General features: G+C 45.4%; 2 protein-coding genes across 5 annotated transcripts in view; one reads left to right on the top strand and one right to left on the bottom strand.

The window, feature by feature from the left end:
- The window catches only part of ABTB1 (ankyrin repeat and BTB domain containing 1), a 13,491-nt gene extending 4,562 nt beyond the window's left edge, over window positions 1-8,929 (top strand). Inside the window, exons 5-12 of one of the 2 annotated variants that reach the window (XM_077276575.1) lie at window positions 844-1,003; window positions 1,295-1,340; window positions 1,579-1,695; window positions 1,883-1,998; window positions 3,494-3,592; window positions 4,152-4,319; window positions 7,516-7,716; window positions 8,596-8,929. In XM_077276575.1, the coding sequence (XP_077132690.1) occupies window positions 844-1,003; window positions 1,295-1,340; window positions 1,579-1,695; window positions 1,883-1,998; window positions 3,494-3,592; window positions 4,152-4,319; window positions 7,516-7,716; window positions 8,596-8,802 (1,114 nt within the window). In that variant the 3' untranslated portion in view covers window positions 8,803-8,929. Of the gene's footprint in view, window positions 1-843; window positions 1,004-1,294; window positions 1,341-1,578; window positions 1,696-1,882; window positions 1,999-3,493; window positions 3,593-4,151; window positions 4,320-6,841; window positions 7,467-7,515; window positions 7,717-8,595 lie in introns of those variants that run through there. The other variant, XM_077276576.1, reaches the window with a different exon arrangement.
- Window positions 8,930-24,369: 15,440 nt separating this feature from the next.
- MGLL (monoglyceride lipase) lies at window positions 24,370-57,375 on the bottom strand. Of its 3 annotated transcripts, XR_013218421.1 has the most exons (9): window positions 57,251-57,326; window positions 54,355-54,489; window positions 45,272-45,378; window positions 33,296-33,432; window positions 32,437-32,547; window positions 32,022-32,111; window positions 29,654-29,869; window positions 26,960-27,551; window positions 24,370-26,895 (listed from the first exon to the last, which is right to left on the bottom strand). XR_013218421.1 is itself a non-coding variant. In XM_077276573.1 (8 exons), the coding sequence occupies exons 2-8, from the start codon at window positions 54,480-54,482 to the stop codon at window positions 27,405-27,407; spliced, it is 936 nt and encodes a 311-aa protein (XP_077132688.1). In that variant the 5' UTR covers window positions 54,483-54,489; window positions 57,251-57,375; the 3' UTR covers window positions 24,370-27,404. The 3 variants fall into 3 exon arrangements, 2 of the variants coding, with proteins under 2 accessions (XP_077132688.1, XP_077132689.1); XM_077276573.1 differs by having other exon boundaries at window positions 24,370-27,551; window positions 57,251-57,375; XM_077276574.1 differs by lacking the exon at window positions 57,251-57,326 and adding an exon at window positions 56,912-57,041 and having other exon boundaries at window positions 24,370-27,551.
- Window positions 57,376-72,089: the final 14,714 nt, after the last annotated feature.

The following is a 72,089-nucleotide window of genomic DNA, read 5'->3' as shown; positions in this document are numbered from 1 at the left end:
TTGGCCAAGAAGTGCGAGCGGCTCCCTGGTCACTTCTCTTAACCCCTTCCTACCACAACCATTTTGTGCTTTTTTTTTTTTTTTTCAACTTCTCTTGAGAGCCATGACTTCTTTATTTTGCCCCAGCACAGCTGTATGGGGACTTGTTTTGTGACATTTTCTGAGGGTTTATTTTTACAGCGTTCATTTTCCAGGGTGAACGACCCGGTAACACAATTCTGCAGGTCAGTACGATTGTGGCGATACCCAACTTATAAGGATTTAAAAAAATATATATTTTAGTGGTTAAAAGTAATTTAGAACTTTTTGTATTTGGGTTTTTGTGACTCCATCTTCTGAGATTTATCCCTTTTTTTATGGAGGCACATAGGGGCTATTTTTTGTTTGTTTATTTTTTCACTGCCAGTTCAGGTACATACTTTTGTGATTGCCTTATAGTGCATTTTTTGGGGGTATATGTGGTGACTAATGGCCATTATTTACAACTCCTGATAACTGGATTTTCTTTCTGATACATTGTTCCATTGTTGATAAAACTTTAAATTGTTTTAATAAGGATAGAAAAACCTGTCTGCTTTCCTCAAAAAACAGCGCCACCCATGACTCCAGGCAGGTAGTGGTATTGCATCTCAGGCTCCTTTCTCTCCATTAGAGCTGAGCTGTAATACCAGATACAACGTATATCAGAGGTGGCGCTATTTCTCAATGAAAGCAGTCAGGTTTTTCTAATCCTGGACAATACCTTTAAATTTATGAAAAACGGAATTGTTCTTCACGTGATGCCATAGATTTGCGAAGTCCTACTCTGCTGTTTCCCTAATTTTTTATTTTGTGTATCGCCAGACTCCTGGAGCAAGGCTTCTATAGTGACACCATGTTTCTTGTCCATGGGGAGTCGTTTTGTGCCCACCGTTGCATACTCAGCGCTCGCAGCCCCTACTTTGCTGAAATGTTTGAGACCAAGTGGAAGGGGAAAAAAATGATTGCTCTGAAGCATCCGCTGGTAAGATGTTATAATGGGGGATAAGTAAAAAAAAAAAAAAAAAAAAGGGTGATAACAGTGGCTCAAAAAAAAAATAAAAAGATTTGGAGAATGCATCGGTGTAGTACCACCTTAGAGCCACTAGATGTCACCTGAGACATATGTTATGCTGAAGCCTTTGCAAAGCAGGTTCAGTCCATAGGGGGCGCAGCATTAGGGGTCTTGGTGATTGAGGGGACCCCAGCACTATAGGGGGGATCTGTGACAGATTTTTTTGCCCTGTTTATTATAATGTCAGTTCTGTGTCCGCAGATCAATCCAGCTGCCTTTGGCTCCATTCTACAGTACCTGTATAAAGGTGAGTGAGTCAGTGTGCAGCGTAAGATGTGATTCTGTGCCATAAATGTGCAAGCTACCTCACAGCTGAGGGTTTGCTACAATTGCATCTACACTTGAAAATAGCTAAAAAAATTAATGTTTGGTCTTCCACATTCTGGCCACTGAGGTTTGTTGGATCAGTGGGGTGTGAATACTTTCCCGCAGCTTCTATTCACTGACTGCTGCGCGGCCTGTGCCATCCGTTTTCTTCCCTCCAGGTCGGATGGACATCGATGTGGAACATGTGGAGGATTGTAAGAGACTGGCCAAGCAATGTCGCCTGCAGGATCTCATCGAAGAGCTGGAGGAGAAGTGCAAGAAAGTTTACGAGTTTGGTAAGTGGAGACCTTGCTGATGTGTAGGGAGTCGGGGGTCTCTTAAAGGGATGGTCCCACCTGATATGCATTGCCTGGGTATGACTTTATGGTGGGGGTCCGATCTGGTCACTGTTGCATTGTGGGTAGGCATTGAGTGATCCAGGTAGAATATATCTGTAATGTTACATCTCCTTCCACCCATCAGTTTCTTCCAAGCCTGGAACGTGTGTGAAGGTCCTGACCATCGAGCCCTCTGGCAATGAACGGCTGCAGGAGGATCTGGCCATGCTCGCTGACTGCGCCCTGCCGCCCGAGCTCCGGGTGAGGGTCCCGTCCAGTATTGTGACTTGTGGCGCACACAAACTCTTTCTGAGCAACTTTGTGTTTCAATTCGTTATTGCTTTCAAGATCTCCGCTTGCTGTCTGTGACTTGGGATCCCATGCTGCTTTATGATGGAGGGTTGGGGCGATCCGTCCGGATACAGGCTTGTGCTGCACCTGAGATTCTTCCATGGGATTTCTGCACTTATCCATTGTAACCGGAGTTGTCGGTGAGCAGCAATGTTTCTATATGCTGAAAGCAAGCGGAGGTGCTGAAGGCGGCGGGGAACATTTGAACACAAAGTTTTATTACAAAGTTGCAGAACTTTTTGCCCAGCGTTTTCTGGAACTTTTCCCTCCGCCGGGTCCACGGAAACTATTTCTGGATCCTCTGGACCCGGACGGCTTCTAAATATAAAACTGGCCGGCGATTCGGGAACAGAATGTCTTTATCCTCTGGGCCGCGTGTTACCCGGGCGCAGGATCCAGACGTCTTTGTTAATAGCAGTCTACCTGCCAGTATTCCAGTATGGCCGCCGTTGTCTGTCGCCCTCCTTTGTAATGTGGGTCTATACGTTGCTTGTCTTTGTTCCCATTCACTGACAGCAATAAGAGATTTTTAACAATTGAAACCAACATGTTATTTACAAATAACCGCACTTCCCGTTTGAAGACAGGATGAAATGACAACTCGTGTTAAATTTTTTTCCCCTAAAAAACAAACAAACAGCGCCCCCTCTTTCCTCAGGCTGTGTCTGGTATTGCAGTTTAGTCCCATGTACTTAATATACGGATGAGCTGCAGTACCGTAGACGAGGGGCACGGACTGTGTTGTACTGTTTCTCATCCCTTTGCTGGTTGACTGCCAAACTGCAATACCCGACACAGCCTGTGGTCAGTAGTGGCACTGTTTCTGGATTTATGACCTTGCCCCCTCTTTAGTATGACATATCAACTTGTTGATGCAATTACGTCTTATTTCTACTGGCCTACTAACGATTACTGATCTAGTCCAGACATTAGTTCCGCCCCCTGGCCAGAGTGGAGCGCAAAGTGCGTCTGTGACCGGTGCTGTGTAAGTGCGTCTGTGACCGGGGCTGTGTAAGTGCGTCTGTGACTGGTGCTGTGTAAGTGCGTCTGTGACTGGTGCTGTGTAAGTGCGTCTGTGACCGGTGCTGTGTAAGTGCGTCTGTGACTGGTGCTGTGTAAGTGCGTCTGTGACTGGTGCTGTGTAAGTGCGTCTGTGACTGGTGCTGTGTAAGTGCGTCTGTGACTGGTGCTGTGTAAGTGCGTCTGTGACTGGTGCTGTGTAAGTGCGTCTGTGACTGGTGCTGTGTAAGTGCGTCTGTGACTGGTGCTGTGTAAGTGCGTCTGTGACCGCTGCTGTGTACATGATTGATGGAAAGGGGTGCTGTGTAATGCCGACTCTCTCCTCTTGGAGGCGCTGTGGAGGAAGGACTTGTCTGATGCCGCTCATCGGGCTGTTTTCTTGCAGGTCGGATTCGGGCAGCTGCCATTCAATAGCACCGATAATTTCTCCAGCTACCCCGACGTCTGCTTCCAGATAATAGGCTACAATTTCCTGTGTCACAAGGTAACAACCTGCCGTAAAGGGGAAAAATTAGTGTAAGTCAGCGACAAGGGTCATCCATCACTTGGCCAAAGTAGAGCTCCCACAGGGATCATCGGACTTGCGCCCTTAAAAGGAGTGTTCTTAGGACTTGGATCTATGGGGGTCCGACACCGGGCGCCCCCACAATCAGTTGTTTGCTGCTCTGGTGCCGGCCACATGTGAACGGAGCAGAAACAACGCAGCGCCATGCGGTGGTCATTCTCTAGTACTGCATCTCAGATCACATTTACATCACATCAATAGCGGCGGAGCTGCAGTACCCAGAACGGCTACGGCACAGTGTATGGTGCTGCTGATTCCACTCCGGTCACTGCTTATATCCGGCCTCTTGTTTACAGCCCGATATCTGACCCCCGCCAATCTGATGTAGGTCATCAATATCTAGATCCCAGACAACCCCTTTAATTTAGTTTTCTAGTGTTGTTCCCTTTTATTAAAGGTGCAGGAATCCACTCTGTTATGTACAGTATGCACCCGCCATATTGCCCAGAAGTTAACCCTTTCCCCTCTCCCATTCCAGTCTTTTTTCTGTGGTCGGAGCGACTATTTTAAGGCTCTGCTGCAGGATCACTTCTGCGAGAGCCATGAGCTGCAGACACAGCCGAGCATCCCGGTCATCACCCTGCACAACATCAGCGAGGAGACGTTCACCCGGCTCCTGTACTACATATACAGCGACGACACCGAGGTGAGACCCCGCGCTGGGGACCGGTGTGTGGGGAGGACTAGCGAAACGGCCTTCATACCAGCCAATCAGAGCTCAGCGTTCATTTTTTCAGACTTGTATAAGAAATGAAAACTGCTATCTCATTGGTCACTATGGGTTGTTTTTTTATTATACCACTATGGCCTCATTTATCAAAACTTTTACTTTCTTGTCCTGTGCAACCAATTGCAGCTCAGCTTTAATTTCTTCAACAGTGCTGGTAAATGAAAGCTGCGCCTTAATAGGTTGCTATACGGTACCATACTGCTGATTTTGCAGTTTTCCCATCTACAAAGAATGGAGAGGTCTGTAATTATTATCGTAGGTGCACTTCACCTGTAAGAGACGGAATCTAAGAATAAAAAAACAGAAAATCGCATTGTAGGATTGTTACATAATTAATTTGCATGAAATAAGTATTTGATACAATAGACAAACAGAACTTAATATTTGGTGCAGAAACCTTTGTTTGCAGTTACAGATGTCAGACGTTTCCTGTGGTTCTTGACCAGGTTTGCACACACTGCAGCAGGGATATTGGCCCCCTCCTCCATACAGATCTTCTCCAGATCTTTCAGGTTTCGGGGCTGTCGCTGGGCAACATTGAGTTTCAGTTCTCTCCAAAGATTTCCTATTGGGTTCAGTTCCCCTGCCTGTGTGTTTCCGGGCATTGTCAAGATGGAAGACCCAGCCACGACCCATCTTCAATGCTCTTAATGAGGGAAGGAGGCAATACATGACCCCATCCATCCTCCCTTCAATACGGTGCAGTTGTCCTGTCCCCTTTACAGAAAGCATCCCCAAAAGTATGATGTTTCCCCCACCATGCTTCATGGTTGGGATGGTGTTCTTGGGGTTGTACTCATCCTTCTTCTTCCTCCAAACACGGCGACTGGAGTTGATACCAAAAAGTTCTATTTTGGCCTCATCTGACCACATGACCTTCTCCCGTGCCTCCTGTGGGTCATCCAGATGGTCATTGGTGAACTTCAGACTGCCTGGACATGTGCTGGGTGAGCAGGAGGACCTTGTGTGTCCTGCAGGAATTTAATCCATGATGGTGTAGTGTTACTAGCGGTAATGTTTGAGACTGTGGTCTCAGCTCTCTTCAGGTCATTGACCAGGTCTTCCCATATAGTTCTGGGCTGATTCCTGACGTTCCTCAGAATCAGCCCACGAGGCGAGAACCTGCATGGAGCCCCAGACCAAGGAAGATTGACAGTCATCTTGTTGTCTTCTTACCAAGCTGCTTGACTATTGTCCTGTAGCCCATCCCAGCCTTGTGCAGGTCTACAGTTTTATCCCTGGTGTCCTTAGACAGCTCTTTGGTCTTGGCCATGGTGGAGAGGTTGGAGTGTGAGTGAGAGTGTGGACAGGTGTCTTTTATACAGGTAACGAGGTCAAACAGGTGCAATTATTACAGGTAATGAGCGCAGAGCAGGAGGCTTCTTACAGAAAAACTAACAGGTCTGTGAGAGCAGAATCCTTGCTGGTTGGTCGGTGATCAAATAATTAATTCATGCAATAAAATGCAAATTAGTTATGTAAAAATCCTGCAATGTGATTTTCTGTTTTTTTATTTTTAGATTCTGCCGGTCAGAGATGAAGTGTACCAAAATCGGCAGCGTATCAAATACTTATTTTTCTCACTGTAGGTGACACAACACCGGCCTTACAACTGAAACCTCTCTAGCAGTAAATCCTTCCCTAGCAACCAATCACAGCGCAGTTTTCATTTTTCCAAGAGCCGAATTGAAATGAAAGCTGCGCTGTGATTGGTTGGTAGGGTCAACAAGGCCAGTTTAACTGTAATAGTGAATTAATCCAGCTCCTTAATATTATTTACTCTGGTTCCCGGGCTGAACCTGAGGTGTTCTCACATTTGTTCAGTACTTTACAGCTTCGCATTGTCTTGTATCTTTTACTTAATTTTAAAACATTTTTATTTATTTAAACCATATAGTAAATGGTGAAATGAAAGGAAGGGGGGGGGGGGGGACTTCTGCACTATCCCCCCCAAAAAATGCTGAAAAAAACCCAATAATAATACATTTTATATTATACATTTTTACCACAATTTGGAATTTTACATTTTTTTTTTTCGTTTTTCATTATGGTGCATTCAAAACTGCAAACATTAAGCCCTTGTACAGGTATGGTGATGGGGGGGGGGTATTTCTCCTTCTGTTTATCCAAAATATATCATTTTGACTTAAAAAAATAAATAAGTAAATACAAAAATATATAAATAAATCTATATTTCTATTACATATGTTGAAAGGGAACCCAAGGGTCATTTATTATTAAGAAATGTGCTGATAATGCACATCCTATTTATGTAAATAATATAAATAATTACATGTTTGCCCACCTTACATCCTGTTTATACATGGGCTCGCATTGTACGGCTCTTACATTGTTGTTTTCAGCATTTTTGGCTATTATGAGCATTCACTTGGGTCCCTGAAAACATCAATATGATGTCACATCCCATTTTCTACCAGCAGGTGGCAGCAGAACACTATGGACAATCCGGGTTGGAGTTTGAAAGTGGAATTAAAGGGTTACTCGCCCCCCCCCCCCCCCCTCCAAAAATAAAAAAAGAACAAAAAAACCATGTTATTGCTGGGTGTCTGAAGGCTATCATGAGAACTCTGCAGCCCCATCCGGAGTGGAGCAGAGGTGCAGATCGGCCTCCGCTGTGTTCGTTCTCTATAGGACTGCCGACTACAGCGCTTTGTTATATCCAGCAATGAAGGGAGTGGATCCCGAGCATGTGCACCTATGTCCCACTCAGGATGGGGGCGCACAACCAAGTTCTTAAAGTTCCGAGCCCAAATTATTGGGAGAGTCTCAGCTGGGGGACCAACCGCTATCAGCAAGTTATCCCCTATCCTATGGATAGAGAAGATGTAAAGTCGCCGCAGACTGATAAATGGAATAAAAAGATGCAAATATTAAATCCTATTTTAAGAATTCCTAAACTTTTTTTGGTGGGGGTTAAACTTTTTTGGGAATCTCCCCTCCCCAGATGGTTGGTCCAGCGTGAGAAATCCCCTTTAAGGGAGGGTCTGGCCACTTCCCGCAGACCAATTCCCAAGCCTTCTCCTGAGAATGACCTATTGTTTGTCGCGGTGACCGTCCGTTCTGACCCCCGTGTGTTCTGGGGTCTCCGCAGCTGTCCCCCGAGAACGCTCACGAGGTGCTCTGTGTCGCCGACATGTATCTGCTCCCGGGGCTGAAGCGACTTTGCGGCAAGATCTTGGCGCAGATTCTGGACGAGGACAACGTGATGGTGATTTGGAAGACGGCGAAGCTTTTCCAGCTGACGCGGCTGGAGGATCAGTGCACGGAGTACATGGCCAGAATTATCGAGAAGGTACAGAGCCTGCCCGACACATTGGAGCGAACTGTCACCACCGCAGACGAGACCCCGGAAGCTTATCAAACCTTGGGGTTCTTCAAGTTCTGCCCAGGCTGATACACTGTGCCAAACCTTCAGCTCAGCAGGCAGCACACGGGATGAGAGTTTCACCTCTAAATGCAAACTTGTAGAACGTAGTTATACACGGATACATTGTATCAATGTGCCTTCTGATTGTCAACATCTCTGCTCCATGTCTTTGAATGGAAACATTCATGTTTGGATATAGAGGTAAAAAAAACTGTTCTTCTCTCAGCTGAAGATTTGTTGCAATTGTATCTGGTCTAGAAAATCCTCTCTGAGCGAAATGCCTCAGCAGCGCAAATCTGATTGTTCTGAAAGTTTGCTACAATGTATCAGTGCAGGGAAATGCCTGTCTAATTGTAGCAAACCCTCAGCTCTGCGTCTTGTCTGTCTGGGTGGGTTTGAAATCCCAGGAAGAGTCGAGTTTTACAGAATCTTCTGCAGCTTTCGAATCTCTGCCGTTTTTTCGAGTTCTCCCCGTTGTTAGGATTTCTCCTTTCTGACAGTAAATTGAAATATTTTTGGCTCCTTGCAATTTAACGACAGAAAGGTGAAATCCTAAAAACGCCAAGAACTCGGAAAACGGCAGATATTTGACAGTCGTAAAACGACTTTATTTGGCGATTCTGCTGCGTTCCCGTAGGACTGGGTTTTGCCATCGTTGAATTGAAATATATATATTTTTTGGCTACAGAAATTCTATGAGCGGCGAGGATTCAGCGCATTTCATGAAGTTGTTAAACTTTTTCAGAACTTTTCTTCTCGGCTGCGTTTCCCGTAACGTGTCCTCTCCCCATTTTGCTCCCCCAGTTGGTGGATTCGGAGGAGTTTGCCTCTGCAGTACGAGAAGACGCGGCGGCGGTAGAGGAGCGGCAGGAGACGGACTCCATCCCGCTGATTGATGATATACGCTTCCACATCACTAGCAACGTGCAGACCTACAGCGCCATCGCGGAGGCCAACCAGCGGCTGGAGGCCTTGGAGCGGCTGCTGGGCTGTCTGGGGCTGGAGTGCTGAGCGCGGGGAGGATTGCGGTGTGCTGTGCCGCGCTGTGTGCTGTGCCGCGCTGCTGTGTGCCGTGCTGCTGTGTGCTGCGCTGCTGTGTGCTGCGCTGCTCTGTGCTGTGCCGTGCTGCTGTGTGCCGCGCTGTGTGCTGTGCCGCGCTGCTGTGTGCCGCGCTGTGTGCTGTGCCGCGCTGCTGTGTGCCGCGCTGCTCTGTGCTGTGCTGCGCTGCTGTGCGCCGCGCTGTAGTTGTCCTGCCTTCTTGCCGTTCCCATGTATTCATTCTGGTAGACGGTACAATTCCTCCTATTCACATACTGCCTGCACCTACATGTCATGTATCCTGGGAGATCTGATACCTGGCAAGAAATGCATTAATGAACAAACCCTTTAAATGTTTAAAGGGGTACTCCAGTTCTGCAAATAAAGTTGTTGTTTTTGTTTCCCTCTTTAGAATGAAAAGATCTACCGTTTTCTGTGTAAGTTTCTCACTGGTTCAATATCTCTGCTTGCTGTCATTCAGTAGATACTTTCGCAGACGACATTTTGACCTTGTAGGCGCACGGCTCGTTCCAAGGCTCCACCCTGATAACGGTACTGCAACCGTGACAAATCCTGCATCTATCCGAAGACTGAATTCAGCTCGCAGGAAGGGAAAATCCAAAGGTTTCTGTGCAGTGACAGCAAGCAGAGATCTTGAAGAATTGATAAAATGAAAAGTTCTAGTTTCCCAGTTTATCTTTTATTAATTTTGCTAAGAGTGAAATACCCCTTTAAGAGGCTCCCATACCTCTTATTCAGACTCCGCTGGGTCGGCAGAAGCACTAACCGCTTTTGGGGATCTATTTATTGCATTTACCAATGGCCGTCACTGTGTGAACTGCGTCTTCTTTTGTATCTTTATTTTGTTGATTACATTGCATGTGATACGATTCGGTGGAGGCGACTGTGAAGCAGAGTATTTAGCCGTAGACCTCCGAATAAAGTATCTTGTGTTCCCACCAATAATAACGATGAAGAGTCTTCAATAATAATCACTGGCACGGCTATATATATAATGCAGCACTCCAGAGCTGAACTCACGATTCTGCTGGTGCAGTCACTGTGTACATACATTATATTTCAGAGCTGCACTTACAGGATATAACTTGGGATCAGTAATGTAATGTATGTACACAGTGACTGCACCAGCAGAATAGTGACTGCAGCTCTGGGGTATAATACAGGATGTAACTCAGGATCAGTAATGTAATGTACACAGTGACTGCACCAGCAGAATAGTGAGTGCAGCTCTGGAGTATAATACAGGATGTAACTCAGGATCAGTAATGTAATGTATGCACACAGTGACTGCACCAGCAGAATAGTGACTGCAGCTCTGTTGTATAATACAGGATGTAACTCAGGATCAGTAATGTAATGTATGTACACAGTGACTGCACCAGCAGAATAGTGAGTGCAGCTCTGGAGTATAATACAGGATGTAACTCAGGATCAGTAATGTAATGTATGTACACAGTGACTGCACCAGCAGAATAGTGAGTGCAGCTCTGGAGTATAATACAGGATGTAACTCAGGATCAGTAATGTAATGTATGTACACAGTGACTGCACCAGCAGAATAGTGAGTGCAGCTCTGGAGTATAATACAGGATGTAACTCAGGATCAGTAATGTAATGTATGTACACAGTGACTGCACCAGCAGAATAGTGACTGCAGCTCTGGGGTATAATACAGGATGTAACTCAGGATCAGTAATGTAATGTATGTACACAGTGATTGCACCAGCAGAATAGTGAGTGCAGCTCTGGGGTATAATACAGGATGTAACTCAGGATCAGTAATGTATGTACACAGTGACTGCACCAGCAGAATAGTGAGTGCAGCTCTGGGGTATAATACAGGATGTAACTCAGGATCAGTAATGTAATGTATGTACACAGTGATTGCACCAGCAGAATAGTGAGTGCAGCCCTGGGGTATAATACAGGATGTAACTCAGGATCAGTAATGTATGTACACAGTGACTGCACCAGCAGAATAGTGAGTGCAGCCCTGGGGTATAATACAGGATGTAACTCAGGATCAGTAATGTAATGTATGTACACAGTGACTGCACCAGCAGAATAGTGAGTGCAGCTCTGGGGTATAATACAGGATGTTACTCAGGATCAGTAATGTAATGTATGTACACAGTGACTACACCAGCAGAATAGTGAGCGCAGCTCTGTAGTATAATACAGGATGTAACTCAGGATCAGTAATGTAATGTATGTACACAGTGACTGCACCAGCAGAATAGTGAGTGCAGCTCTGGGGTATAATACAGGATGTAACTCAGGATCAGTAATGTAATGTATGTACACAGTGACTGCACCAGCAGAATAGTGAGTGCAGCTCTGGAGTATAATACAGGATGTAACTCAGGATCAGTAATGTAATGTGTGTACACAGTGACTGCACCAGCAGAATAGTGAGTGCAGCTCTGGAGTATAATACAGGATGTAACTCAGGATCAGTAATGTAATGTGTGTACACAGTGACTGCACCAGCAGAATAGTGAGTGCAGCTCTGGAGTATAATACAGGATGTAACTCAGGATCAGTAATGTAATGTGTGTACACAGTGACTGCACCAGCAGAATAGTGAGTGCAGCTCTGGAGTATAATACAGGATGTAACTCAGCATTAGTATTGGCTATGTGCCCACATTGCAGAATTTTCTGCATCAAAACTGGACTCCCTTGGCAGGAAATCAGCTTGCGTTATTTTAGCGGATTTCATGCGTTTTTTTTTCTTTTTGTCCAAATACAATTCTATAGCGGCAAAATCGCTGATTTTCCGCAAAATTAATGAACATGCTGCATTTTTTTCCACAATGCTTTTCCACTGTGGAAAAAAAATGCAGCATGGGCACAACAATTGTGGAATGCCATTAAAAATAATGGGATGCTTTATGTAAGCATTTCCGCAGCGGAAAACCGCTGCAAAAACGCTTAAAAGCGCAACGTGGGCACATAGCCTAAAACCTAAAAATGATCAACGTAAATCACAACTAATATCCCACGGAGGTCTGGATCTGGAATGATGCTCAAAATCAAAGTGGAAAATGAAGTTACAGGCTGATCCAACTTCAGTGGAAATGCCTCAAGACAAGGAAATGATGCTCAGTAGTGTGTGTGTCCTCCACGTGCCTGTATGACCTCCCTACAACGCCTGGGCATGCTCCTGATGAGGCGGCGGATGGTCTCCTGAGGGATCTCCTCCCAGACCTGGACTAAAGCATCCTCCAACCCCTGGACAGTCTGTGGTACAATGTGACGTTGGTGGATGGAGCGAGACATGATGTCCCAGATGTGCTCAATCGGATTCAGGTCTGGGGAACGGGCGGGCCAGTCCATAGCTTCAATGCCTTCATCTTGCAGGAACTGCTGACACACTCCAGTCACATGAGGTCTGGCATTATCCTGCATTAGGAGGAACCCAGGGCCAACCGCACCAGCATATGGTCTCACAAGGGGACTGAGGATCTCATCTCGGTACCTAATGGCAGTCAGGCTACCTCTGGCGAGCATATGGAGGGCTGTGCGGCCCTCCAAAGAAATGCCACCCCACACCATTACTGACCCACTGCCAAACCAGTCATGCTGAAGGATGTTACAGGCAGCAGATCGCTCTCCACGGCGTCTCCAGACTCTGTCACGTCTGTCACATGTGCTCAGTGTGAACCTGCTTTCATCTGTGAAGAGCACAGGGCGCCAGTGGTGAATTTGCCAATCCTTGTGTTCTGTGGCAAATGCCAAGCGTCCTGCACGGTGTTGGGCTGTGAGCACAACCCCCATCTGTGGATGTCGGGTCCTCAGACCATCCTCAATGGAGGCGGGTTCTCACCGTTTGTGCAGACACATGCACATTTGTTGCCTGCTGGAGGTCATTTTGCAGGGCCTCGGCAGTGCTCCTGTTCCTCCTTGCACAAATGCTGAGGTAGCGGTCCTGCTGCTGGGTTGTTGCTCTCCTACAGCCCCCTCCACGTCTCCTGGTGTACTGGCCTGTCTCCTGGTAGCGCCTCTGGACGCTATACTGATAGATAAAGCAAACCATTTTGCCACAGCTCACATTGATGTGCCATCCTGGATGAGCTGCACTCCCTGAGCCACTTGTGTGGGTTGTAGAGTCCGTCTCATGCTACCACGAGTGTGAAAGCACAACCAACATTCAAAAGTGACCAAAACATCAGCCAGAAAGCTTTGGTACTGAGATGTGGTCTGTGATCCCTACCTGTAGAACCACTCCTTTATTGAGGGTGTCTTGATAATTGCCAATAATTTCCATCTGTTGTCTATTCCATTTGCACAACAGCATGTGAGACTGGTTGTCAATCAGTGTTGGTTCCTAAGTGGACAGTTTGATTTCACAGAAGTTTGATTTAGTTGGAGTTAGATTCTGTTGTTTAAGTGTTCCCTTTATTTTTTGAGCAGTGTATGTACCCAGTGACAGCACCAGCAGAATAGTGAGTGCAGCTCTGGAGTATAATACAGGAGGTAACTCAGGATCAGTAATGTATGTACACAGTGACTGCACCAGCAGAATAGTGAGTGCAGCTCTGGAGTATAGTACAGGATGTAACTCAGGATCAGTAATGTATGTACACAGTGACTGCACCAGCAGAATAGTGAGTGCAGCTCTGGGGTATAATACGGGATGTAACTCAGGATCAGTAATGTAATGTATGTACACAGTGACTGCACCAGCAGAATAGTGAGTGCAGCTCTGGGGTATAATACGGGATGTAACTCAGGATCAGTAATGTATATACACAGTGACTGCACCAGCAGAATAGTGAGTGCAGCTCTTGAGGGTTTCTTTATTTGGGCAGTACAATGATCCAGTATTGACTTTCATAGGCTTCATCATATTATATGATGGGGTCGGGCATGGTTTTAGCAGTCACATTGGCACCTGTAGAGTTAAGTGATGGACCCCATGGCCATTATTAGCAGTACACCTCCTCCAGTCTTCTTGCGCAGTTCTAACCTTGTGTTATTAATTCCTTAGGAAATGACTAAGGTAACCGATTCTCCGCTTCTACTTACAATGCCCGGAGGCCGCGCGGCCTCGTCGCTGCCATTCCAGGGAGATGCAGTCAGCGCAACGTCTTCATTAAATCTTGCATGTAAATGTTTAGAAACAAAAAAAATAATTCTTACAATTCTGCCGCCACCTCTGCTGTGGGGTTTTGTGACCGGTCTGGCGTCTAATTAGCGAGCAGAGCGAGGCCGGCTATTTATAAAGGCTCGGAGGTTCCCTGCGGTTCTTCTGTGCGGCGCTCAGGCCTGTGTCGCTGTTTGACATCTCTGGAAAATAAATTATTATTTTTTTGTTGTCTCGGGCAGGGATGAAATAATTATGCAGGAAAAGTCTTTTTTTTTTCTTGTTTTTACTGGTCGCTTTTTTACCGCCAAACCGTTCTACAATGATCCGATGTCTCCCATCTCAGTGTGTGTGAGAGATCGTCATCCTTGTATCGGATGGAGAAATTCACCTTCAGTTATTCCTGGAGGAGAAGAATATCAGACGTATAAATTATCACTTTATTATGGCCGCCACTGATGTGACATTACAAGGTCAGAGAACGGAGTACAGATGGAATCGTGTCCTACTGTAGTGTTTCCGGCGGTGTTATACTTCAGAGCTGCACTCAGAATTCTGTTCTTTATGACAGCCTTCAGGTTTCTATCAGTTTAGATTAGTTCAGAGCCAGTACACAGGACTGACATGTATTGCCTAGGAGGCACAGACAGGGCCAAGGGACGGATATAAGGCCACTCTGTCCCTTGGCCCTGATGGTGCTCCCTAGGTACCTTGACCCCGGCTGTGCCCCCTAGCTCACTTGGTCTGGCCCCAGCATCATTCCCTCCAACTGAGCAACATTTACTTATTTATGAGTGAATTCCCTGCCTAATCATCCCTGTATAACGCTTGTCTGTGAAAATTAGGTTTAAAAGGAGCATTTATATTGTTCCTGTTTCCTATGCTAATGAACGCTTTGACTAGTCAATGGGGCGTTAGTTGCCCCTGACTAGTCAGACCTCTTTATGTGTTATCACAAGGTTCAGAGGCGCACTGCACATGTCTGAAATTCAGAAGATGGCTTATGGTTATGAGCAGTGCGCCTCTGAAGCTGGGAAGCCTATACCTGGCTGCAGAGGTGCAGTGCTGCTGTCGAAATGTGCGGCACATGTGCACAAGGTTTGCAGGGGCTGTTGATGACGAGAGCTCCTACAAATTATGTTATCAAGCCCACAGGAGTCACTGGTGATCATTGTATTACCTGTACACTATGTACAGAGCTCCTGTGTATAATGACACTGGAGATCACTGTATTACCTGTACACTGACACTATATACAGAGCTCCTGTGTATAATGTCACCGGTGATCACTGTATTACCTGTACACTGACACTATATACAGAGCTCCTGTGTATAATGTCACCGGTGATCACTGTATTACCTGTACACTGACACTATATACAGAGCTCCTGTGTATAATGTCACCGGTGATCACTGTATTACCTGTACACTGACACTATATACAGAGCTCCTGTGTATAATGTCACTGGTGAGCACTGTATTACCTGTACACTGACACTATATACAGAGCTCCTGTGTTTAATATCACTGGTGATCACTGTATTACCTGTACACTGACACTATATACAGAGCTCCTGTGTATAATGTCACCGGTGATCACTGTATTACCTGTACACTGACACTATATACAGAGCTCCTGTGTATAATATCACTGGTGATCACTGTATTACCTGCAGACTGACACTATATACAGAGCTCCTGTGTATAATATCACCGGTGATCACTGTATTACCTGCAGACTGACACTATATACAGAGCTCCTGTGTATAATATCACCGGTGATCACTGTATTACCTGTACACTGACACTATATACAGAGCTCCTGTGTATAATATCACTGGTGATCCCTGTATTACCTGTACACTGACACTATATACAGAGCTCCTGTGTATAATATCACTGGTGATCACTGTATTACCTGTACACTGACACTATATACAGAGCTCCTGTGTATAATATCACCGGTGATCACTGTATTACCTGCAGACTGACACTATATACAGAGCTCCTGTGTATAATATCACCGGTGATCACTGTATTACCTGTACACTGACACTATATACAGAGCTCCTGTGTATAATGTCACTGGTGATCACTGCATTACCTGTACAGTATACACCATTGACAGTGCTCCTGTGTATAATGCCACTGGTGGTAATAACAGCGTTATTAGTATTGTGTTTTTTTTTATTAATGATCAGTAGTGTAGTATTCAGTCAAAATGTGGTGGTAATATGTGGTCCAATCATGGTGTGGCGGTATTTATCTCTTGTATGTTGTATTATTAAAACTGCTTTTAACTAGTAATGAGTGAATATACTCGTTACTCGAGATTTCCCGAGCAAGCTCGGGGGTCCTCCGAGTATTTTTTAGTGCTCGGAGATTGTTTTCATCGCCGCAGCTGAATGCTTTACATCTGTTGTGGGGGTTGCCTGGTTACTAGGGAATCCCCACATGTAATCAAGCTGTCTATCAGATGTAAATCATTCAGCTGCGGTGAGGAAAACTAAATCTCCGAGCACTAACAAATACTCGGAGGACCCCGGAGCGTGCTCGAGAAATCTCGAGTAACGAGTATATTCGCTCATCACTACTTTTAACCAAAGAACTATTTTAATGTACAATTACGGTAGTTTGCATCGCAGTTATGGTGGAGCACAGGAGATGTGCAGGAGCCGCCTGTGTTTTACAGTCGATGCTCCACTATAACGGGGATAACGGCTAACAGGTATTTGCATGTAGCTGTAGGGTGGGCCCATAGTGTCAATTCCTTCTGTGGACCCCAGACACCCCAGTCTGAACCTGACGGTCACAAGATACTGATGATGGAGGTGACGGGCAGTCACAAGATACTGATGATGGAGGTGATGGGTTGTCACCAGATACTGATGATGGAGGAGATGGACGGTCACCAGATACTGATGATGGAGGTGACGGGCACTCACCAGATACTGATGATGGAGGTGACGGGCAGTCACCAGATACTGACGATGGAGGAGACGGACGGTCACCAGATATTAATGATGGAGGAGACGGACGGCCACCAGATACTGATGATGGAGGTGATGGGTTGTCACCAGATACTGATGGTATTTACATTTCTCTTTTCTTTATTCACTTTAGGTTTTGTTATTTGATAAAACCAGTAACACTTCTATGTATGAAAGCTTAACACTTTGCAGCTTTTTTTCCATATTTGCCCAAAACAAATCCTCAGTACTCTATTATATATCTCTGTATCATCTATCCATCCATCCATCCATCCATCCATCCAATAGGACAAATCAGCTGCAGTACCCTATTCTGTACACTAGGTGGCACACTGATGCCTGGCTCACTTGTGTTATTACTATAGTAGTTCTGTTGTGTTCTCTCTTATGTTGTCATAGATCATGTGATTAGTATAAATGATGACATCAATATTTTCTGAACATTTCGGTATATATAGCATATTTTATCTTTCACACCTTTCTGTTCCCAGATGATAAAATTCTGTTTTTTTTTGTTTTTTTTTATTGTTATGGGCAATAATGCCCTGAACTGGTTTGTACCAAGCCCTAAAACCTAAATGCTATCTGTTCCATCTTATGAATCTTTTTTTTTTTTGACAATATATTTAATATTTTAACAATGAGGCAAGTAAAAAAAAAAAAAAAAAAAGAAATGGTGGTGCATCCAGTTCCCATGATGAATTCATGAATTCTGGGGGGTCTGCACTTTGATGGCGGCTCTGAGGGGTCTGGTGCCCCCTTACCAAGAAGTAACGCCCTTAAATGTGCCTCGTAAAATAATAATGTATCGAGTACCTCTTTAAAAAGTAATAATGGCGCCGAAGTTATAAAGCTTTTGTGCCCCTTTAGAAAGTAATATTTTTGCGCATGCCCCCTTAAAAATAAGAATGGACCAAGCATCCCCTTATAATGTAATAGTGCCCCTGATAAAGTAGCAATAGTCTGAGTGGCGCCATTTATCTCAGTTTAGAGCTCAAATCTCGATCTGAGCATGCGCCATTTTATTGTCCTTCACACCAGACGCCGGCTCACCTGCACAAGAAACAGAGGAGGCGGGGGGGGCAGAGAACCAGAGGAAGACCCCGCCTCCAGATCCCACCCCAACGCACAGAAGATGTCACTTCCTGAAAACTTTACAAGGTGAATATTCAGCAGCCACTGAGCGGATCCCTTCACATGAGGTATCAGAGTAATCAGCATCACAGCGCCATTATAGCCATGCCTTTAGTTTATAGTGCTAAATCCTGCTGACAGGTTCACTTTAAGAAGCCTCCTCCTCTGCACTCATTACCTGCGTTAATTGCACCTGTCTGAACTCGTTACCTGTATAAAAGACACCTGTCCACATAATCAATCACACCCCAACCTCTCCACCATGGCCAAGACCAAAGAGCTAGCAAAGGACACCAGGGACAAAATTGTAGACCTGCACAAGGCTGGAATGGGCTGCAGGACAATAGGTAAGCAGCCTGGGGAGAAGGCAACAACTGTTGGCACAATTATTAGAAAATGGAAGAAACACAAGATAACTGTCAATCTTCCTCGGTCTGGGGCTCCATGCGAGATCTCACCTCGTGGGGTAAGGATGATTCTAAGAAAGGTCAGGAACCGGCCCAGAACCACACGGGAGGACCTGGTCAATGACCTGAAGAGAGCTGGGACCACTGTCTCAAACATTCCCATTAGTAACACACTACACCGCCATGGATTAAAATCCTGCAGATCCCCCTGATCACGCCAGCACATGTCCAGATAGTTTGACGTTCCCCAATGATCATCTGGATGATCCAGTGGAGGCACGGGAGAAGGTCATGTGGTCATGTGAGGCCAAAATAGAACTTTTTTGTATCAATTCCAGTCGCCGTGTTTGGAGAAAGAAGAACGATGAGTTCAACCCCAGGAACACCGTCCCAACCGTGAAGCATGGTGGGGGATACATCATACTTAGGGGGTGGTTTTTAGCAAAGGGGACAGGACAACTGCTCCGTATTGAAGCGAGGATGGATGAGGTCATGTATAGCGAGACTTTGGCCAACAACCTCCTTCCCTCATTAAGAGCATTGAAGATGGGCCGTGGCTGGGTCTTCCAGCAGGACAATGACCTGAAAAAGACAGCCGGGGGAACTAAGGAGTAGCTCTGTACGAAGCATTTCAAGGTCCAGGAGTGGCCTAGCCAGTCTCCAGCCCTGAACCCAATAGGAATTCTTTGGAGGAAGCTGAAACTCAATGTTGCCCGGCGACAGCCCCAAAAATTGAAAGATCTGGAGAAGATCTGTATGGAGGAGGGGGCCAATATCCCTGCTGCAGTGTGTGCAAACCTGGTCAAGAACTGCAGGAAACATCTGACCTCCGTAATCAAACAAAGGTTTCTGTACCAAATATTAAGTTCTGTTTTTCTATTGTATCAAATAATTAATTTGCATTTTATTGAATGAAATAAGCATGTAATAATTAGAAAAAATAAATAAATCCAGAAAACTCACATTGTAAGATTCTGTCTTTCACAGGCGAAGTGTTCCTACGATAAAAATTACAGGGGAAAACTTGCAAAATCGTCAGCGTATCAAATACTTGTTTTCTTCACTGTATTTACCAGGAAGGAGCCTAGGATGAGGGACACACATACAAGGATGGGGAACGTTTTCATTTTGCATCGGGCCCATCGGACTGTAGTTACGCCATTGTCTGCGGGTCGGAGCCACACATCAGGGGCCCTAAATATAATCAGCACTGCAGATCTCAGGCCTCGTTCACACCTCAGTATTTGGTCAGTATTTTATGCCAAAACCAGGAGTGGAATTTACAGAGAAAACTATGACTGTGAGATTGACAGCGGCTCTGTGTTCTGCAGACGCTCCTACGGTACTGATGTGTGCATAGAGCCTTATGTCCTCGCTTTGCTACATTGTATCAGTGCGGAGTTATCAGATGTAACAAACCCTCAGCTTGGAGGAAGTACTGGATCCCTGCTGGTTCTCAGAATCTGGATCTACTCAAGAATGGTCCAATTCACCGACAACAAGCACAGATGCTGCAAAAGACGAGAAATAAGAATCTACAGCTGCAGATTTCTCCATCCTACGGAAAAATGGGAAGAAATATTTCTCCCGACCGTTCATCATGAGTCAAAACCAGCAGGACAAGTGCACAACGCGTTCCAAATAAACCCGAGAAATCGATGCCCCCTCCGCGTTCGGTAGCGGCCTCGGATTATTAATTTGTTTCACAGTAATTTTAGGGCAAAAAAGCTTTTTATGGCATCTGGCGCCGGCCCCCCTATTACTGCAGAGCGCGGCGCGGAGCCTGCTGTAACAAAAGGAGGGAACGAACCCCAAGCCCACTCCTCCCGCAGCAGAGGCCCAGAACGCAGCGGTGTGTGTGCGCATTTGTCAGCCAATTACTAACGCCCGGGCGCACTCAGGGCAGAATACGAGCGTTACAGCTGCAGATTGTGAATGAAGGAGGGGGGAGAGTGCGTGCTGCTCCACACTGGGGAAAAAGGAAATAAGGGGGAAAAACGCTGAGACAGAAAAAAAGACGAGATGATTAGTGATGAACAGAGCGAAGCACGGGATCAGGAAGAAAATGGGGGATGAATTTCAAACGAGTTCGTTGTGATGCATCGTAATGGTTCATATGATCAGTGCCGTCAGCGGGGTTAATGCTTCACCAGGAGACAAACGGATGGCGGTATAATCACAAATCCCGGGCCTAACAGGGACATGAATGGTAACCTGAAAATACATAATCTTGTACATAGGGGCGGTATTATAGTAGTTATATTCTTGTACATGGGGCAGTATTATAGCAGTTATATTCTTGTACATAGGAGCAGTATTATAGTAGTTATATTCTTGTACATAGGGGCAGTATTATACTAGTTATATTCTTGTACATAGGGGCAGTATTATAGTCGTTATATTCTTGTACATAGGGGGCAGTATTATAGTAGTTATATTCTTGTACATATGGGTAGTATTATAGTAGTTATATTCTTGTACATAGAAGTATTATAGTAGGTATATTCTTGTACATAGGAGCACTATCATAGTAGTTATATTCTTGTACATAGGGGGTAGTATTATAGCAGTTATATTCTTGTACATAGGAGCAGTATTATAGTAGTTATATTCTTGTACATGGGGCAGTATTATAGTAGTTATATTCTTGTACATAGGGGCAGTATTATAGTAGTTATATTCTTGTACATGGGGCAGTATTATAGTAGTTATATTCTTGTACATAGGGGCAGTATTATAGTCGTTATATTCTCGTACATAGGGGACAGTATTATAGTAGTTATATTCTTGTACATAGGGGCAGTATTATAGTAGTTATATTCTTGTACATAGGGGCAGCATTATAGTAGTTATATTCTTGTACATAGGAGCAGTATTATAGCAGTTATATTCTTGTACACAGGAAGTATTATAGTAGTTATATTCTTGTACATAGGGGCAGTATTATAGTAGTTATATTCTTGTACATAGGGGCAGTATTATAGTAGTTATATTCTTGTACATAGGAGCAGTATTATAGTAGTTATATTCTTGTACATAGGGGCAGCATTATAGTAGTTATATTCTTGTACATGGGGCAGTATTATAGCAGTTATATTCTTGTACACAGGAAGTATTATAATAGTTATATTCTTGTACATAGGGGCAGTATTATAGTAGTTATATTCTTGTACATAGGAGCAGTATTATAGTAGTTATATTCTTGTACATAGGGGCAGTATTATAGTAGTTATATTCTTGTACATAGGGGCAGTATTATAGTAGTTATATTCTTGTACATAGGGGCAGTATTATAGTAGTTATATTCTTGTACATAGGGGCAGTATTATAGTAGTTATATTCTTGTACATAGGGGCAGTATTATAGTAGTTATATTCTCATACATAGGGAGCAGTATTATAGTAGTTATATTCTCGTACATAGGGGACAGTATTATAGTAGTTATATTCCTGTACATAGGGGGCAGTATTATAGTAGTTATATTCTTGTACATGGGGCAGTATTATAGCAGTTATATTCTTGTACACAGGAAGTATTATAGTAGTTATATTCTTGTACATAGGGAGCAGTATTATAGTAGTTATATTCTTGTACATAGCGGACAGTATCATAGTAGTTATATTCTTGTACATAGGATACAGTATTATAGTAGTTATATTCTTGTACATAGGGGCAGTATTATAGCAGTGATATTCTTGTACATAGGGGCAGTATTATAGTAGTTATATTCTTGTACATAGGGGCAGTATTATAGTAGTTATATTCTTGTACATAGGATACAGTATTATAGCAGTGATATTCTTGTACATAGGGGCAGTATTATAGTAGTTATATTACGTTTTATAGAAGGCAGTATTAATGTAATGTTATTTAGGCTATGTGACTTTTTTATGGCACTTCCATTTTTGCTCATGGCAGAGATAGGGCATGGATTGACTATTTTGTTCCTTCACTCTACATTGTTGCATGCCATCCTTCTGCTCGTCACCTGTCTCCTCTTCTCAGCCTGCCTCAGACCTTGGGATCGCTGACAGCTCTGTCACAAGGTGTCTTATAAATAAACATTGCAGGTTTGTCACTTGCTCTTGCAGCTTTCACACATTGCCTCCGAAGGCACCAGAATGGTGGAGTCATAATAAAGGCTTAAAGCGAATAATCCCCGTATACAGGAGACGCAGATAATTCTATTAAGACAATTAAAGATGTAATGATCCATAAAAGTCTTCGTACAAGTTATAGACAAATCCTAATTGGTTGACAGTGTTGCAGCCTTTATTTCTCAATATTTAGCAAACCTAGTGCCACAAGATGTGGGGTGACTGAAGCTGGGGTGCACAGAATTTAGGGGACCAGGGAAATCTGTTTGCCAGAGGTTGGATTAGATAGGGGTCCGCTATGAAAATTTCCCCCGAGAATCCACTTACACTCACAATGTAAAAAACAAGTATTTTTCAATACAAGAGTTGCTAGACTTCGGTATTGAGGATCTGCAGCTGCATCTCCCTCCTCTCCCCTCCTTCAGATTCCATTCACTATTTCTCTTTAGATGCATTTTCTCATCTTTATTTCTAGGAACATGGAAGAAGAGACAGATGAACTACAAGCTGCAGAAAGCCAATTCGATACATTGTAGCCCTAAGTGCAACTATTTGGAAATCATCCAGGTTTGCTTTAATAGGAGACATTTTCTCGAGGTTTTGTGACAAGTTTATTTCCCAGGAACTAACAATTCTGGGAGGCGTTTTATTAGAACGGTACATTCTATTATTCCTCTGTTATCCTTCCTGGAAATATATAAAGAAACTGACAACTGGGCATTAACCATCCCCTGGTTAAAGGGATGTGGAGCGGTAAGAGGTCTTCATATTTGCTACCCAGATGCCATTTCTTATGAAAGGGCATTGGCCACTGAAAATAGGATATAAGCTATTAATTGTGGGGGTCTGACTGCGGGGACCACCATCAATCAGCAGAACAGGGCACTGCTCCTGCTCGACTGATGCTCCATTCATTCTCTATGGGAAAAAGCCGAGCGCAACACTTGACATCCCTATGGGAATTAATGAAGCCGGGGTCGGGGGTCCGCGCTGCCGCTCTAACAGGGATAAAAGTGCCCAATTCTGCCAGCAGGCCCAGGTCCCGATGGTCAGAACCTGCAGATGGGAGACATTCATTTTCAGTGGACACTCCCTTTAATCTACAGTCCAGGATCCTCAATAAGGGGAGCAGAGGGACGTCCCCTACAGATGTGCCGGGCCACGGACGGTAGGGGCGCTGCCGGCCGCTTCTGGGGCCTCACATTGGGGTGTCATGTCTGGGGGCGCGGACTCCGATAACAGCGCCGGGTGAAGAAGCCACAACAGCTGCAGAACGCAGATCCGTGATAATGAGGAGAATTTACATTTCATCTGCTGCACTGAATACATTTCACAGCTTGTGCAGAATATCGCCCAGGTTATAGCGACACAGAAAACAACGCGATAGAAGCTGCGGCAGGTCATGGCAACGGGTGATGCACCGCGCCCAACGATGTGCCAGCAAAAATAATACCCAGGTTATACCACCAGTATCACTATATATACAGCGGCTGCACATATATAATTACGGTATATACAGGAGATGCCCAGGTTATAGCAGATGTACATATATAATTATATACAGGAGATGCCCAGGTTATACCAGCTGTACATATATCATTATATACAGGAGATGCCCAGGTTATAGCGGCTGTACATATATCATTATATACAGGAGATGCCCAGGTTATAGCGGCTGTACATGTATAATTATATACAGGAGATGCCCAGGTTATACCGGCTGTACACGTATAATTATATACACACAGGATACCCAGGTTATAGCAGAACATACAGTCCCACCATACAGACACGTTGCACAGCTCGGGTCTAACAGTCGGCTTTTATTCAGACAGGACTTCAGTGTTTCTTCCGTGTTACAGGTATAAAAAGTGACGGATATTTTGTGCCTTTCTCGTTACAAAGTGCAATAATAACAGATACAGAAATCTCCAGGTTTGTGGATCAGACCAAGATTAAGACAAGTTTATTAACCCTTCATTTGGTGGTGAAATATCCACCCTGTCTCCTACTGTAATGTTCAGTGTTCGCTCCATCGTTTGGTAGGGCACTACAAGTCCCAGGTTGGCCTCCCATGTTTTCCTTTACAGAGAATACTGGGACTTGTAGTCCTTCTAACCTAACACACGTACAGACATTGTAGTTTTGCAGATTTACATTCAAAGAAAAGTTCTGCATAAATCCGGCAATAGAGGGAATGAGGCCACGTTATAGTAATGGAGCTGAACCTAGATCCCTAATATTCCAGGTAAGTCAGATCAGGGGGGTTCGGTGTTTGCTGGAACAACATGAGCAGTACAGGAGGATAGTTGGAATGTTTAAATATATCTTAAAGGAGCAGCGGGTGCGGATAGTTTTCCGATACAGAGCCCTGAATGCTCAGCTTCCCTTCACATAGTCAGAGCTTGATGGTAAAATTCTGCCTCCCTGTGACCACCACTAGGGGGAGCACATGCTGCTTACACATTGAACTTCGTGATGAATCTGTATGCGGCAAGCTCCTGAGCTCCCCCTAGTGGTGGCTACAGGTAGGAAGAATCATCTAAGACTTTGGTCAAGAGAAAAAAAATAGAATATGTAGCTCCGGAAAAGGAAAAAAAAAAAAAAAATCAGCATTGAGTTGGAATAAAAATAAATAGGTTACATTCATGAAGAACATTAACTTGAGGGGTTTATACATAGAATCGAGGCCCAATAGGATCATGAATATTTATAATCCTAATTAGGACAGGGCCTTTAACTGACAATTTCAGGGGTGCAGCGGTAGCAGTCATATTTGCGTCATGATACCTTAGAGGGGTGGCAAGTAAAAAGACAGTTGTGTCATAAATTGAGGCCCCATCACATGTTTGAACAGTTGTAAATTTTGGCATGGAGGCAAGACACCACTGCAGGGAATAAAGGGGCGCCACGCCGATCTCCAACAGGGATCCATAGCATTTTAGTGATGCCACCACTAGAGGGAGCTCTATGGTAACTGTATAAGATCACATGCACTGAGCTCCCCCTAGTGGTGGCCGCAGGAAGGTATTTACCATGCACTGCTGGACACAAGGGAATTAGATCAGACTTGGGGGGAGATACTAAGTTTTGCAATGGGGCCCTGTTATATCTGTGTATTGGTGTAATACATATGGGTAGGATGCAGAAACTGTTTTTCCTTCCTCTGTAGAAGTTTTTTTTTTTTTGACATTTCACCACCAGGAACACCTAACACACACCGTCCCACAGACATGAGTGGCTAGAGAAAACATTACATATTGTCAATGAATAGCAGGCAAAAAGGCCACAAGTTCACATTTCTATAATGTATAAAATAATCTAAAAAACTACTGGAACCGATCCGGCAGTAATATATTAACATATTAAATATTGTATTATATTATGTGTAATAAAATCTATTAAAATCAGAGCCGGGAGGGAGGAGGTATTTACAGAGGGTCCTTCACATATGGGGCAGGGGTCGGTACAGGACATATTGCTTTGTGCTTCGTGGAGAAGAGTCCAGGAGGCTTTTATTCTCGAAGGTCCACAGTAAGCGAGCGACTCCTTATCCTCAGGAATCTATCAGTACGACTCTAGGAAAGTGGACGGGACATGGAAAATTATTGCTGAGAATGGTAATGCCCGATTCTCCTGGGAACACCAGTCTGCACCGGGCCGGGATGTAGCAGGTGCCTTTTCTGCATCACAATGGGGCTTCTTAGGTGTCCTTTCTGCACCGTGCTAGGACGTGTCGGTTTCTCTTTCTGCACCGTGCTAGGAGGTCTTGAATTCTCTTTCTGCACCGTGCTAGGACGTCTTGGCTTCCCTTTCTGCACCGTGCAAGGAGGTCTTGGCTTCCCTTTATGCACCGTGCAAGGAGGTCTTGGCTTCCCTTTCTGCACCGTGCAAGGAGGTCTTGGTTTCTCTTTCTGCACCATGCAAGGAGGTCTTGGCTTCCCTTTCTGCACCGTGCTAGGAGGCCTTGGTTTTTCTTTCTGCACCGTGCTAGGACGTCTTGATTTCCCTTTCTGCACCGTGCTAGGAGGTCTTGGCTTCCCTTTCTGCACCGTGCAAGGAGGTCTTGGCTTCCCTTTCTGCACCGTGCTAGGAGGTCTTGTTTTCTCTTTCTGCACCATGCAAGGAGGTCTTGGCTTCCCTTTCTGCACCGTGCAAGGAGGTCTTGGCTTCCCTTTCTGCACCGTGCTAGGAGGTCTTGGTTTCTCTTTCTGCACCGTGCTAGGACGTCTTGGCTTCCCTTTCTGCACCGTGCTAGGAGGCCTTGGTTTTTCTTTCTGCACCGTGCTAGGACGTCTTGATTTCCCTTTCTGCACCGTGCTAGGACGTCTTGATTTCCCTTTCTGCACCGTGCTAGGAGGTCTTGGCTTCCCTTTCTGCACCGTGCTAGGACGTCTTGGCTTAGCTTTCAGCACCGTGCTAGGAGGTCTTGGCTTCCCTTTCAGCACCATGCCAGGATAACATGGATGTCCTTTGTGCCAAGACATCTGTGGTGTCCTTTCCGCACCTCCTCAAGGTGTCACGTGTGCCCTTTCTTGCACCGTGCCAGGATGTCCCGTGTGTCCTGGAAAAGGTTGATACTTTTTTTTTGTGCTTTCTCTAAATTCTATAAAGAGTTACATTTGAATTAAGGAAGTTTCCCAGGAGATCCTTCATCTCAAGAAGTTCTGCTGGAGGACATTAGGAAGGAGTGATACTTGGGCTTGGCTGGGAAGTGTCAAGGTTGGAGGTCTTAGGAGTAGTTGGACAGGGGGTAGGTCAGCAGGAAGAAGACCATACTGGCTGGAGGCTTATTCCAAAGGAAACGGACTTGAATGCTGCATTCTTGGAGGACATTCCTAAGTACTGGGAGCAGGAGTTGCATCGGAAGGAGCAGCTCCTGTAGCTTCTAACCGCTGGAGGATCCATCTCTCGATCTCTTGGAATACAGAGCTAGTCACCTCGGGCAGTTCTTTGTGCAAAGCGTGAAATCCTTCATCATAGATCTGCAGAATAAACATATATTTAGAATTCTCAAGCCTCCATAATCAAGTGTCTGCCCGAAAAGACTCCAACTCCTACTGGTACAATATCAATACAACATGATAGCAAAAACCCTGCAATTCACATCATGACCACTGGGCGGCCAATTAATAGACACATAGTATAATCATCTCCCGACAGAGTAGCACAAAAGAATGTTTTTTAAAAAATTCACCATTTTTGATCTTTCATCTTTCGATATATCGAGCTAAAGGAAGAATTGAACGACTCTGATGCCTCCATCACCACCTGCAGGCAGCATTGGCAAATGAATATATTTTCCTCCATTTGTGATGACGTTATGGGGCTATTATAGGAGAACGTAACGCTTTGTGTTTGTCGCCAAGGTCAATACCAGAATCGGCCGTCTCCGAGGACGTAGGACCCCCTTGCTTTGTCATCCCCCCTCTACATGTGATACGTTAATAATGTGGTGCAGATTCAGGGCTTAGATTTTGGCTGAGGTGCGGACCCCGACATCTGGACTCAATCACGGAGAGACATGAATCCTTCTAGCAAAGTGCTGAGGACTTGTCGCTTCAGGTTGCCAACATTGCACAGATGGTTCAAGTGTTTATGACCTTATAAATCCACATCACGTTATCCGACCAGGACAGGGTCACCCAGCTTTCCCAGAGCCCTGACCGACATCCCAGCACTGTCACCCAGCTTTCCAGGAGCCCTCACCGACATCCCAGCACTGTCACCCAGCTTTCCCAGAGCCCTGACCGACATCCCAGCACTGTCACCCAGCTTTCCCAGAGCCCTGACCGACATCCAAGCACTGTCACCCAGCTTTCCCGGAGCCCTGAGCGACATCCCAGCACTGTCATATAATGATGCTATCTAGTGATAAGTAATCACTGCAGAAATGTGCATCTTTCTCTCCTCTTGTGTTTTTATCTTCTCACCATTTTTAAGATCTCCGCTTGCTGTCGGTGAATAGAACATTTGTCTTTCCAGCCGAAGGCTTCTGTGCTACAATGTATTCAGTCTAGCTCAGAGAATTATCTTGGGCTCTTGGCTGACATAATCTGCATGCGTTGGTACATTGTAACAAAGTATCAGCACAGGAGAGCGATTAGTTTAAAGGGGTTTTCCCTCAGACTGATATATTGACGACCAATCCTTAAGATCAGATTGGTGGGGGACCGACGTCTATTCCGTAGTCAGGAGTCCACACTGTGTAGCGGCCGTCATGGTACAGAAGCTCAGCTCCTATGGAAGTGAATGTGAGCTGAGCTGCAGTTCTGCAAACGGTCACTAGATGGCGCATGGTGCCGTATACATCCCCTTGCCCCAGGGATAGGTAACAGCTGATCGGGGGGAGGTTGTCGGGTGTCAGAACTCCAATCCGATCCTAAGGATAGGTCATCGATACACTGCAGCTGGAAAACCCCTTTAAGACAACGAGCACACGCTGCGGCTGGAATCAGGCATTCTGGGCAGGAACTGCACAGCAATTTTTTTATTAATTTGCAGCTTATTAAAATTTGCAGCCGTTGTTGAGATATTAACACTGTTCTTCCGTTTACAGCTCGTTGCCTAGGAGACCGACCACCACTACTAGACAGCAGAACACGCGCAGTGCTTCCAGCTCCTTACTACGGAGCTTGCTGTTAACTCCTAATCCCGGCCACCATTAGCACAGTACTGACAAGCTATAGCCAGCAGCGGTGGTCGGTTTCCTAGGCAACGAGCTGTAAACAAAACTCAAGTGTTAGTATCTCAAGAAGAGTTTCAAATGTTAACAAGCAGTAAATCGGAAAAGTGTTAGTTTTTCTGAGCACCATCCAACAACATGCATCTATGAAGATAGGAAAAATGCTTTAACGGGGTCCCGCTCTTTTAAAAGGCATCATTATTTAAGAAAAAAATATTACCTTATTTTGGTAAATCGAGAGACCCCCTTAGTATTAGAAGTAGCTGAGCACCGCTGAAATCTATAGACCGGCCACTTACATTGTGGGTCCCCGGTGATAACTAATAGTGAGGGCCCTGGATGATGAACCCCACCCCCTTTACTTCAGAAGACCCCAAAGTCTGGGGGTTTCACGCTCTTCACCTTTAGTGTTTTGTCCTCGCTGGGGATGGTGTCCATCATGAGGCGCGAGCCCCGAATGTCACACAGCTTGTCCGCAGTGCCGTGGAAAAGCAACAGAGGCAGCTTAAAATGAGGCAGCGCCTTCTCCACCCGCGCCGTGGCATTGAGCAGCTGCACCCCAAAGGAAACCTTCATCCCCCCGTGGTAAACCAGAGGGTCCGTGGCGTACGACTCCACCTGGGGGGAGAAACAGCAGCAATGACATCCACGGTACAGAAGGCAGAAACATCGATTAGTAGAGCCGGATGACGTGACAAAGGCGGACGGGGCGGAGCAGCAGAGCCGGGTCTGTGCCAGGGCACCAGGTGGCAATGTACTGGCACAGGCAGAGAGGAGACCGGACATTGCGCAGACCGCCACAGAGTCGCCATTGTCTGCTGAGCCATGTATCTAATCCTATCCTGCGTGATACCGTCTGCTGAGCCGTGTACCTAATCCTATCCTGTGTGATACCGTCTGCTGAGCCGTGTATCTAATCCTGTCCTGTGTGATACCATCTGCTGAGCCGTGTACCTAATCCTATCCTGTGTGATACCGTCTGCTGAGCCGTGTATCTAATCCTATCCTGTGTGATACCGTCTGCTGAGCCGTGTATCTAATCCTATCCTGTGTGATACCGTCTGCTGAGCCGTGTACCTAATCCTATCCTGTGTGATACCGTCTGCTGAGCCGTGTATCTAATCCTATCCTGTGTGATACCGTCTGCTGAGCCGTGTATCTAATCCTCTCCTGTGTGATACTGACTGCTGAGCCGTGTATCTAATCCCATCCTGTGTGATACTCTCTGCTGAGCCGTGTATCTAATCCTATCCTGTGTGATACTCTCTGCTGAGCTGTGTATCTAATCCTATCCTGTGTGATACCGTCTGCTGAGCCGTGTATCTAATCCTCTCCTGTGTGATACTGACTGCTGAGCTGTGTATCTAATCCCATCCTGTGTGATACTCTCTGCTGAGCCGTGTACCTAATTCTATCCTGTGTGATACTGCCTGCTGAGCCGTGTATCTAATCCTATCCTGCGTGATACTGACTGCTGAGCTGTGTATCTAATCCTATCCTGTGTGATACTGTCTGCTGAGCCGTGTATCTAATCCTATCCTGTGTGATACTGACTGCTGAGCCGTGTATCTAATCCTCTGTGTGATACTGACTGCTGAGCTGTGTATCTAATCCTATTCTGTGTGATACTGTCTGCTGAGCCGTGTATCTAATCCTCTCCTGTGTGATACTGCCTGCTGAGCCGTGTATCTAATCCTCTCCTGTGTGATACTGACTGCTGAGCCGTGTATCTAATCCTATCCTGTGTGATACTGACTGCTGAGCCGTGTATCTAATCCCATCCTGTGTGATACTCTCTGCTGAGCTGTGTATCTAATCCTCTCCTGTGTGATACTGACTGCTGAGCCGTGTATCTAATCCTCTCCTGAGTGACCCCGTCTCTGGGATCTGCTCAGCACTACTATCCCCATCATGCCGCCCTTGATGTGACCCTGATGAGGATAGGAGCAGTGCTGTATATACCGAGAGGTGGGACCTGGAGCCGGACCCCCGTAATGAGCCATCAGCCTGTGAACTATGGATGAGGATGTATAATTTACCGCCACATCACCTTATACCAGCGGCTGTAACAGACACTGGAGAGACGGCAAGATGCCAGGACAGTGGGGGGAGTAGTCCGTCCTGTGTCCTCCGCTCTGCCGCGGGGTCAGATATTACGGATCCGTTTATAATAACACGCGCTCATTCTCATAGATGGTTACACAATAGGACGGCGAGATCCATCATTAGCAGCTCACTGACAGTTTCCATTACCACTGACCATAAAGTGCGGAAGGCTCGTCGATGAGGAGCCCCTCGCAGACAGGACCACGGGGGGCGGGAATCGATAGCCCCAGGGTCTCGCGTTGACCCCGCTGTATGATAATGACGCCTGAGCCCACGGTATATAGTGAGAATGCAGAAATCTACAGGTAAACATTTCACTATTCAATCTTAATAAAGTTCTGAAACTTTCTAATTGACTTTTCATTTCTCACCATTTTCTCTGCTAATAGGAAATGAGAACAGAAATCAGCTGAGGGTTTGCTACAATTGTATCCTAAACGTCTGGATACAGACGATACATGATGTGAGCGGATACATTGTAGCGAACTATAAGGGAGATTATGGCTGCTGATACAACTGTAGCAAACGGCGCCGACAGCTCAGTCCTGGTTCTTCTCCGGACCCTCATCTCCAGGAATGATAGTGGAGAGATCAGGGGTGATAACTGCAGGCGCCGCTTATCTCCTGCAAAAAAAATAATGGTAACAAAACCCACTGCACGCACCTCCTCCTTATTCCGGGACACATTGTTCGGGTCGATGCAGCCGAGAGAGAGGTTGGGCAGGACGTGGTTCAGGATTTTGGCCGCAAACACCTGTTAAGAGAGTAAAATACACATTTTTTGGAAATACTAATATTTTCTGAAACTGCAGATATTTGACACGCGGCAACAAAGAAGCCTCAGTCTATGCGAAAACTGGAAATCACAATAATTCATTTAACAGTTGCCCCATTTTTATTCTTCTATGGTGAAATTAAAGGGGATGTTCAAAATTGTAAAAGTGAGGCAATTGTCGAGACAATCCCTTTAAGAGCCCCAAGTACTGTGGTTAGGGGAACTGTCACATCATCTACATAGAGGAGGAGGAGGAGGAGTACTGGGTGCGGCCGCTGCTCTCATTGGATCCCTCAGGACTCACCTTGAATGATGTGGCAGATTCGGGATTTGGTAAAACCAACGGGGAAATCAAGATGACACCAGAAAACTCCACCGGCCGCTCGTTAGCCATTAAAATGCTAATTGCACCACCCTGGAATAGAAAGAAAAAGGCATAAATCTGTCCAAATATAGAGCCCATAACTAGAAGTAAAAAGTAGTAATGTTCTAAATAAATAAATTTAAATAAATAATAATAATAATTAAAAAAAAAAAAAAGAACAAACAAACAGCGCCACCTCTTTCCGCTGGTCATATGCGGTATTGCAGCTCAGCCCCATTCACTGCAATAAAGTAGATGAGAATGGAGGACCGAACACAACCAATGGGTTAATGGAAGAAAGTAGCAAAAGCTTTTATTTAATATAGAAAAAATAAAACAAATAGATAAAGATAAATAAATATTTAAAGAGGAAGCGCGCTGTAAATACACAAAGCAGTAGATGGGGAAACGCTGGCAATGTGGCAGTTATTATCGGGTCACCTCCGCCAGTCGCCTTATGTCGCGCTCATGCTCCAGGATCCAAGAAATGTTTCACGCCTGATCTCGTGCTCATTAATAATTAATTTATGCACGGGGGGGGCTTTAATGTTTAATGCTCTATTACAAAGTCAACAGAAGAAAGGAAACATGAGGTGCGGCCACGTCCCCCATCCCAAGCCGTTAAAGGGATGATAGCTGCTAATTTGCACTATATTGGGTCTTTATTTGTAGCTTTCAAACCCTCTGCTTGCTGTCAGTAAATGAAGATCTGACGTGACCGCACTAGGGCAGCGCACACAGCAGCAGGGCTTGTGCACATGATCTGGGGGGTCTATATCTTGTCCCTTGGGGGTCTCACCATGGAGTGTCCGCAGATGAACATCGGCAGGTCCGGAAAGGCTTTCCTCACAAGGTCCACGTGCTGCAGGCCGTCCCGGACGTAAATCTGGAAATCAGACACCGTCATCCTGTCCCCTTCGCTCTGGCCATGGCCGACTGCATGAGAGCAGAAAGAAAAGAAAAAAAAAAAAAAAAAAAGGGAAAAATTCATAAAATTTCAGACAAATGTTTTAAAACCCCCACAATACAAGATGCCCCTCTGCCAACGCCACGCTTGGGTGGACCCCTGGGCCCTGGTATGCCAGCTGCTGACACTGGCCCATCCAGGTGGATTAGTGCTCAGGCGATCAGCCCTGTAGGGGTCCGGCCGTACAGATGGTCACCCAGCTTTTCCAGATGCTGAATGGCACAGCCAGGCCGACGTGCCGATCAGAGTGATGGGAACAGCTGGGTGAACTGCAGTGAATTGGGCGGCACATGGAAACGGGCGAGAAAATAAAAAGGCCGGTTGTTTTGCAGGATGTGCCCTATTTTCATCAGGCGCCAGCCCGTGTCCTGCACATCAGAAAGACTCGCCGAGAGAAGCCGCCCTGCCAAATCCACTTGGCATGGAAGGGGCAAAACAATTCTTCTAGGAGAGCAGACAAGAATGTTAAATGGATGCAGATAACAGGAAGGAAAAAAGGAAAAGTTATACAAAAAAAAGGGCAAAGTATTGGAAAGGACATATACCGTAGATCATAGGCCCCGGGGGTCCATGGGACCCCAATATCCCCCTTCCACATAGAGACACCAGTATTATAAATAGTAATATATACAGTCTTGGGGCCAAACACCCCAGTACGGGCTTTCCAAATAAATACAGACCCCAGACCAGGCCCCCTGAGCAAATATGGACCCCAGACCAGGCCCCCTGAGCAAATACGGACCCCAGACCAGGCCCCTGAGCAATTATGGACCCCAGACCAGGCTCCCCAACTAAATGCAGACCCCCAGGCCCCTTAACTAAATGCAAATCCCAGACCAGGCCCCTTAAGCAAATACAGACTCCAGTCCAGACCACATAAGCAAATACAGACCCCAGACCAGTTCCCCTAGGTAAATGCAGACCTCAGGCCCCCAAAATAAATAAGGACCCCAGATCAGACTCTGCAAATAGCCCCCTCTCCTCACTTCTGCAGCTTCCCGCCTGACTTGCCTGCAACGTCACTGTTTGCAGAAGAGAGGACTGTGGGGTAGGAGAGTCTCCGCATTCAGGATGTGGTGCCAGGAGGGTCACATGTCCCCTTTCCCGTACAGGACATTCCTGAACAGTCTGCACTGTAGTTTTATAGTCCATTTTCACACTGAGCGCAGCAATAGGAGGATTTACAGTGAGCTCCCCCTAGTGGTGACTGCAGGCGGACGGATTTCTAATTCTGTAACTACGTCTATGGGAGGATTTGGCTCAGCGATCGGAGCGCTCATCATTATAATCGTATACCGAGAGCTTCACAGTGATACATTGTCACTAGCAGCCTCCTATTTGGGGTCGATAATAAATACCTCATTACAGCCACACCACAAGATACAGGAGCTGAACTTTATGTAAGTAAATCCAGTATCCGCTCATTTCCCATATTTTGTTTTTGATGAAAGTTTTGACAACTTCTGTAAATATTCAGTGGTAAAGCTTACACCTGCAAAATCTATAACGAGAGATGATAAGTATGTGCTAATTAATCCGCGGCGCCCGCTCAAGGCGCAGACTGCAAATTAGCCAGAAATGACAACGAAGAATAACGGGCAAACATGCAATGCCACATAGAGATCAGTTATGTAACCCCCCGAATGGCGGATCCCCCCCAATATAACTGCACATGCACCACGCAGGACTCTTAAGCCACATTCACATGTGCAAAAATGACAATTTCTCCGCAGGTTTCTACACCAAAATACGTAATAAAATCTAGTCTGATTGCTGCATGGTGTGTGGTGTCCGCTTATCGCTATATTTGGCGGATCTGAATATTCTGACTTATAATATAAAAAAGAATTTCAATCTTACTCCATAAGTATATTTTATATCTGGTTCTTTTTTGGGTCAAGCAAAAAATAAATAAAAAAAATAAAAAGCACTCCCCTTCATCCTAAGTCCACATTTAATCACTGGTCAAGCATTAACTCTGCCGCTGCTCCTGTAATAAGTAATTATACATTTGTGATTAACTGGGATAATTGATTCTAGGAAGAGGAGGTTTAGTTTGGGGTAAAGGAAAGGGTTAAGACCCATAAAAACTTGTATATGAAAGTTTTTGAAAGTTTTTGAAAGTTTTCTGACTCCCAGATTCATCGCCTTTCCTGGGACGGCAGCTTTCTAGGTGAATACGAGAGCGGTGATCGCACGGGGCGGTATCACTGTATATTAAGATCTGCCGTTCTGGAGTCTAGAAAAGCTGGGTGATACCTTGTTGAGAACGGCTCCATGACTTAGGCTTTGTGATCTTTCTATAATATCAGTCATAACCTGTGGACAGGTGTGAAGAGGTTTTTTTTGAGAATATGTAGCCAAATCTTGGACATTCCCTTTAAGAAAACAATTCTGTATTTGGGTATACGGTATTAAAGGGAATTCTTGTCTAGAACATTTAAAGGCATATAATCCTCTAAAACTCTCATATATTGCAAAAATAGCTCCTTGCTCGGCTTTTCGTTAACTCTCTAATAAAAGTTTATGAAGAACTTGGCGCCGGGGAATCTGATGTTCTATCAGTAGGATCCTGCACGTCTGCAATATCAGAGAAAGCCATGCTCGGCAAGGGTTAACGCGTAAACAGCAAGAATAATGGTCCCACTTGATATAAAACAGTTGATGAGGCACAAAAGACTCCCTGCTCAATTAACGAGCTGCGGCAACGAGTCTGTGGTGAGTAATGTATCAGTCTGCACCAACAGCAGCAACATACAGCACAGCCAAGGGGTCCGACACTGCGGAACTAAGGGGCAAAACTGCTGCACATAGGAGAAGTAAAGAACTTGTTCACCAGGAGCAGAATAGTGAGTGCAGCTCTGGGGTATAATACAGGATGTAACTCAGGATCAGTAATGTAATGTATGTACACAGTGACTGCACCAGCAGAATAGTGAGTGCAGCTCTGGGGTATAATACAGGAGGTAACTCAGGATCAGTAATGTAATGTATGTACACAGTGACTGCACCAGCAGAATAGTGAGTGCAGCTCTGGGATATAATACAGGAGGTAACTCAGGATCAGTAATGTAATGTATGTACACAGTGACTGCACCAGCAGAATAGTGAGTGCAGCTCTGGGGTATAATACAGGATGTAACTCAGGATCAGTAATGTAATGTATGTACACAGTGACTGCACCAGCAGAATAGTGAGTGCAGCTCTGGGGTATAATACAGGAGGTAACTCAGGATCAGTAATGTAATGTATGTACACAGTGACTGCACCAGCAGAATAGTGAGTGCAGCTCTGGGGTATAATACAGGAGGTAACTCAGGATCAGTAATGTAATATATGTACACAGTGACTGCACCAGCAGAATAGTGAGTGCAGCTCTGGGGTATAATACAGGAGGTAACTCAGGATCAGTAATGTAATGTATGTACACAGTGACTGCACCAGCAGAATAGTGAGTGCAGCTCTGGAGTATAATACAGGAGGTAACTCAGGATCAGTAATGTATGTACACAGCGACTGCACCAGCAGAATAGTGAGTGCAGCTCTGGGGTATAATACAGGATGTAGCTCAGGATCAGTAATGTAATGTATGTACACAGTGACTGCACCAGCAGAATAGTGAGTGCAGCTCTGGAGTATAATACAGGATGTAACTCAGGATCAGTAATGTAATGTATGTACACAGTGACTGCACCAGCAGAATAGTGAGTGCAGCTCTGGGGTATAATACAGGATGTAACTCCGGATCAGTAATGTAATGTATGTGCACAGTGACTGCACCAGCAGAATAGTGAGTGCAGCTCTGGGGTATAAAACAGGATGTAACTCAGGATCAGTAATGTAATGTATGGTATATACAGTGACTGCACCAGCAGAATAGTGAGTGCAGCTGTGGGGTATAATACAGGAGGTAACTCAGGATCAGTAATGTAATGTATGGTATATACAGTGACTGCACCAGCAGAATAGTGAGCGCAGCTCTGAGACTTAAGACATCCTGGCATTGAAGGTATTTCCTAAAACATAGCTCACCGACAACGCAATATTTTTAGACTGCAGAAATCTGGCCGGGAGCAGTCATCTTATCACAGAGCCGATTCCATGTAATGAGATGATAGTTACAGACTAGTTCACACCATGCAGCACATAACTGATAGGAGTCCGGGCGGCAATGCAGCGGTTAGCGCACGTCCACACTGGGCACCTGCGATGCTACAGCTGAGCTGTTCTGTGCACCTGGATTACGGGGGTTTGTGCTCCATGATGGGATGACATCAGACAGGAGGAGTTCAGCTCCTGCAGGGGCCTACTTCTGCCAGATATCAGGTCCAATAAGACTGAATTTGGAAAGTTTGTGCTGTCTGCCATCAGGTGCTAGGACTGATCCTCTAGTTCTCATTCAGACGTCCGTTTTCCCCCCCATAGCACGTGTACCCATTATAGTCTATGGAGCTGTTCACATATCTGGATTTGGGGTTTGCGTTTATAGTCTGCACTTCTCTGGCGCTGCTGCCGGTGCGAGTGTGCGCTATGTGGTTTGCAGGTGGATTGGTGATGAGCCCTGGTGTCAGACGCCATTTTTAATCTCATGTATGAGAATATAAGACGAATGCACCAAAGTTTCTCCATCTTGATACATTTGGAGCAATTTGCACTGACATACACAGCTCACCCGCCCTCCATAAAGTTCCCGCCACCCTATAAATGACCCCCGTAGGGCTGACAAGCAAAACTCCACCATACTGCCATTTTCTGCAGCAATGTAGAAAATGAAATCTCTCTTCGCATCCAGCGACATTGCGGCGTGTAAACTTTTGAACTTGACTTAATATGATTACATTTCATTATGGGTTTTAATAACATCTGCTAATTAACAAAGGAGCCTTTATCAGCCGGCTCGGAGCTCCCCGATGGGCTCAGTACCAGCCCGGGCTAAAGCTTTCCCGCCACAGGGTCACAGCGAGGAGACGGATCATGTTAGGGGGTCCCCACGGGCTGCAGAAAAAATCCTGGGACGCAATTACTGGGGAGATAGAAGAGATTTGTTTAAGGCATGGGTATAAATCCACATTCATGTAAAGGGCCCTGGAAGGAATGGGATGAGAAAGTCCGCAGAAAGGCGACACCGGCGGAATATCGTCCTACAAGTCCCAGTCCACGGCTGGTGCAGGGACTTTTAGGGTAATTTGTCAATCACTACAAGGGGGCAAATGCCCAAAAATGACACGGCAATGCTGTATGCACCATACCAGGCCACGTGCCGCCTGTTCTCCGCCTGAACGGACCGTGCAAATATTTGGATATAGAAAGGAAACATGTGAAAGGTTTTAGGGTCGGGCAAAATGATTTGCCGAATGTCCAGTAGGACTTCTGGTTACGAGATCTGTGCGGTATATGGAGAAATTAATGAGCTAGGATTAGGGTAGCGTCACATGTCGATGTGCAATAGAACGGTTCACAAGTGGCGGTATTATAGGGTCTCGCTACAAATCCGCAGCGTGTGAGCTCACGTCGGATCATGGCATGGGTGCAGATCGCTGGCAACCTCCCCGCATTTACACCTCTCCATTCCCTCTTGAATCCTGAGCAACACTGAATGGCAATCCTCCTTTAATAAAACAAGAATTATAATTGCAAGGGCAGATCAAAGGAAAAGACCCATAATCAAAAAAGCCTTCAAAAAGGAAAAAGGTTTATTATCTGTTATTTAGAGAGAATGTCAGCAGATTATACTCCCCCACTTGTGTCTGCCAGCCAGCGAAGAGTTAATCCCATAATACTCCCTTATGAATGTTCCTTTTTTTCTTCTGTTGATGGATTATTATCCATCTGCCGCTGCAGTCACAAGTAGTTTTTACATTTATTAGACGGCGGCTGTTTACAGAAACAGAGCAGAGATCCTCGTCTTCTGCCCATAGAGATGCCATTAGGTGTGACCGCTGCGGCCGACAGACACCTGATCTAAAAGCCCTGGAAGAAACTCTGCCATACATTCCCCAGGGGCGATTCAGAGGCTTCACCGGGATCTGGATAGCTGGAGAAATCGGAAATAATCGGTATAGCTGATCCTAGTAAAGGCTGGTGACCTCCCATTATACCTCCCATCGAGTGGTCACAATGCTTTTCCAGCCTCCAGAAGGGCATTTGTGTCTCGCTCTGAGGGGAAGCATCCCCCCCCATTACTTGGGAACCAGAGTTTAAGTAGAGACAATATGGAGTTAATTTGCTACTGTCACTTAGGGAAGATTTTATATGCCCAATGGTGGCAGCTGATGGGAATGTCATACTTCAGATCCAATGCCTGTCATACTATTCTCCACCCCAATTCACCATATCTCAACTCACCATATCCTTCCATTCTTCCCCAACTCACCATATCCATCCATTCTTCCCCAACTCACCATATCCTTCCATTCTTCCCCAACTCACCATATCCATCCGTTCTTCCCCAACTCACCATATCCATCCATTCTTCCCCAACTCACCATATCCATCCATTGTGCGGCGGTTCAGTAGGTTGGGGATCACTGCAGGTTGTAGGCTTGTAAGAAGAGGTGGGTCTTCAGGCTCTTTTTGAAGGTTTCTATGGTAGGCGAGAGTCTGATGTGTTGGGGTAGAGAGTTCCAGAGTATGGGGGAAGCACGGGAGAAGTCTTGGATGCGGTTGTGGGAAGAAGAGAGGAGAGGGGAGTAGAGGAGGAGATCTTGTGAGGATTGGAGGTTGTGTGTAGGTAAGTACAGGGAGATGAGGTCACAGATGTATGGAGAAGACAGGTTGTGGATGGCTGTGTATGTCATTGTGAGGGTTTTGAACTGGACTCTCTGGATGATAGGAAGCCAGTGAAGGGTTTGGCATAGGGGAGAGGCCGGGGAATAGCGGGGAGACAGTTAGATTAGTCGGGCAGCAGAGTGTAGGATGGATTGGAGAGGTGCCAGAGTGCTAGAGGGGAGTCCAGAGAGTAGGAGGTTGCAGTAGTCAAGGCAGGAGATGATAAGGGCATACACTAGTATTTTTGTGGTTTCTTTGTCGAGGAATGTGCGGATCCGGGAAATATTTTTGAGTTTGAGACGTCAGGAGGAGGCAAGGGCTTGGATATGTGGCTTGAAAGAGAGGGCAGAGTCGAGGATCACCCCGAGGCACCGAGCATGCGGGCCTGGGGAAAGTGAGCAGCCATTGTCATTGATGGAGAGGTCTGGAGGAGGGGTAGAGTGAGATGGGGGAAAGATGATGAATTTTGTTTTGTCCATGTTAAGTTTTAGAAAGAGAGCAGAAAAGAAGGCCGAGATAGCAGACAGACAGTGTGGGATTATCCATTAATTCTGCCCTAACTCACCATATCCATCCATTCTTCCCCAACTCACCATATCCATCCATTCTTCCCCAACTCAGCCATTCCCCAACTTATTGGAGCCATCCATTTATCCCCAATTTAATATATTCATATCTGAAATTCAATATATCCCAATTCAATTTACCATATCCAAGCCTAATTCAGCAACTCTTTCCCAATTTAAAAAAAGAAACTATCTTTAAGCACAAAATGAGTCCTAGATTCTTCCACCCATCAGCTGTTCATTTATAGGGTATTTGTAAGTCGCAGAGTGGCCTTTGGGCCCCCTGAGGCACCAAGGACGAGTGCTTCCTCTGTACCCTAAACCCGTACAGATCTGACTTCATGCCTCTAATCTAGAGCCCTGCACCAACTTCGATACCAGTATGACCATAGACTGGCACGTAGGCACCATATAGGCACACCAGAGACCTTCTAGAGAGGGGGCCCAGGACTAATCGCTTCCATCCTGGTAGAGAAAACCTGGACATGACTCCCCACTGCAGAGGGAAGGGTAATAAATCTGAAGATCCCTCTGTCCATGGTGGTAAGACCAGACAATATTATTGGGGACACTTTTTTCTATGGGGTCCCTTTTTGTACGGTGCATGCCACAGCCCATGGATGCACAAATAAGCATGGCTTGGGTACAGCTTGTACACGACTATTGCAGTTCTTGTGTATTTGCATAAGTATTCACACCCATGCATTGAAAAACAGCCAAGCACTGACTGTATAAGCATCAGGCAATGAGGAGTTAAACGTTACGGCCGAGACAAGGCTAGACCATATTAACGCTCTTCTTCATGATAGCGAGCTGGCACGTCTACCTCTGGCGCCATCCTGGGATCCCTGGCAGCCTTGCCATGCGATGTCAGTTTAGTAAATATAGAAAAGGGACAGCGCCAGCCGGAGGATCCTCCTTGTTGGATGGCGAGTTGTTGGTTTCTGCATTAATATCTGGCTCCCCGCAGAGCAGGATACTGCCTGTGCCGCACGTCTTGGCTCCGCCGATGTCACTGCTAATACACCAGGTCCGCAGAGTCCTCTGCCATCTGTTAGCCCAACTCGGATTTTCCCACCGTTTCATCCAGAACTTGGGGTTTGTGACTTTACTTCCAGGATTAGACGTTGTTTGCATCAGAAAAAAAGGACACTGAATTTTCCACAAATTGTCACATTTTATAAACAAAAATGTGCAAAAATAACTACAATCAAAGCAACGAATATCAAATCAATGGAAATAAAATGTACAAGACCCCAAAGAGCGAAGAATAAATGGACATAGCAAAAAGCGCTAGATTTTGGGTAAGTACGGCGCCCACTGGGTGCTGCTGATTCGTGCCATTGAAGTCCACCTCCCCGGGAGGACCCATTACTGTTCAGCATGAACTCCTAGCTATTGGCCCTCACTTAATTATAGCAAGGGGTGTTGGGGCCACGCTCGTCATGGACCCCAGGTGTTGGGTTTTATAGGTTTACTTTTACCTAGATACAACAGTTCTGTAACGGTGGGCGCAGGGGCATAACTATAGAGGGTGAGGAGGAAGCCGTTGCCCAGGACCTGTTTCTCAAGACCCTTCTTCCACATAAGAGGCTTTAAAAATGTCTGATGACCTCACCATCAGTCTTGCATTGGGGTCCAGCGGCAGTGCTGACGGTGGATGACTGATACCATAGGACCCCTCAGTGGTAGTCTGCAATCTCAGCCTGAAAACCAAGGTCTGTAGACGAAGAAGACAACCAAAACACCGAGAAACCGGAGCAAGTTCAGAGAAGAGCAACCAGGATGGTGAGCGGACTGCAAACTATGTCCTACGAGGAACGGTTACAGGATCTGGGAAGGTTTAGCTGCAAAAAAGAAGCTAAGAGGAGACTTATTAGCTGTCTACAAATATCTGAAGGGCTGTGACAGTGTAGAGAGATCATCATTCTCATCAACGAGAGGTGGCGAGTTCTCCTTCAATGGAAGTCTTCAAACAGAGGCTGGACAGACATCTGTCTGAGATGGTTTAGTGACTCCTGCATTAAGGCAGGGATTGGACATGAGGACTCCGAAGGTCCTTTCCAACTCCATAGATTAGGACTTCCAGACCCATGTCACATGCGCCATAAAGGGGAAACTCTTGGACCCAGTGAAAAACCTGTCCTGTATCAACATCTAAGGCGAGTCTGAGTCTACATAGTCTTCCAGGGGTGCAGGGAGTCACATGAAAGGGTCCGCAGTTCATTTCGAGACGCCGCACACCCACATCTACTATTTTCTTCCCGCAGATCAGCGCCGACACTGGTGATTATAAGAGGCGCGGTCTGTAATTATAAAAGTCTGGAGCAACAATGTAACCATAGAACGAAGGGAAAAGGGAAAGTTCTTGTATCCACAAAGGTTTATTATTACACATCCGAACTGACTGCGTACCGAGAAATTTAAAGACGCACCCGTTTTTATTTTCTTTACTTTTTGGCATTTATCTTTTTCCTTTCAGTCTTCTATAAGCTGTAACTTTGCTATTTTTCGGTTTATACATTAGAATGGATTTATGTCACCGTTTAATTTACAGTATAAGGTTTTTGAAAAAACGCAAAAATAAAATAACTTCATGGGGTGGACTAAAGAAAACGAGAAATTCTGCCAATGTTTTTTTTGTGTTCTAGTATTATGGCTTGTAATCATTTTATTGCTGCCGGGGTGTAATACCAAAGACAACATACTGACAAGAGTGGCGCTGTTATTTTCTCATACCCTATAACTTCTATATTAAGAGCAAAAAAAGTTTAAGGTCTTTGAAATTTAGTTCCAAAAACATTGCACAGAGAATTGGCAACAACAAGTAATTATCATATTAGGTGTTTTTCCTTCCGAGAGTGCGACGACTTAATTCACGAAACAGTTTAGAATGATTCATGCAGAGATCAGCAGCAGACGGGTTTTCCAACAATTCTGCAAAAAATTAGGCACTTCAAAAAAGGTCCCAAGAAATCCAGACAGGAAGGAATTAAGTCACTATTATACTGCAGAAAACGTTTCTCTGGAGCAGTCAAATCACTCCCTGCTCTAGAGAAAATGTGTATTATAGTAGTTATATTCTTATACATAGGGGCAGTATTATAGTAGTTATATTCTTATACATAGGGGCAGTATTATAGTAGTTATATTCTTGTACATAGGGGCAGTATTATAGTAGTTATATTCTTGTACATAGAGGCAGTATTATAGTAGTTATATTCTTGTACATAGGGGCAGTATTATAGTAGTTATATTCTTGTACATAGGGGCAGTATTATAGTAGTTATATTCTTGTATATAGAGGCAGTATTATAGTAGTTATATTCTTGTATATAGGGGCAGTATTATAGTAGTTATATTCTTGTGCATAGGGGGCAGTATTATAGTAGTTATATTCTTGTGCATTGGGGCAGTATTATAGTAGTTATATTCTTGTACATAGGGGCAGTATTATAGTAGTTATATTCTTGTACATAGGGGCAGTATTATAGTAGTTATATTCTTGTACATAGGGGCAGTATTATAGTAGTTATATTCTTGTACATAGGGGCAGTATTATAGTAGTTATATTCTTGTACATAGGGGCAGTATTATAGTAGTTATATTCTTGTACATAGGGGCAGTATAATAGTAGTTATATTCTTGTACATAGGGGCAGTATTATAGTAGTTATATTCTTGTACATAGGGAGCAGTATTATAGTAGTTATATTCTTGTACATAGGGAGCAGTATTATAGTAGTTATATTCTTGTACATAGGGGCAGTATTATAGTAGTTATATTCTTGTACATAGGGAGCAGTATTATAGTAGTTATATTCTTGTATATAGGGCGCAGTATTATAGTAGTTATATTCTTGTATATAGGGGCAGTATTATAGTAGTTATATTCTTGTACATAGGGGGCAGTATTATAGTAGTTATATTCTTGTACATAGGGGCAGTATTATAGTAGTTATATTCTTGTATATAGGGGCAGTATTATAGTAGTTATATTCTTGTATATAGGGGCAGTATTATAGTAGTTATATTCTTGTACATAGTGGCAGTATTATAGTAGTTATATTCTTATACAGAGGAAAATGGCTTCTGCAAGGGATAAGAACATGGTCTGTTATCCATTATTCCACATATTAGTAGCAACAAAATAATCAGGGAACGACATTTTGCGAGCGATTCCTTTGTTGCGATGGTTAAACGCCTGGACGGACCGAGCTTTCATTTTAATTGATTACAAGAATCAGATTCCCCGCAGTAACGCCGTTGGAGATGCAGCAGGTTAAAAATAATTATCTTGCCAACAAAATTGCATGGAGACGTAAAACCGATGGCATTTCACTTAGCAACGTAGACCGGACTCACAATACCAGCAAATGATTTTACCGGCTCCCCATTGGCTCTTTCAGAGAATAAATGTAATTGCTGAGTATTAACTCTTGTTCTGCCGCTCTGCATTGTGGACGGGCACTTACCGTGGTCGTGGGCAAAGACAAAGAAATTTAAGCCGGATAAGATTTGGGCCAAATCGTTGTATCGACAGCAATGCTCCCCGGCCCCATGGACCACAAACACCAGCGCCCTGCGGGGAAGAAAGGAAATGGGGGATCAGAAAAATAACGAAATTCAGATCTATAATAATATATCGGATGTTTTGATATCTCCTACCATCCGCACCCCCCGGGAGGTGAGAACATTGCACCCTCATGCACGTTGCTGCATCTGATGGGAGCTGCACTTTTAGTGGGTTAATACAGAACCAAGTGCCGCCATATGGTGCCTGGATGCACAGGGGTCCATAGATATCGTCAAATAGTATGGACCCAACTATCCCTTGATGCAAGTAGTATCCTAATTTTTTCTTCAAGTTTTTCTCCTGTCATATCCACATGGCCCCTATAATTGCAGCAGTTGCACATAGATTTAACGTTATCATCAATCCAAGGGTAAGTTACGGTAATAACTTGCTGTTCGCTGCTAGGCGGGAGGCTAACCTGAGAACGAGCTTCTGAAGTTCCACGTATGAATGGAGAGATGACAGCACGTGCACATCACACCGCCATCCACTGGATATGGGACTGGCAATGTGATGTGCAAGCATTGGATAACGGAGCGTCACATTCAAGGGTCAGATGATCGGACCCTCAGCGGGCAGCAAGTTATCACGCATTCTATGGATCAGTGATACATTTAAACCTTGATAGAACTTCCTATGCAGCCTAAGGATAGGGCTGCCTCCTCGTACTTCTCACAAGCTGTTGGCCCCTCCGAGTCCCCAAAAAAGATGTCCCTAGCGCAGCTGAACGCGGGTTGTTTTCTTCGCATTAATCTGACCCCACAAGTGCAGGCTAATTTGCAGGGTGGGAATTTCCACCCTACCAGAAACAGATGTTCTTTTGATCTTGGAAAAAAAAAAAAAATTATACACAGCTCCAATTTTCCTTTAGGAAAAAAAGTTGAGTCTCAAGTCCTCATCCCTTCCGCTGTGAATGAGGACAAAACAACAACCGCTTATAAATAGCAGATGTCCAGCCTTCAGCCTTTCACCACCATAGTTAACCTCTACATTGCCAGGGAGCCGACGCCCCATGTCGTCACCCAGCTCCCAGCAGGTTATGAACGGTTCCATGTTGCGAAAAATTAAAAACTTTGGCGCATTTCATTAGTTACTTTTTTTTTTTTTTTTCTATTATCCGTTTTAGACTTTTTTTTGTGTCTCGTTAGTCAATTGGGTTAACTGAGAATCCATCAGTAAGCTCCTTCTAATGAGGAGTTTGGAACTCTGGTCTTTCATGGAGCTCCTCTCAGCTGATTTAGGACCACGTCAAAGTCAGCTCAAATTTGATGTGGTCTGCGATCTTAAAAAAAAAAAAAAAAAAATTACATTTAAAAAAAAATTTGCAGACTCCAATAACAGAATGAGCTCACTGACTGATCCTCAGTTAACTCATTCTGCAGCCAGCAATGTGGAGGAGAACAAGGAACCGGTACAACCACTCAGTGCAAAGCCTGTCTCCTAGGTAACAAGCTGTAAACTAAAGAAAAGAGTGAATATCTGAAGAAGGCTGCAAATGACAAAAGTGCTCGTTTTTATAAGCTCTATACAACATCATCCATCTAGGAGGATGGGAAATAACCCTTTAATCTGCTATAGACTGAGGTTCTAAAGCCTTAAAGGGATAGCATGTGCTGATACAATCCCTTTAATAGGCAGTTTACTACATGCTAAACTCAGATTAACACACTTTGCTGGGAAAAAAAAATACGTATACAGCGCACTATATAGGGTATATAATTCAACCTGCGGCACTACAGATCCTAACATGCCCCCGCAACTACGACAGGTCTAAAAGACGGACCACCTGGTGGAGCTCAAGCTTTGTCACCGCTATCTGGAAGTTGGGTCTTTTTGCCCCAGTTGGGTCTACTGAGACTTATCAGCCCAGAAATGTGTGAAAATTACCCAGTACCGGTTCCATCTCTGACTATTACAGTGCAATCACTGGTCCGGGCCTCAAAGAATGGTTTTTACGTGACCACTGCAGCCAATCACTGGCCTCAGCAGTGACCTTTACATGCGGCGATTGGCTGCAGTATGGATGCACGCGACATCACTGCTGCAGGACCACATTGGAGCAGTAGAGCTGGAGTGGCCGAGGACTGAATAGGCGAGTGATGGTTCTTTTCCCTTCTTATTTATAATACGTCTCCGTTTGTTAATAGTAATCCCAGACGATTCCTTTCAGGAATTCTCTTTAGAAAATGATAAAAGCAAAAGAAAGCGAAATGCAAATTCTTGTGCAGCATCGGCAAAGAAAGCGGATGGCGCACAGGTGGTAAATGAGCGCTGCAGCGGAGAGTGTGTAAAGCTGCGGCACAGTGGCCCGCGGTAATCTGACAGCTCCACAATGCAATCTAAACATCCAGATTGATTTCTCCAAGTACGACGACGGCGGCACATGCTATGGCTGCATGTCACACAAGATTAACCCTCCAACGCCTGGAGAGTGACACGTAACAGCGGCCGATATTATCCTCAATTGTGCAATTCACCTTCTGGTCCCCAATCATCTGCAGACATTCTCCAATTGTCCAGGAATCCTAGGGGGTCCTACTATTGGGAATAGCTCATGGACCCCAATTAAGTCTGTAATAGCATTTACATAGGGTCTTTGGCCCCGCCAGCCTCCAGGGCCCGATGCAATTACAACCCGTGCACCTCTTCCAGTTACGCCCCTGGTCGTGGATATTCCCGTCCCCCAGGACCATCCTCATGTTTGTCCTCAAAGCCTTCACTGCAATGACTGATTATTCTAAAGCTTCACCCCAATAACCTATTAACCCGTCCACATCAACAGATCAAGGTCCCCCTCCGTTCCCAAAGGGGTCACCCAAATAGTCATCTAGCCCCCCGACACTGGATGGTCTGTACCCCCAAATTCTCAACAGGAAACCCCATTAATTGTCCCTCAGTCTCCCACACTGCGGCTTATGCCAAACCCTGGCAGCAGGAGCCTCCATTACTTGCACTGACACTTTAGGGGGGGACCGGACCCCAATATTGCCTTTTACTACTTTGCATTGGACGCTTCCTAAAAGCCATTGCACTTGGATCCATATTTCTCCAAGGAAGCCATAAATAATCCCGAGTCTTCCAATGTTGCTTCATTTCTCCATATCCCTTTCCCCAGAAGCGTCTGTCGATTTGCAGCCACACATTGGGGGGAGTCGCATAATTCAAAGAAAGATTTCCCACAAAATCCCTCGTGTGTCCCTGAGATGACGGAACGGATGGTTGCATCCTATAAACCAAATCTCCAGATTCCAGAACGGACCCCCAATATCCTTCAGTCTTCTCACGATGCTTCGTACTCCAAACTCTGGTCCTTAAAAGCCTCCTCGATTTGCATCCTGAAAATCAGGGGGGGGGGGGGGGGGGGTCGCCTCATTGACAAAGGAGTTCCCCCAATTGCCTTCCTAAAATGTTAGCCCCCTACAAACCTTGATCAATATCCTCACGTTCCAAGGGGGTCTCAATATCCTTCAGTCTCCTATATTGCATGATTACATCAAACACGGTCCCCAGAAGCCCCCCCATCATCTGTGGCCACACATTGGGGTCATCCAATTCACCTCCTCTAGATCCTAATTCCCACTTCCGCCCAATCTCCTGCCCCCAATTCCCAATGATGCCCCCTGCACCCAGCGATCGCTTCTCTTTTCGGTGGATCCTTCTAGGTTTTTCAAATGAAACTAAAAAAGGGGAAGAAGAACTTTAATGTTGTTATTATGTAAAACCAAAGACGGAAGAGGCTTCTCCGGGGTCCGCAGACTGGTGATATTCCTGGGTCTGGGGGAGGGGCGGTCAGTTCATTTCTGCACACATATCAATTCTAGGAGCAGTGGTGTGATGGACGGCTCCGCTCTGGAGTCTTTCCTCCAGGATCTCACTAAAGAGCTGTCACATTGCAGAATACGCCCAGCCGGCTAGGCGCGACCTTGAGGAGCGCAGTGACCTTGTAATGCTCCACCTGAGGTCACTCCGGCAGACATTCCTCCGCTCGCTGTTTGCAGACTAAATAAACGTTTTGGGTTATAACATATATATATATATATATATTCCATTGATGAAGCTCCGCTGCTGATCTAGATGGCCGGCTCGTCTGCGTGCTGATGGGAGATGCACCTGTCTTCTTATACATAGTGATGAATTATGTTTTCTGGTTGCAAATATATTCAGAAGAATTCATCTGGTTGCAGGTTTGCAAATTTACTATGGAATAAAAAGCCATTCTGCACAAAAAAATAAAAGCTTACTGTGTGAAAAGAACCACAAGGCTCAGCTTTTTATCAGATTGCTACAGTGCCCAGATAAATGACGACATAGGGTGACCAGATAAATAGTGGATATGGTGCACTGGAGGTTATTACAGTGCCTGAACTCTGTGTTTTAAGTTAAAAAATGTTCATAGAGAACCCAGATATAAAGTACATATGATATTCAGATAAACAGCGGATATAGTCGGTGGCATATCATGGGAGCAGTTGATCTGGGCAAGCAAAATTGTCACCCAACTCCTCTCTTCAGGGTCCTTTGCACATATGTTCCGCATTGCATGCGATCGTTCCTGCAAGTGTGCAGTGGATGCCTGTGTGGAGTTTGTGATTGCCTGCTGTGCTCTGCATAGGCAGCAACTAATATGACAAAGCTCAGTATGATGAAGTCAGCTTTGTCATTTCAGGTACTGGCTATGCAGAGTGAAGCAGCCGATGACAAACTCCTCTGCGCCGCTGTGCTCTGCATAAGCAACAACGGCGATGACAGAAGGTTAGCACGTAGTGAATGAAGACAGCATTGAATCACGTGCAGTGCACACAACAGTCTTCAGTCATTATTAAAGAGCTGCTTTTATTTTGATACAATTTTTCTAACCCTAAAAGGTCAGGGGTTGGTGCAGGGTTACACTTAGGGCTAGGGTTAATTTTAGAGCTAGGGATTGGGTTAGGTTTAGAATTAGGCCGAGGGCATTGTACCATAAAAAAAAATGCAACATATAACCAGGAAAAAAAAAAAAATCTAGGGAGGTCAAAGCACAAACTGTAATTTGATTAGCATTTTCCTGATATTACAATACATGTGCTCGGGAGACCCGGGGGTTCAATCCGGCAGTGGTGGAAGGAACTTCGGAAGCACCAACGGCTCATGGGTTAAGACTCGGGCGCTAAACACTTGCTCTATCCGGGTGCTGGCAAACCAGGCTACACCACTGAATACAGTGCACAGGGGGCTCAGGGCATGAAGTGCCAAGGACAAAAATATCATTCAGCTCCCAGATAGTGAGTGCATGTTGTATTCAGATAAATAGTGCACAGGGGTTTAGCAAAGAACAGTCTCAAAATTAATGGCGCCACACAGTACTCAGTGATCACAGTACTAAATTAAAAAGGTCATACAGTTCCCAGATAAATAGTGATGTATACCAGACAGCCCGATATAGTAAGAGCACGCAGTGCCCAGATAAATAGTGATGTATTCCAGATAGCCACCATATAGCGAGTGCATGTAGTGCCCAGATAAATAGTGAATATTGTGCATGAGGACAACACACACAGAGCCACATTAATAGCACCATACAGTAGTCTGTTGCATAAAGTGTCAAGGTAAAGAATACCAGACAGTACACAGATAAATAGTGTATATGCTCAGTGCTATAGCAGCGCCAGGAATACCCCCTCACTTGTAAGCAGTGATGCAAACAATAAAACAATTGGATTGGAGCAGAAAGCCCCAAAAAAGGTGTCTATACAGATCTGCAGATCCTGCATTCAGACTGGACATCAGAAGTGCCGACCACAGAGCTATGGAGGAGGCTTCCTCAGGTAGCACCTACAGTTACTACAGAAACACCAAGGGGCATACGAGTGATCACATACAGCGCCCAGTTAGCAGACAGCGCCCAGATAGCAGACAGCGCCCAGATAGCAGACAGCGCCCAGATAGCAGACAGCGCCCAGATAGCAGACAGCGCCCAGATAGCAGACAGCGCCCAGATATCACACATGGTGTATGGATCTCATTGGGACGCCCTCGTCTCCCGATGCCAGCTGGCAGGGGACGAGGGGAGGAGATGCTCCTATTGAGGGTCTGGCATTGGTACTGATCCACTAGAGAATGTATCTCCGACTGTCACATATCCGCAGGATTCGCCCTTCATAGTAAGTCCCAGGACGAGATTACAGAAGATGAGCCGCCATCAAACACTCCTAGCCGAACCCCAGCATGACAAGATGTCTACGAGAACCGCGTGGTGTCATCTGACGTTAGCGGTGGCCGATTTACCAGCTGATAGTTGTATCCGGCATGTTTCTGGAATGCGATTCCTCTCATCGTAACCCTCATAAATGAACGTCTGGTTATTACATCCCATCTGGAGTCGGCGTGGAGCGCTGTCAGGCTGAGCTAGTGCGCTCCGGAGATCTTGGCTATAAATTTACCTAGTTGGGTGCGATTGCGTCAGATGTCACATTGAGGAGGAGTTAATAAGGGAGGACATACAAAACACATGTATTAGCCAGCGTGTTCCTACTGCACATTAATCCCAATGGGCAACATGTAATATCCAAATTCTCCTGTGGAAGGCGCTGTAAGGAAACTGAACACGAGGTTGGGTTGCCAAGGTGCCCTTCAATCAGCTTTATGGGGCCTTACCTTACTGAAAAAAGGGGAATTGTCCAATAAGGGTAAACGCTGTACGCCCCATTTGCATTCTCTGCATTTGTTTTCTCAAAGCAAATACTAAGATACAGTATCATCCGCCGACGTGTTGACAGGTTCGATGACCCTCATAACGTGCGCAGGGTGGGATATTAGATGGTGACATTGTGGACATGTTACAGTATTGATCCAAAAGTCCGATCACGAGTCAGGTCATCCTGCTCAGGAATCTTCTACGTCGCTGACCTCTGTCACACTGATCGGATCTCTTATTGCAAAGCAGTCGCGGAATATTTTCGCCCATTTTTCGGCTACACTTGTCCAATATGAGTAAGGTGAACAAGGCTGTATTACCGTCTCACAGGGAGCCGGGTGTTCATATCCTGCTATATCTGGCCTCATATACGAAAAGACAAAGCTGCAGTATAAAGCATGGTGGATAAAAAAAAAAGGAATACTCTAGTAGCTAATCTAATATAGTGATATATAAAAAAGTCACTGACCCACAGATAAGGGGGAATGTTACAGACGGCAGCAGGAAATCATCTATAACTATACAATAAATGATAGAAATGAAAGACGGCCGTTCTGGAGAAACACCAGTCAGATGGCCGCCAGGTGTAACAATGATCTGACATCGCTGAACAGATCTTCAGGCAACCGGCTGACGGGACCCCCTGAGATCAGCGGCTGTCAGTGGGGTCCCCCTAATGTTATCAGGATGCTGCCGCTCCCCTCCCTGGGTGATAGATGGGGGTCCCGATTACCCCCCCTTTCTATTACCGCCGTATGCTTTAACCCTTTGACAACCAGAATGGACTAAGGCTGCTATTTTTTATACCATCTATGTAGTATGGGCGCTTCATTATCATCATCATCTGACTATCCCGCTCGCTACTAATTAACCACAGGTGCGGGTACAATGTGAGCGCAATATAATTAGTATGTGGCGACATTCCTACGAAGACTAAAAACACCAAACTGGTTATACTGGTCCCAGAGGACTTTATTTTACCCTCCTGCACCTATGACCACATCCCGCAGGACCGGCTCGGCTACATCGACAGGTTTCTCCTTCCATCCACCACCAATGGCGCGGTATCGCCGTGTAAAGTGACACGAAATCACTCAGGTCTGCTCCACCTGCGTCATTTCTCCTCTTCTTAAAAGAGATTTAATTACATTCTCGGCTAATTTCCCGCCGCAGATCATCATCATCATCATCATCCTCTCCTCCATCATTAGCCCGAGGCGCCGGCTGTGCGACACTGCCGGATAGTGTATGCAGCTGGTAATGGAGGGGTGGTAATGGAGGGGTGGGCAGCCATAGAGGGGCAGCGGCGGACACAGGGCCCGGTGCTAGGACAGTATATGGGCCCTCTCCAGTCCGATAGTGCTCATTGCTTCTTTGGAGGTGGAAGTGGCCCCTGACCTCTTGGGCCCCTGCAATGATATGTGCGCCCCTGAAGTGGGGAGATCAGAATATGGCCCCCAACTTCTCCATAGGGCCAATATTAAAGGAGACTTCTCAGTGCATAAGTGTCTCCATACAGAAGAGCAACTGCAATCTTAAAGGCATTATGGGGGTACGTCATCTTACCAAATAGCTCCTTTAAGATGACAATGGCAGGAGATATTTGAGAAAGTCAATACGCCCCTCTATAATGAGGAGCAATGACTGGACTCAAAGGGGTTACTTGGGTACCTAAATATCTTCATTCTTATAGATGCTGAAGTGTTAAAGGGGTTGTTACTCCTTAAGGGTGCTGAGGAGCAACTGTTCTAATCTTAAAAGGAGCCATCTAGAATTGCACAGCTTAGAGCTAATAAGTGTAAAATGAAATGTCCTGCAGCTTTATGATATGGGGGGTCACACTTCTCTTCCCCCCACCCCCAAGATGTCTGCTTGCTTTCAGTGAATGGAAACACCGCTGATTAGATTCAGAGACTTGCAGCCTGTGCAGACTTTGTTGCAGGTGCACCCGTTTCTCTGTAAGCTAATGAGTCCGGACTCCAGGATGATCCCTTTAATTACCTAGGGCTGATACATTGCGGCAAACTATCAAAGACAGGAGAAAGAGTGGAGCCCATCAGTTTTCTGAAATGATTACGCCTTATTTGCAGGAATGAACAATCCCTTTAAATCTTCATTTTAACCATTAATATTTTTATGAGTATCATAACTACAATTGTCTCCGGGAGAAGCCGGCACAAGTAGCTTCCTTTCCCTTTAAATCCAAGGATGAAGCAGAGATGCTGTAAATCCATCCCTTAAAGGGTCTCAGTAGGAAAATAAAATAAATAAATAAAATAAATAAAACTGTGTCTGTAATTTTCACTTACCTCGGCTGACCTACTGGTTTCCAATATTTACAGTATATCTGCTGTCCGTCTGTATTGGTGTAATGCTGCAGATCTTTGTCGGCGGCATCCTGCGGACTGAGCCCGGGGGAACCGTCTTCAGGCATCATTGGGGTACTGCAAAAAAAAAAAAAGGCATTAGCCCCCCTAAAGTGTTAATATTGGGGGGGTTCAAGATTCATATCAATTAGTAGGAGGACCCAGCGCATCCATAGTCCATTGGCACACTGTAATACTGCAATTCTCCTTCGGAGGCGCTATAGAGAGCAATCATACACTTGTATTCTGTGTGGGAACCTGGCAACAGCTGATCGCTGGGGATTTCAGCAGCAGGATAACCTGTAGCTGTATTATCATGTTACCCCTCTAACAAAGAGCCAGAAACAGACAATCCCTTTAAGAGCACAGTAATGGCTGCCATTAGTGATAGTCACCTGGTATATACGGGACCAAAGTATTAAAAGACTTCCTAATGGATTTTTACATGTAGATGACCACTTGTCCTGTTTTTAAAGCATAGACGTCAATGCCAGCTCTTAAAGGGACAGAGACCCTGAATTATACATAGCATCCTCTCTGCGGAAACAGCAGCGTAGCGCGGACAGGGTTAAAGATTTCTTGCTCTGCGGTCACACATCATAACAGGCTATTAGTATTCTCCGTGGTTCATTTAGGTCAAGAGTTCCTGCATTTAACCAGATATCGCTGTGAACGACACTTTAGCGAGTCGACCACATTCTTTCATTAGAAAACCAGCAGGCGGCTTTATAAGCTCCACAAAGACTCGGGCGGCAACTAAAGTGATTTCTACCGAGGCAGCTCCAGCCTGGAAGAGAATGGGTTAAAAACGCTGGCAGATTACTGCACAGAATGCGCCGCTTCCAGCCGCCCCTTTAAGGCGTGTAAAGTCAAAGAAAGGACCCAACAATGTCCCCACTGACAGGGACAGACAGGTGCCAGGATACACAACAATCACATAAGTACTGGAGCACGATGTCGGGCGTGTATACTTCCGATGCAAATGTAGACACAGTACATAGCAACGTGAGAAGCGGCGTGCATACATTTGTAAATGTATACACGCCTATGCAAAGATACAGTTAATAAAATGACATCATAGCTGTGCACCATAGAAAACTACTCGGCGGGTGCTGCATGGCAGAAGTGGAACTACAACACCCAGCATGCTCAGTCAGTAGGAGATGGCATCAGACAATTCCATTATCGCCATGAAGTGGAGTAAATCTGCTGCAGTCTGTGCACAGGTGGCATCAAACAGGGCATCAGGGGTGAACAGAAAGTGCTGTCACCCTGTGGATACATGGGGCATGACACCTCCGACTATGGCCAGATGCCCAAATGCCAGGGCAATAGATGGGGAAGCTATAGATAAAGGAGCTTGGTACGTTAATGCCAGGCTGGTAATGCCAGTGTATCAGGGCAAGGAGCAATAGAAACTGCGCCTCATACACCCAAGTGATCAGAGGTGACCTCATTCTCCAGCACGAGCCGCACTCAATAATCAATGGCACAGGCTGTCAGGAGATCAATAATAAAAACACAAACTGTGCCCCATCTGCGAGCACATCGATACCACGCGGCACGATCTACCAGGGGGTCATGTGGAACGCGAGGCAGGAATGTGTGCAAGAAGCCAGGAGGCAGCGACCAATGACTATAGTCACACAGGTGAATCCTGCAAAACGAGCGTCAGCTCCGCAGCCAAGAGATGGCGCAAACCAACACAATGTCAGCGCTGGGGTAAAAGCCCACCAAGGATAACATATAGGCGCATATATGGCTGTCCTCCCAAAATCCACAGACATTCTGATTGGGGCTCACAATCTATATCCTCTATGGGGACAGTGATGATGAGGTCCGGAGGGCGCTATATGAGTAACATACATAAATATAGGGACAGGCAGAGAAAAGGGAGCGCCAGCTCTGTAACCAAGAGTTGGCACAAGCCTATACGCCATCATACGCCCAATACTAGGCAAAATCATGGAAATGGAGCGTCAGCTCTGCAGCCAAGAAGTAGCACAAACTGATACAATGTCATAGGCGTGAATATAGGGACAGGCAGGGAAAAGGGAGCGCCAGCTCTGTAACCACAAAACATGGAAAAACCTAGAACCTATCCATTATTACACAAGCATGAAAAGGGAGCGTCAGCTCTGCAGACGAAAGGTGGCAGAAACCAATATAAATGTAATACCCATCAATCTGGAAAGGGAGCGTGAGCAAAAACCAATTCATACTCAATAATATCGAGGCCACAGTGGGAAGGGAGTGTCAGCTCTGCAGCCAAGAGATGAACAAACAAACTATCATACCCAATAATATAGGCAACAATCAAGGAAAGGGGGGGGGGGGGGGGTGTCAGCTCTGCAGCCAAAAAATGGCACAAACCCGTACAATGTCATGGGCATGAATAGAGGGACAGGCATGGAAAAGGGAGCGCCAGCTGTGTCCTCCAGCCATCTCCATAACCACAAAAAATAGAAGAATGTAATACTGGCAGATGCCCAGCTCATACCCATCACCACCAGCATGGCACAGGACGGTCAGCTCTGCAGCCCACAGCACAAGCAGAGGAGATGGTCAGCTCTGCAGGTAACAGCGCCAGCCCCGGCCCCCGAGGAGCGCTGCTGCCCATCAATGCCCCTACATGCTGCCGCCATCCCAGCTCCCAGTCCGCGGCCACGTCCAGGTCACCGGCCCCTGGCAGAGATGGCACTGAGGACTGGCAGCCACAAGCGCCGCGCATCTGCCGGGCACAGCACTGAGGCGGCACCGAGCGCCCTCACTACCCACCCGCAGCCCGGGAGCAGCCTGTCCATCTCCCCCGTACACCTCCCCCGTACACCGCGCTTACCCGGCTGGGCGCCAGCAGCGGTCGCGTCCCTAGCCCCGGAGCACCATGCTGAGCCAGCGGCGGCCGAGCGCGGAGTCACCTGCTCTGCCAGCGAGCGCAGCCTGCACTGAGGACGGCGGGGCGGAGCTATGCAGATAAGATGGGCGGGGACAGCAGGCTGTCACTCACTGGACGCTGCACGTGCGAGGGGGACTGGGCGGGGACTGTATGGAAGGGGGTGTGGTCAGAAGTACACCACGCCCCCTCTTAAGGCAACAGGTTGTGATAATAGGAGGGTGACACATTGTACCGAAACACCGACACATTGTACTCTACACCGACACATTGTACTCTACACCGACACATTGTACTCTACACCGACACATTGTACTCTACGCTGATGACACGCAGAACTCTACCTATCCGGACCTGACCTCACCTCCTTAGTCACCAAACTCCCTCAATGTCTGTCTGCTATTTCATCCTTCTTTTCTGCTCGCTTTTTAAAACTGAACTTGGACATAAGAGAATTCATCATCTTTCCCCCATCTCACTCTACCCCTCCTCCAGACCTCTCCATCAATGACAATGGCTGCCCACTTTCCCCGATCCCGCATGCTCGGTGCCTCGGGGTGATCCTCGACTCTGCCCTCTCTTTCAAGCCTCTTATCCAAGCCCTCGCCTCCTCCTGACATCTCACACTCAAAAACATTTCTCGGATCTGCGCATTCCTTGACCATTAAACCACAAAAACCCTAGTCCATGCCCTCATCATCTCTCGCCTTGACTACTGTAACCTCCTGCTCTGTGGCCTCCCCTCTAACACTCTCGCACTTCTCCAAACAAATCTAAACTCTGCTGCCCGACTAATCCACCTGTCCCCCCGCTATTCTCCGGCCTCTCCCCTCTGTCAATCCCTTCACTGGCTCCCCATTACCCAGAGACTCCAGTACAAAACCCTAACCATGACCTACAAAGCCATCCACAACCTGTCTCCTCCATACATCTGTGACCTCGTCTCCCGGTACTTACCTACACGCAACCTCCGATCCTCACAAGATCTCCTTCTCTACTCCCCTCTTATCTCCTCTTCCCACAATCGCATACAAGATTTCTCTCGTGCATCCCCCCTACTCTGGAACCCTCTACCACAACACATCAGACTCTCGCCCACCATCGAAACCTTCAAAAAGAGCCTGAAGACCCACCTCTTCCGACAAGCCTACAGCCTGCAGTAACCCTGAACCTACTGACCCGCCGCACGGCCAGCCCTACCCTCCCCTACTGTATCCTCACCCAAACACTTATCCATAAGGAGAGGTGGGAAAATACCAAAGAAAGGGCGACATAGGGGACAATGATTATATAAACTCCATACAATGCGGCCAAAGTATTATATCATAGTATAATTATCAAGAAAAATCCAATCAAGTAGTCATTATGCCACAGAACTGCGAGTATCAATCCTACAAAGGGGGTGGATTGGAACCAATTGTCTCACAGCATATGTATGCATCCATCACTAGAATAAAGTAAATGCACTTAATGGCCACCCAGTAAATTACCTTGTGCCTGTATGACCAGAGTTCCCGGGATGCGCCCTGCCCCGACGCACGTTTCGGCGTCTGCCTTCGTCAGGGGGGTGACCATAAGGCTCGGGCCACACGGCGCCTCTGTGACACACGTCACACGCCCAGAGATCACAGGAAATGTGGAATTCTTGCAATTTATCGATTGCGACTCTCGATGAAACCACATTAACCCCCTCCTGACGCTTTCGATTTTGCATTTCCCAGTTAACGGTCATAACTTTTCCTTTTTCTGTCTACACAGCCCTGTAGGATGAGCTGCAAGGTGGCGGAGGAACAGCTCCACCCATAGTGCTGTGGCCCTGACAGGTACTGCACTCGGATGTGAGGGAGGCTGCGGTGCTGCCTGTACTACACGGCTGACAGATGACGCTGGGGGGAATCACACTGATCCGACGCTGATATCTTGGAACAAATGAGCATGTGCAACCACTATATACAGTGGCTATGTGAGGGCTCAGACTGTATATAGAGGGGGCGATGTGGGGGCTCAGTCTGTATATACAGGGGCTATGTGGGGGCTCACACTGTATATACAAAGGCTATGTGGGGGCTCACACTGTATATACAGGGGCTATGTGGGGGATCACACTGTATATACAGGGGCTATGTGGGGGATCACACTGTATATACAGGGGATATGTGGGGGATCACACTGTATATACAGTGGCTATGTGGGTGCTCACACTGTATATACAGGGACTATGTGGGGGATCACACTGTATATACAGGAGCTATGTGGGGGATTACAGTGTATATACAGGGGCGATGTGGGGGCTCACACTGTATAGAGGGGGCGATGTGGGGGCTCAGACTGTATATACAGGGGCTATGTGGGGGCTCAGACTGTATATACAGGGGTGATGTGGGGGTTCAGACTGTATATACAGGGGCGATGTGGGGGCTCAGACTGTATATACAGGGGTGATATGGGGGCTCACACTCTATATACAGGGGCTATGTGGGGGATCACACTGTATATACAGGGGCTATGTGGGGGATCACACTGTATATAGTGGGCTATGTGAGGGCTCAGACTGTATATAGAGGGGGCTGTGTGCGGGCTCACACTGTATATAGAGGGGGCGGTGTGGGGTCTCACACTGTATAAACAGGGGCGATGTGGGGGCTCACACTGTATATACAGGGGCTATGTGGGGGATCACACTGTATATAGAGGGGGCGGTGTGGGGTCTCACACTGTATAAACAGGGGCGATGTGGGGGCTCACACTGTATATACAGGGGCTATGTGGGGCTCTTACAGCATAGAGGGGGCTGTGTGCGGCTCATTTAGTAAATAGGGGGATGTCTGCATACTTAATTCTGCACAATATTAGGTAATACAATGTATATTAATAATTAATATGTTAATAGTGAACAAAATTAATTTCAGCCTACTTGCCCAGCCCTCCACAATAGTCATGGTCTCTCATGTGTTATTTGCCCACCCCTGGGTTAAAGTGACCTTTTGGCCCCCCTAGGCTCCAGGGCCCGGTTGTGATTGCAACCACTGCATCTATTCTCATTACGCCCCAGTTTTTAGGTTCCTATGGCATTGCTCTATGAGACATTTTTCACAGTAGGGCAAACTTTTGGGCTAGCAATGCAAGTTGCCGGATATTAACAGTGCGCACTATCCACACTGTCAGGATTCGGCTCTGCTGGCCGCTTCGAGCAGCCGTCACGTGACCGCACAGTACACGATTAGGATCTCTTCTTGCTTCTCTCAATGTTCTATTGACAGAAGCGGATAAGATAATGAGCGCCCGGCGGTTTGTATAAAGATCACTTACGGTAATATGACGACTTCTCGAACCGACTAGCAGAGCCGAATCCTGACAGTGTGGATAGTGCACATTGAAACTTGGAAAATCCCTGTCACAATTCCTCCCACCTATGGGATCTATATATTTGGAATGTTAGTTACGAGATAAACCATTGTTGGCTGTATAATAGTCCCTGAGTAACTGGCTGTACCTGTCACTGGGGTGTGAGATCATTTCGGGGTGTGCACACTATTACAAAGTGTAATGAAGGTGAACACGCTCGGTTTCGTTAACTAGTTTAATGGCCGTCATCCTGACTACACCTTCTAGAACTTGCAGAGTATTATTGCCCTTAGGCGACAAACAACAAACCATAAAATACGACTGCATTACAAATATAGCATGAGCTGCAATACCAGACACATCCTACCGACAAGAGTGGCGCTGTTTCCTCAAAAAAAAAAGTAATCTATCAACTCTCATTGTGGAAGTGAACCCCAAAATGGCGACTACATACACAGTGTGCGGTTCTTACTCCGACCTGGGTGTCGGTCCCCTATAAATACCTTAGCTCATCATTATCTAACTCTTCAGTGGCCTGGGAAAGCTGGGTGACAACCTCTGTGGGGGCTCCAAAGGCAGCGATATTGGTAGTCACTTACTTTTATCTTTTCTTTTTTATTGCCACTAGTGTGGTAGTAAAAGGGTTAAGCTCCCGCGCAGTAATAATTATATTACACGCACGCCCATGACAGGACACAAGTGCTGCGCAGCATGACCTCAGCTGAGGCGTCTGTATCTGCGCACAGCACATGTGTAACCAGGGTGGGACCAGATAAGGTCCAGATGTGTGAGGTTTCCTTATGTCATATATCGGCATTATATGCCCATTAAGGGCTGTGGATCTGTGACCTAGCGCCTACAGACGGCTACGAGCCCACACAGAACCTCAGGCCCACCTAGTCGCCTGCCCAAGTTACCCATCTAATAGTGGGATAAACAAGAATAGTGGAACCGCCTATTATAATTTATCAGTGTATAGCAGTATTATTCATGGATTTAAATGGCAGCATTATATGGGTTCTATTAAACACTAATTTCTGGATACTATATAGACTGTATAGTGCAATGATAGTTGCTGCATACGGTAGTATTATCTTGGAGCAATATGGCGGTTTTACATGAACTTTATACACGGGCGCCATGTGGTTTTATTAAGTAGGTTTATATTGCAAAAATATTTATGGTGGTGATATAAAGCAGCATTATTGTTGCTCCAGGTGACAGTATTATGTGGACTCCTTTTGCAGAATTATTTTGGTAATAAATAGCAGTATTATGTGAGCTGTATACAGCAGTATTGGCACCATGGGGTAGTAATTTGTAGGCTGTACATGCCAACAAATATTTCGGTATTATGTGGGCCCTATGAGGCAGTATTATCGTGGCTCCATGTGGCAGTACTATGTAGATTATACATTCTTATTTATATTATTTTATCATTTTATATACAGTGCAGACCAAAAGTTTGGACACACCTTCTCATTTAAAGATTTTTCTGTATTTTCATGACTATGAAAATTGTACATTCACACTGAAGGCATCAAAACTATGAATTAACACATGTGGAATTATATACTTAACAAAAAAGTGTGAAACAACTGAAATTATGTCTTATATTCTAGGTTCTTCAAAGTAGCCACCTTTTGCTTTGATGACTGCTTTGCACACTCTTGGCATTCTCTTGAATATATATATATATTTTTATAGCATTATTATTATATATTATATGATTATTACAGCAGAATTACTTTGGCACTTTATGACAGCATTATGTGTGCCGTATATGGTGGAATTATACTGGCACCACATGGCGGTATTATGTAGGCTGTATTAAGACAGCATTATATGTGATGTATATGGTGGAATTATACTGGCACCACATGGCGGTATTATGTAGGCTGTATTATGACAGCATTATACTGTATGTGCCGTATATGGTGGAATTATATTGGCACTTCATGGTGGTATTATGTTGGCTGTATTATGACAGCATTATGTGTGCCGTATATGGTGGAATTATATTGGCACCACATGGCGGTATTATGTTGGCTGTATTATGACAGCATTATGTGTGCCGTATATGGTGGAATTATATTGGCACCACATGGCGGTATTATGTAGGCTGTATTATGACAGCATTATATGTGCCGTATATGGTGGAATTATATTGGCACCACATGGCGGTATTATGTAGGCTGTATTATGACAGCATTATATGTGCCGTATATGGTGGAATTATATTGGCACCACATGGCGGTATTATGTTGGCTGTATTATGACAGCATTATGTGTGCCGTATATGGTGGAAATATATTGGCACCTCATGGCGGTATTATGTCGACTGTATTTGCACCTCATGGCGGTATTATGTAGGCTGTATTTAGCAGCATTATTTTGGCACTATATGGCAATCATTGGTCCTATGATGTTCTCCATTTAACTGCAGGGATAAAGTGTCATCTATACATCAGTATCCTGTCCCGAGTGCAGGAGGGGCCCACAGTCATGGCAGAATATGGCCCTACTGACGACCATTGTATTCTGCAGAGGAGAAGTAACTTACATCACATCCTCTGATGCTACAAGATATATTTGGTAACATGAAACTAGTTTTGCAGTGGAGATAATCCAATTTATATACAACATTAATTGTGTAAACTGCCAAAGCACATAATATTTACTAACAATACACTGCACATCCGCCCCGGGAATTAACCCTTCCCTGGAAACCCCTGACCTAGAAGTGCTGGAGCTGTCATCAGTGCTAATGAACAGATAGGAGAAATCTGCGGATACTGACATGGCTTAAAAAAAAAAAGAAGATTTATTACCATTTAATTATTTAACCTCATGTGCACAAAAAGTGGAAATAAAGACACACAAAGGCTGGAGTTTTCTAGTAAAACATATAGATAGATAACTTTTAAATAATTCATTTTCTAACATATATTACTAATATCTATCAGGCCACGTGGCCCAGTCCTCTGGTAGCCGCACCATCCTGGCCACTTTATTTCTAGCCCTGTGCTCAATACAGGACAAGAAGTTTATTAAGGGAACTGGCTGATTATTTCAGAAGCCTAGCCAGCCCCCTTCTGGGTTATATAAAGACATAGAAGGGGGCTGGTTTGGATATTATTATTATTATTATTTATTGTTATAGCGCCATTTATTCCATGGCGCTTTACAAGTGAGGAGGGGTATACATATTAAAAGTAAGCTGTCAGCCAGCCCCCTTCACATACAGGCAGCGCTATGATGTTCTGACCCAAGAAAGCACAGGACCGCAAGCACAGTGGCCTGGACCCGTGATGCAGCGGCTATCTGACCGAATAGGAATATCTAATGTATTATCAGAATAGTAATTTATATAGGTTACTATTTATTCCTTATTTATCTATATTTTTTTTTATTTAACTGGAAACCTCTTTAAGGAAAAGACAATAGGAAGAGAACATGTAAAATCTTTTGCAAATGCCTCTTTCCACTTTCTGAAAGTGAATAATGGCGGCGCATTAATATGCACCATGATCTATAGATTAAGGTAATAAGAAAGGTGCGGCTTAATTACAGAGAAAGGGCTTTATTTATTTATTTATTTATTTCTTTATTTATGTATTTATTTATTTATGTATTTATTTATGTATTTATTTATTTTCTTCATTGAAGAATTTTGTTGTACTTATCAGTGCAAGATTTAAAAATAATAAATGCTGAACCCCTCCATATCTCCATAAACCCTTCTAGGTTCCCAGAGAGATAAAAGAGATACCTCTAGGAAACTATCATTTTTTTTACCCTTTGAATTGAAAATGTTGGTGCCTGAGGGGCCTAAATTCCCAAATTTCCTTTTGCCACATTAGAAGACACCAGTACACATAATAGATGGGAACCTAGATTTTACATGTTATGATATCTAATAAGTTTACAGCATTACTAATCATTAGTGATGAGCGAACGTACCCGGATAAGGTGTTATCTGAGCATGCTCGGGTACTAACCGAGTGACTTCGGCATGCTCGAAAAATATGTTCAAGCCCCTGCAGCTCCATGTCTCGCGGCTGTTAGGCAGCCACAACGCATGCGAGGATATACTGTTTGTTAGGAAATCCCTGCATATGTTGCTGCTGTCGAACAGCCGCGAGACATGCAGCCGATGGGATTCGAAAATATTTTTCAAGCGCAGAGAAGTCATTCGATTAGCATCCGAGCATGCTTAGATAACACCTTATCCAAGCATGTTCGCTCATCACTAGTAATCATGAAGAAAGCTTCCCCAAAAAAGTCTCAAAAACAATCGTAATCACATGAAAGGCACGGACAGGACGGGCCAGGGCGGATGCTTAGTTAATGAGGACGGTAGATGTTAGCTCCTGGGATTTCCTGCACATTTCCTAAAACTGCACAATGGAAGACGTCAATAGGTACGTGGCTCAATTTCTGCCAGGAAAGGGCAATTTTTGGGATTCTAATGATGCAAGAGTTTGAGGTCTTCTATTATTATAGTCACACTTTCCCTTGGACTCACACACAGGTAACGGTCAGGTAACTAATTCTCTAACGGCCCCCCTTACAGAATCCATATCAGGGGCTCACACTTATAACATGAGCTGGCCTGGCACATTCACCTCCTACATCTCAGAAGGATCTGACTCTCAACCAGTCCCTGATTTTGCACTGAAGAGGGGCACGAACTCCGAAACAGCTGTCTACAAATGGAGGTCCTATCCTTTTGGTGAAGAGTCTGGTTTGAATAAATATGCTAAGTCATGTAATAAGGGTCAACATTCATTTATGTCCAATAGGTGACACTCGTCAGCCAGGTTTCTTCCTTTTGAAAAAAAAAAAGCTATAGTAATATTTTATATATTTACCTGGCAGTAAAGAGGTGCAGGGGCCATGACACACACAAACTTTCATCCATTAATGACAACGATCACCCTTGTAACGGATTTGTATCACATCCAATGCAATGACAATAAAAAAAATAAACCAGTCTCCATGGTAACAGACTACAAACACCCCGTGTAGTCAGATACTGCAGTCATATTCCGTTCCATTCAACTTTTTTTTTTGCCAAAAAGTATTTGGAGGGTTGGAAAGATGCAAAAATTGGAAAGGACGGTTGGTTCATTCCCTCCGATGTCCCTCATGTGCATATGATACTGTCCATCATGTAAGGTCTTTAGGTCTTTAGAGTTCGGCTTGTTGATTCCTACCCATGACTAGTAGAAAAAATATGTTTTGTTCCTACCTGAATTTGTCCGCAGGAGGAAGCATCTCGCGTAACCTCCCCACATGGAAACCTTTTAGTGATATTTGCTTCCTCTTTCTTCATAAACGGGAAGTGATGGGGGAAGTCGGACTCGCCATATATTACATACAGGCATGTGTCTGTACACATGATCAGCATGGATATTCAGGCCCTGAGGGTCACACCATTCTCAGACAAGAGTATTATGGCGTATTTGTTCACAGATATTAGTGATGCAGGTCTTTGCTAGGTCCAGAACCAGGTCCTAGCGATCTATGGAGTTTCCACTTTGGGTCTTGGGCGGACAGGGACCTGCATCCATAAGGCTGGTATCACAAGTCCAACATTCACGGTCCAAGTAAGGACCGTGACTTCCAGACCGGTCCCAGGTATGGTGACCCTAATGCAGCATCCTCAGGCTACGTTCACACGATCAGGATTTCCATCCTTTTTTTTTCCTGCCCGTTTTTGGAAAACGGCAGCTAAATTCCGCAGTGAATTTGAGCTGCGTTTTCTGATCCTTTTTCTTCAGCGTTTTCCACTGCGGGTTTCCAATAGCAGTTTCCTATTGGAGCTGCTGGAAAACCGGTGCGGAATCCGCTGAAAGAATTGACATGCTACTTCTTTTTTCCGCTGGAAAATCCGCGCGGATTTTCCAGCGGAAAAACGGATCGTTAGCACAGCGGTTTTGGTTTTCCATTGGGTTACATTGTACTGTAACCAACATGGAAAACTGATCCGGATCCGCAGCTGAAAATCCGCTACGGATCCGGATCAAAATCCGGATCGTGTGAACGTAGCCTCATAATGAGGGTGTAGATACCAGGTGAAGGGCGCTGCCACGATAACAGATGTAATCGAATGGAAAAACTATCAAAAAAATAATAAAATAAAAATGCATTTAAAAATCCAACGCGTTTCGGCTGCTTCCAGGCTTCTTCAGGTGTCACATTTTAATTTTATTCCTTTGGTCCTTTTTTGGGTAATTTTTCCATTTCACCCTCATTAGGCACTGCCGCAACTGTCTTGTTGGCGATTTTATTTTCCTAATCCTTCAGCTTTTTTTTTTAGGCAGATTAAGATGATTTTTCTTCCTCAGATCTCTATTGTTTCTTAAGTAAAAAACAAACAAACCACAACTTAATGTATGTTGTTTTTCTACTGGTGTTTTAGATATTACAGAACTGGTGACTCGTGAAATCCCGTGACCTGTAAATCACAAGGCCAAAAACCCCCAACATCAATTATAATATAGGCCCTAAAACACAGTAGGCCTCATTTATCAAAGGACCATCTGTGTTACCCATAGCAACCAATCAGGGATCAGCTTTTATTTTTTAAACAGCTCTGCTAAAATGAAAGCTGTGCTGTGATTGGTTGCTATGGGTAACAGACCCAGGTAGGATAAATAAGGCCTAGTAACAGGGCGAAGGGAAGAAGTATAGGAGTTTGTGACCAGATAAGGGAAAGTCACTCTGACTTTATTTACATGTCGCTAAATGAGCAGCCCAATACTAATGTAATGATGAGTAATAATATTTAATATTAGCAGCCGGCCATCATAGCTCTTATTTCCAGCTTGTATAGTAATTAAACTAATCTCTTTCCTATTCAAGGTGCAATTTATGAGGTGCTTAATACGCTCCAATAGTCACATATTTCAGCCTGCGCAAAAGATGCTGATAAATTAAATGGCAATGCACTAATTTGATCAATATGGAGGATACAATTGCTGCAGACTATCTCACCATTAAAGTTGTACTCCTGTATGGGTGGCTTAATTATGAGGGTCCCTGGGGACCCCAGTCCTGGTGAAAGTCTCTGGGTTCATACATTGGTGCTTGTCACATCACTCGTGGAAAGGTAAATCAGCACTCAGAGCCCTTGATCCGGCCGAACAGAACCTGCAGCACGGACCAAAGCCGATTGTGCAGCAGCTGGAATAAAAGAGGCCGATTAAGCAAATTGCAGCTGAAGGTGCAGGACAGGAACCATGGAGCAGTTGAAGCAGAGTTGTAGACAAGGCAACTGGTGTAGTAGAGCTGAGTGAGGATACCGGTTCACTGTCGACAGTGGAACAGTAGAACAGCAAAGTTCCCAGCGATATAGCAGAGCTAGGTTTGTCACAGAGTCCAAAGCAAAACAGACCAGATGTCTATCGGTGATCCCTGCAATATGGGAAAGCTGGGGTTTTCAAAGAGATCAACAGTAGGGATGAGCGGACCCCTGGATGCTCGGGTTCAACCGAACTTTAGTTCAAAGTTCGGGTACCAGAGCTTTTCCCACATAGAAGTCAATAGGGATCCAAACTTTGGTGCTGTAAAATGGTCGGACATCTGTCTCTTAGAAATGAATGAATAAGAACTTTAAAATTTGGGGTTCATACCATACACCTAGTGTCCGGAGCTGAATTCCAAACACGGACTTTACCCCGGAAGTCCGCTTTAGTGTTCAGAGTTCTGATGACGACAGAGAGGTATTAGGGATGAGCAGACCCGTGGATGTTCGAGTTCAACCAAACTTTAGTTTAAAGTTCGGTTCGAGTACCCAAACTTGAGAACCCGAACCCAATAGAATTCAATGGGGACCTGAACTTTGTTGCTGTAAAATGGTCGTAGGTCTCTCTCTCTGCATCCGAGCTCCGAACACAAAAGGGACTTCCAGGAGAAGTCTGTGTTCAGCATTCAGCACCGTGTCCGGTACGAAAAATGAGGAGACAAATCACTTTACAGTTCGAGTTCGCTCATCTCTAATGAAGGCTTATCAGGCCAGAGTCTAAGCAGAACAGGCAGTAGTAGAGCGGAGATCCCTGCCATATAGTAGAGCTGAGGTTGTCACAGGGTCTTAGGCAGAACAAGTCAGCAACATTGCAGATCTCAGTTTGTCTCAGGGTCTAAAGCAGCAGTATATCAGAGTTTCCCCAAGACATAGCAGAGCTGGGTTTGTCACAAGGTCTAAGACAGAACAGGCCAGTGGTATAGCGACGATCCCATCGAAATTGCAGGGACTAAGGCGTATCAGGCCAGCAGTATATCAGAGTTTGCAAAAATATAGCAGGGCTTTGGTTGTCACATAGTATAAGACAGAACAGGCCGGGAGAGCACACAGCGATATAGCAGATATCTATAGGGTTAGGTATAGGGTTAGGGTTATCATAGAGTTCAACGCAGGACAGGTCAGCGGTATAGCAGCGTTCAGAGCAATATAGCAAAGCTGAGTTTGTCACAGAGTCTAAAGCAGTAAAGATACCAGCAGCGAGGATGGCAACTGCCTGAATACTCAGGCTGCGTGCTGCTGCCTGAGCCAGCATATAAAGCATGACTTCATAGGAGTGTTGGTGGCAGAAAGTGACAACTATGAGGAAGATGGAGAGGCCGGATCCGGAGCTGGGATATACTGTAGATATTTGGCTTTAATAAAAATCTGTATTTATCATCATTTTTACTATCGGAAATTCCCGGTAACATGATTCTCGCCTGTGACACTGTGTCCTGCCCCAACAGTAGATAACCAGAGTGTCAGGAGCAGATCACAAGGTTCCACAGGGGGAAGATACATTGGTTGCACATTTTGGGTGGTTGATGTTGGCAGCATGGCCTCTGCAGATCTTTGAGGCACCCTGGTTGGCACAATACACCCTGTCCCTGATGAGACAATTCCCCTCTAAAGGTAACGGTACAGATAAGGGAGACTTCATTTTAGGTCTTTCTCTGATAAATGAGAGACGTGTTCTACCACAATCAGGGATAATGAGCTCGGGAGGAGCAGCGCTAATAACGTGTGCCCCCAACTCCGCCATCAAAGCCATGCACGGGCATCGCTGGCACGGGGGGGGGGCATTATTTCTCCTGCAGTAAAATGAATCTCTGTTGCTAACACGTTATTAAAGATTTTGCCTTTGACGCTTCTTATGGTTGTAACGAGCGTTAATGGAGTTCTCCAGTGCTCAGAAAAACCTCATTACTGACTGCAGCCGTTATCAGAGCGCCCACATCTGACTGCATTCATAGGAGCCGCCTGCCGCTTCTCTTGTAGCCAGCGTTCTAGGAGGCTACCTGGGCGACAGGAGAGCTCGGTGCCACTTATTCTAATGCTCTATGTTATAATAAATGTGGCCTAGAAGATCGGAGATCTGCACCTGTGTGGGGGAGGGGAGTGGGGTCAACCTGAGCTGCACCCAAGTCATGGACCATAGTCGGAGCCAGAGTCCGTGCAAAATCTAGATCCTCCATTGACCTGGAGGAGGAGTCCAGGACCCTGGTATAAAAGCTATATAATGCCCATAAGTGAAGAATTTCAGTGCTTTATTCAAGTCCCAGCAGTCAGACCCCCAGCGATTTATTCTGGGGGTAGGTGATAACTTGCCAAGTTGAAAATACCCCTATAAAGGGAATCTGTCAGCAGGTTGTTGTTATGTAATCTGAGAGCAGCATGATGTAGCGGCTGAGAGCCCGATTCCAGGGATGTGGCACTTACTAGGCTGATTGGTGCAGTTTTGATAGAATCCCTGTTTTCTCTGCTGTAGATGTAGCAGAGCTCAGAATGCAGAGATCTGTATAACCCCGCCCACATCCCTGATTGGCAGCTTGCTATAATGCACAGTGTACACAGGAAGCTGTCAATCAGTGGTGGCGACAGGGCAACACAGATAAACTGGACTGGTCTGCATGTGAGACCTAGTCAGGCAGGAATAATCTCCAGCTGATAAAACACTAATTGTATTGAAACTACAGGACACAACCTAATAAGTAACACATCCCTGGAATCAGGGATTAAATCGCAAAATCCTGCTGACAGGTTTCCTATAAGTTGCATGGTGTCCAGGGTGGTGCCCGGTTTCATACCATGCTTGAATAGCAGTATACAGAGTCCAAATAACAGCTCCATACATGAAATAATCTAGTAACAGAGCGACAGTTGGAAGCCTGGTGCAATGCCAGTAGTGGTGACTAATGTGCCCTGTGCAATGAAGCCATACAATAAGTCTTCATACATGGCGGAATGGGTGCTGCAGTCAGGGGCTTAGCTGGAGGGCCCTAGAATGGATTCTTGCACAGGGGCCCATGAGCTTCAGTCTTTTCCTGTTGATGTGCATGTGCATTCTGCGGTATTTACAGCCGAGCTCAGAACATTGACTTTCATCTAATTTGCATCTTCTAAATTTCTATCTTCTTTTTTTCCCTTGAACGTTCTAGCTCCCTTATCGTATATTGGAGATAAGAGTAAATGAAATAGATGAGATCGGCTTTTTGTAGATTACTGTATGCAAGATTTTTATTTTTTTTTACCTAGAATTAGTTTGCAAAAATTATTTCCTATGTGACCATAAGATGATGTTCAGTTTCTACTGTTCTGTACAAAAGTGTATAAAAGCTACTAACGCTTAATGTGTATGCTGATTCGTTATTTAGGCCCCTCCTTCTACCAAGGGTATGATCCAGGCTCCTCCTCCTGGCCATAATTAGCTAGTTAATTTAGGCTCCTCCTCTGTGTGCTGGGGGGGTTTTATTCCGTCCTCCTGACTATAAATAAGAACATGATTTAGGCTCATCCTCGTGTTACCATGGATATCATTTAGGCTCCTGTGTTTAGGCCCCTCCTATGATCAGGACACAGACTAGGCCCCTCCTATGACCAGAACACAGTCTAGGCCCCTCCTATGACCAGGACACATTCTAGGCCCCTTCTATAACCATGGACACCACTTAGGCCCCTCTAATGGCCAGTACACAGTTTAGGCCCCTCCTATGACCAGGGACACAGTTTAGGCTCCTCCTATGACCAGGGACACAGTTTAGGCCCCTCCTATGACCAGGGACACAGTTTAGGCCCCTCCTATGACCAGGGACACAGTTAAGGCCCCTCCTATGACCAGGGACACAGTTTAGGCCCCTCCTATGACCAGGGACACAGTTTAGGCCCCTCCTATGACCAGGGACACAGTTTAGGCCCCTCCTATGACCAGGGACACAGTTTAGGCCCCTCCTATGACCAGGGACACAGTTTAGGCCCCTCCTCTGACCAGGGACACAGTTTAGGCCCCTCCTATGACCAGGGACACAGTTTAGGCTCCTCCTCTGACCAGGGACACAGTTAGGCCCCTCCTATGACCAGGGGCACAGCTTAGGCCCCTCCTATGACCAGGGACACAGTTTAGGCCCCTCCTCTGACCAGGGACACAGTTAG

This window comes from Ranitomeya variabilis, chromosome 8 (genome assembly GCF_051348905.1).
Source record: "Ranitomeya variabilis isolate aRanVar5 chromosome 8, aRanVar5.hap1, whole genome shotgun sequence".
Lineage (NCBI taxonomy): Eukaryota > Metazoa > Chordata > Amphibia > Anura > Dendrobatidae > Ranitomeya > Ranitomeya variabilis.
This window is presented reverse-complemented; position numbering and strand designations above follow the sequence as displayed.

Excerpts from the sequence above, each read along its gene's own strand:
- MGLL (XM_077276573.1), bottom strand. The coding sequence starts at position 54,482 with ATGATGCCTGAAGACGGTTCCCCCGGGCTCAGTCCGCAGGATGCCGCC. Across the intron at positions 29,870-32,021 it reads TGTCCCGGAATAAGGAGGAG|GTGGAGTCGTACGCCACGGA; the intron begins GTGCGTGCAGTG and ends TTCTCCCCCCAG. Across the intron at positions 27,552-29,653 it reads GCGAGGACAAAACACTAAAG|ATCTATGATGAAGGATTTCA; the intron begins GTGAAGAGCGTG and ends TTTATTCTGCAG.